General features: G+C 29.8%; 1 protein-coding gene across 1 annotated transcript; it reads left to right on the top strand.

The window, feature by feature from the left end:
- The first annotated feature begins 202 nt into the window (after positions 1–202).
- Positions 203–35,800, top strand: LOC129971721 (degenerin deg-1-like). Its single transcript, XM_056085697.1, has 12 exons — positions 203–474; positions 2,488–2,620; positions 5,134–5,273; positions 9,683–9,807; positions 10,860–11,020; positions 16,013–16,111; positions 19,686–19,782; positions 23,482–23,554; positions 24,990–25,038; positions 27,895–27,929; positions 29,145–29,217; positions 35,615–35,800. Exons 1-12 carry the CDS (start codon positions 203–205, stop codon positions 35,798–35,800), a joined length of 1,443 nt encoding a protein of 480 aa, XP_055941672.1.
- Positions 35,801–72,089: the final 36,289 nt, after the last annotated feature.

The following is a 72,089-nucleotide window of genomic DNA, read 5'->3' on the forward strand; positions in this document are numbered from 1 at the left end:
TTATTAAATTAATATTTTAAGTAATAATTTGGATCATAGTTTCCAAAAAAATTAATATTTTAAACTAACAATAATCAAAATTCTAGAAGAATGCAATTCTGTCATAGAAGAACATAATAGCAAAAGAATATAAGAAGCATATAAAAAAATACAAGAACAGATTAAAAAGAATTTTATTTTCTAAAATAAAAGATCGTGAACGATGGGTAAAAGGAAGAGGGAAGATTTCGTCAATTACATAGGATCTGTTCTTCAGAATTCTATGTTGACTGGAATACCACAAATCGCGAGTGCTGCTAATGCACCAAAGAGGATTCTCAGAGCGCTGGTTTTTATTTTCTGTCTGATTGGATTCGTTTACCAGTCGATGGTTTTTATGAACATGTATTGGGAGTATAAAACCGTCATAGATATACAAGTGGAAAATCCGAAAAGAGCTGAAATGCCAGCAGTCACCTTTTGCACCAACAATGGGTGAGTTTTTTCCTGTGTATTTGATCATATAAGATTTATTGTCTTATATGATAAAATTAAAATTTGTATATTTTCCATATTGTCTGAGAGATTTTGATTTAGAATAGGTTTGAGATTTTATTTTAGAATAATTTAATGTGATATCTCCCATGTTCTTCTATCTCTAAAGGAAGTAATCCATCTTAATGAAGATTTTACATAAGGTGTCAACGATTTTTCAGGACTTAGAATGTAAAATAAAAAAAAAAAAACCCAAGAAATATTAATTCGTTTTCTATTTTTTTTTTTTTTTTTTTTTGAGAATAAACCCTTTTGACTCCGATATACCTGTAACAAAATATTAATAATTATTTGGATGGTTTTTGTTCCATTGCACTTTTTGGAATGATTTCCAGGCATAGATCGAAGCAGTTTGTGTAGTCTAAGTATCATTAAAACTTCTTTTTATTTCATCATAAACTTAGATTAAGAAAATCACCAGGTGCTAAATCATTAGAATACAGCAGATGAATCAACATACACTTTTTTTTCCCCTTCAAAAATCTTTAGAGCATTAAACAAAATATGATTGAATGCATTATCAAGCACCAACCCGATATACTGGAAGAATGTTACGAATATTGGCCATCAAATGCTTCAAATATTTAAATAGATAACAGTAACTGTGCAGTTGGAACAAATTCTTTGTTGGTAGTACCAACATTATAGAGGAATTTTAGATGTCACTTTTTCTGTCATTAGCATGGGGTAAATGATTTTACTTCATTTTTTATATTTAACTACATTGGTTTAAGATCAAATTGAAAAATACCGCATTTCATCATCGGTATAACTTCAGTTAAAAAAAGTTTGGAGATATTTTTATGGTGTAAAATGACGTTTCTGCACTGAGTTTTACTCATTGATTTTTATTGAGTGGTTAAAATGTGTGATCAAAATATTCAAGACTTTATTTTTACTCAAATTTTCCAGTAAGATGATTTTTTAAAAGTATTTCAAGACTCTTAAATCATTCTCAGAGATGCATAGCAATTTTCAAAAGTATCTTAGATGAACCATGTTGTCCAATATATTTATGTTCTAGAATATCTTTTCGCCCCCCCCCCCTATAAATAATACTCACTGTAATCTCACATGTTACATTTCCGAAGCACTTTTGGCAAGTTTTGCGATTCATTAAATTATAGCTTCTTGTTCTATCCTAATGATTCAACAAGAAAAAGGTTACTTTTTTATATGAGCGACCTCTTTTAGTGTAAAATGTTCTAAAGCATTGTTACGATATCTTCACATCATTGAATATTTTGTGCTTATAGGGACGATGTTGAATTCAACATGCCGGACAACATCATGCAGATATCGCAAAATATTTTGTGCTAATAGAGACAGTATTTCTTAAAACTTACTTTAACAAATACATAGACAGTCGAGTTTTATTCGAACTTGTCAAGACAGTCGAGTTTTATGGTGCTTGTGCGATTATCATGATGGTGCTTCTGTGTAATCTGAGATTTTCACTCCAATCTTAATAAGTTTTTTACACATTACCTATACCAATTCTTTCAATAAGTGAAATATTAATCTTAGAAAAGGCAGAACGTAGAATCTTTTCGAATCTGAGACAGAATTTATTACATTTCTAGCTTTTTATTGTTTTTCTAAAACTCAGTATCCCATTCTTCATTTTTTTTCAATATTTTTCCAATTCACTTAATTATAAAGCTTTATACATTTGATATTTAACGATGAAATACAGTGCTCGAATTATTTGGTACTTAAATCGTTTGTAATTCCTAGTTTTTAATTATGAATGATAATAAACAAATGCTTCATTAGTGTACTAAAAGACAGAGAAATTTTCTGAAAAAAAGGAAAAAAGCAATGCAAATATGTAACTTTAAAAAACCTCCCATTACTGATTGCAAAGAATATAAGCTGATTTCATTTCTTGTGAATAATTATACGATCAATATTATGAAGATGAAATTCATTTTTTTATGTTTGTTTTTTTAGAATAATGACAAGCAAAGTATGCGCTGATTCCAAATTCAGTCATAGATGTAAGCCGGTGACAGCATATGAAGACAACGAATTTTGCAACTGTATGCCGAATTTTTGCATCGATGGAGTTCTGCAGAATTATACGGTAACTAAACGATAATTCGTATTTCCCGTTGAAAGTAATAAATAAAATTTAAAAAAACAATCTGTTTAAAATATAAGCCTTTATGCATAATGAAAATGAAAAAAAAGACTGAATGTGCAAACATATTGAAATTAACAACAACCAAACGATATTTTTACCAGCAAACAAATTTTTCAAAAATGATTGGCAGCTGCTGCTATTTTGGAAAGTAAAATAAACATATTTTAGAATAATAATTTTTATTTTTTTATATACATGCGATTTGTAACAAAATTAAATTTGTGCGCATGTTTCGCACAAAGCATATCGCAATTTTTTCCCTAAATAATAAACGGACGATAATTTCTAAAATTTTATTATGTTATGATGTTTTGAATTAGAGGTTTGAATCTTTTTTTAGATTCTGTTTCTAATTTTTACAATTTAGAATTAAAAATATTAAAAGCGCGTATAATTTTTAATTATATAAATATATTAAAATTAATTTCATGAAATAATCGGAAGAGAGAAAGTTGCCTATTTAAAATATCAACATTCATGGTTAGTGAACATTAAAGAAAAGAAAAGAAAAAAAAATGCTATGTAAAAATATAATTTCTTTTAAAGCAACAGCAATCAAACGATATTTTTTTCCAGTAAGCAATTTTTTTTAAAATGTTGACAATTGCTATTACTTTGAAAAGATCATTAATTAATAATTATAATTCGCTCAAAAATATTATTTTTTATTCGAAATATCCATAAACCAATCTTCTATAAATAATAGATTCCACACAAGCACAAGGTAATGTAGAATATTACTATTTATTTTAAACAATATTGTGAATATATTATACGATATCATGGAAAAATAATGTAATATATTCATATTGTTAGATGCTATGTTATTAATTTAATTAATTTGTAATAATAATAACACTATATTCAGATAATATTATAGGTGTATTGTATATTAATTCGATAAATTTAATATTTCAAATATTATTAAAAATATTTTACGAAATCGATGAAATATTATATGTAATCGATGAAGTATTAAATCTTTATATTTATAGGAATTAAGTAGTAATTTTATTTATTCATTCTGAGTAAACAAAAATAAGTAAGAATTATGTAATTTTTTAGGAGCAATTGTAGCAATTTATTATATTTTGTCATTAGTTTTATCACTTTTATAAGATATTGACGTTGAAGTTTGGTGATAAATATATATTTTACCCTAACAGATAACTTATGTCATTTATTCAGTGGTCCTGATATTTTTACTATTGACGTACATAGTGCCTTATTTTCATCGTTAATTTGAAGTCAAAAAAATATTGAAAAGATGAATAAATTATCCATCGTCGATTATAATCTTTCTGTGCATGTGATGAAGTTTTCGTTGTTTTAACATGGGTTTGATGGAGTAAGAAATCATGCAATCTTTCGCAGGCATATTCGCTGTCCTAACTGTATTGTGCTAAAAATCTATTTCCATTTTTGATACATTAACATATGTGTCTATTGCTTTGTGAAAGTATACTAAATTTGTTTCTCAGACAATTGTAAATTCTATCGTAAAAGATTTGCCGTTTCCTTTCTTTGAGCTAATTCGTATGAAAAGTGTAGTACGAAAAGATATTAGCATGCGAATTAAACTTTAGATTCCGATGACTTTTTAAAGACATCTTTTTTATATTTTTATTAATAACAACGATTTCTCAGCTTCAAAATTTGTTTTAACTCCATTCTTTAAAATAAAACCACGCATACTGTTAAGACATTTTTAATGCTTGCTTTGATTCCAATGAATGTAATAAAATATTCTGCTAATTAGAGTCCTCAATGTGAAACACTGTGACAACTCATGGAATATTTGCAATTGTGGATAATGATAAACATTAATAAAAATGATTAATGTTATTAATACACTTTCAATGCTTTTTTTTTACTCCAGTGAATGTGAGATAACACTCTGCTCATCAGGTGTATCTCCTGGGAAATAGTGTCGAGAAACACGAAGAATATTTAGAGAAGACACTTTTGTAATTTTAAACCTTGCTTTATTCAATCCCGGGAGGCATAATTTATGTACAAGCAGAAGCGACGAGGCACGTCAACACAGAACGCCACAAGAGCGAAAAGAGAAAAAAACGAACTGAATATTTATCCCCATGATATATACTTAAGATTCTGATAGGGAGTTTTTTTACACGTGTCGATTTATGTAAGGGAATTATAGGGATCCTTTAAGTGAATGCGTTTAGATCAACACATTTTTATCCCTTCACTCAGTCAAGTTGCAGTGGATTTCAGCAATTTTACAGAGCTTCTATTGCGCTAATTAAATAAAAAAGGTGGAAATGGATAAAAAAAAGAGAACAATTAGAAATGAAGTTAATATGGGTTAAAGTAAGATCAAAATTCGGAAATTAATTAAGATTTAATTTAGATTTAGAGATCTCATTACACACACACATATGTATGTATATGGCTGCATTTTTTAATGTTTTATTCATACACTTTCACAGGTACCGTATATGCCCGTCGTGGACGAGCTCTCTCATTCCGAGTACGAAGAGTATAAACCTTTTCTCATGCCACTGGACAAGCTGATTGCTCGGTGCTACACCGATTTCAAGGAATTTGCTGATGTTGAAAAAGACTGCGAGTAATATTTTTTTCCTATTCTTAGTGATATATAATAATTTTTTTAAATAGAAATGAATTTTGAACATAGTCATACTTTTAATGTAGTATACTTTACTACAGTTTTTAATGATCTTAAATTTACAATTGTTTGGATTACAGTCAATGGCAAATGAAGTTGATTGTGTATACAGAGTGGCAAACCAGTCAATGACGTAATACATGTTTATATGCGTCTTAAGTTATTGAACACAGAAATGCGATTGTTTGAATGACGTAATACATGTTTATATGCGTCTTAAGTTATTGAAAAAATAGAAATGCAATTGTTTGAATGACGTAATACATGTTTATATGCGTCTTAAGTTATTAAAGAAAGAGAAATGCAATTGTTTGAATGACGTAATACATGTTTATATGCGTCTTAAGTTATTAAAAAAATAGAAATGCAATTGTTTGAATGAAGTAATACTTGTTTATATGCGTCTTAAGTTATTAAAGAAATAGAAATGCAATTGTTTGAATGACGTAATACATGTTTATATGCGTTTTAAGTTATTAAAAAAATAGAAATGCAATTGTTTGAATGAAGTAATACTTGTTTATATGCGTCTTAAGTTATTAAAAAAATAGAAATGCAATTGTTTGAATGACGTAATACATGTTTATATGCGTCTTAAGTTATTAAAAAAATAGAAATGCAATTGTTTGAATGACGTAATACATGTTTATATGCGTCTTAAGTTATTAAAAAAATAGAAATGCAATTGTTTGAATGACGTAATACATGTTTATATGCGTCTTAAGTTATTGAAAAAATAGAAATGCAATTGTTTGAATGACGTAATACATGTTTATATGCGTCTTAAGTTATTAAAAAAATAGAAATGCAATTGTTTGAATGACGTAATACATGTTTATATGCGTCTTAAGTTATTAAAAAAATAGAAATGCAATTGTTTGAATGAAGTAATACTTGTTTATATGCGTCTTAAGTTATTAAAGAAATAGAAATGCAATTGTTTGAATGACGTAATACATGTTTATATGCGTTTTAAGTTATTAAAAAAATAGAAATGCAATTGTTTGAATGAAGTAATACTTGTTTATATGCGTCTTAAGTTATTAAAGAAATAGAAATGCAATTGTTTGAATGACGTAATACATGTTTATATGCGTTTTAAGTTATTAAAAAAATAGAAATGCAATTGTTTGAATGAAGTAATACTTGTTTATATGCGTCTTAAGTTATTAAAAAAATAGAAATGCAATTGTTTGAATGACGTAATACATGTTTATATGCGTCTTAAGTTATTAAAAAAATAGAAATGCAATTGTTTGAATGACGTAATACATGTTTATATGCGTCTTAAGTTATTAAAAAAATAGAAATGCAATTGTTTGAATGACGTAATACATGTTTATATGCGTCTTAAGTTATTGAAAAAATAGAAATGCAATTGTTTGAATGACGTAATACATGTTTATATGCGTCTTAAGTTATTAAAAAAATAGAAATGCAATTGTTTGAATGACGTAATACATGTTTATATGCGTCTTAAGTTATTAAAAAAATAGAAATGCAATTGTTTGAATGACGTAATACATGTTTATATGCGTCTTAAGTTATTAAAAAAATAGAAATGCAATTGTTTGAATGACGTAATACATGTTTATATGCGTCTTAAGTTATTAAAGAAATAGAAATGCAATTGTTTGAATGACGTAATACATGTTTATATGCGTCTTAAGTTATTAAAGAAATAGAAATGCAATTGTTTGAATGACGTAATACATGTTTATATGCGTCTTAAGTTATTAAAGAAATAGAAATGCAATTGTTTGAATGACGTAATACATGTTTATATGCGTCTTAAGTTATTAAAGAAATAGAAATGCAATTGTTTGAATGACGTAATACATGTTTATATGCGTCTTAAGTTATTAAAAAAATAGAAATGCAATTGTTTGAATGAAGTAATACTTGTTTATATGCGTCTTAAGTTATTAAAAAAATAGAAATGCAATTGTTTGAATGACGTAATACATGTTTATATGCGTCTTAAGTTATTAAAAAAATAGAAATGCAATTGTTTGAATGACGTAATACATGTTTATATGCGTCTTAAGTTATTGAACACAGAAATGCGATTGTTTGAATGACGTAATACATGTTTATATGCGTTTTAAGTTATTAAAAAAATAGAAATGCAATTGTTTGAATGAAGTAATACTTGTTTATATGCGTCTTAAGTTATTAAAAAAATAGAAATGCAATTGTTTGAATGACGTAATACATGTTTATATGCGTCTTAAGTTATTAAAAAAATAGAAATGCAATTGTTTGAATTTTATTCAATGTCATCGAAGTTAACTGTGCATAGAGAACTAACTATAAGAGTACAAATAATTAGGTGAACAACGATTAACCCTTTCACTACTGAATCTGCCCAACCGGCCTGGTACACTCTATCCTACCAGGCCAGTTTCTGTTTCAAACGAGGGGTATATGATGTAAAACAAATCATCACTATTCTCGCCATTCATTGGAAACAAAAGTCGGCTTTCCAGTGTAAAATGTACAGGACCGGTTGGGTAGATCGGTAGTGAAATGGTTAACACAATAAAAGTGGCATATGCTACCATTAGAACTCACACACACACACACACACACAGACACACACACACACACACACACACACACAGAGAGAGAGAGAGAGAGAGAGAGAGAGAGAGAGAGAGAGAGAGAGAGAGAGAGAGAGAGAGAGAGAGAGAGAGAGAGAGAGAGAGAGAGAGAGAGAGAGAGAGAGAGAGAGTTTATTATTACAAGGGTATTTATCAATGGTGTCTTTTGCTTAGGTAAGTTTATTATACTGATATAATTACTTTAATAATGACGGTAAAATTAAATGCACAGGATCTCCTCTATTTTCGACCGACTTCTTTCCATATGAAAGGGAAGTAATTCTGTCCGCCAATCATTCTGGTAAAAAGTCGGATTCATATTTATCAAATTAGCAGCCTTAGAGAGACAGTTGATTAACCGAAAATGGTTACTGGGTTTAATCCATTCACTGCCATTTATGAGATATCTCGTAAGAAACTACTGTAAAATTAAGCGTTTATTCATTTCGCTGGCAGTGAGAGGGTTAATTTCAATCAAATTTTACTTGCCTAACATATTATGAGATATTTATTTATATTTACAACCTTCACGCACGCACACACACACACACACACACACACACACACACACACACACACACACACACATCCAAACCGTCACAAATCGCCACCAAACATCTTGTACCACATTATGTATAAATGGAGCTTAAAAATCTTGGTTAAAAAGTCATGGTGCATTTTTTTTTTTTTTTTGTTAAATCGATGACCAAGGAGAGACGCTCTCATTACAGCAATGCAGAAATCAGTAAAAGAGACAGCAAGAAAACCTTTAGATTTTCTATATCTTTAGAAATAGAATTTACTAAAATTTAACTCAGCAATCATTTATTTCAAATGCTTTATTTTATCTCAATATTGCAGTTTCACATTAAACATTTAAAGTTATAGAAAATAGAATTTGAGAATCGCGGGAAAGCCACTCCGCCAAGCTCGAAAGTTAAGCTGAAGTTTGAATTCAAGTGATTAGAAAATAATTAATTTTCAGAATGCTGATAAATTGAAATTATTGCATATATTATATAAGTAAAGAGTGTCCCAAAATTAATGCAAAATTTGAATTTGCCACCATTTGAGCAGTAAAGGGTCAGCAACCCTATTAAAATCCATTTGACAGCTGATAGTTTAGGGTTAGTAAAACTGGAGCGTTACACGATAGAGCAACGAGTTTTAATTGTTGAACAATATTTTAAAATTAATGAAAGTCTGGCAACCACACTTCAAAATTTGAGAATTGGCCCCCTAGATCGTGTGATTTAACACCATTGTATTTCTTTTTATGGGATTATTTAAAGTCAAAGGTTTATGCCAACAAGCACACGTACATTGAAAGAGGAAATTCAACGCTGCATCAACGAATTCAGCTACATTTATGCAAAATGGTAACGGAAAATTTCGACAAAAGAGTGTGTATCTGCTAGCATAGCCATGGGGGCCATTTTCCCTATGTGTTATTCCATACATAACCTTATCCTGTGTACTTTACGATTCAATAAAAATATAACAATTTAAAGAGGAAAAAAATGTGTTTTTTATTTAATTCAAATCTTGCATTAACGCGTTGTTTTATGTGTAACACTCCATTTTTACTAACTCTAAACTATCAGATGTCAAATGGTTTTTTTAATAGGGTTGCCAATACTTTACTGCAAAAATGGTGGTAAATTCCAATTTGGCTTTAATTTTGGGATATACTTTATATATAGAGTGAGAGTGTGAACTCATAATTATTTTCCCATGCATTTCTAGACTTAATTATTACCAAAATATTCGCTGCCCCAAAGAAGACCACAAAGTCCTATACGCCTGTTACACCCTGCACACCCTCATTGGCCTCCCAGATGGAGAAGAAGAAGAAGTGTCAACGCAAACAAGTAAGTTCTATTTAAAATTATAGTTAATTATGCTAAACGATTTTTATATTTTTCCTTCACTAAAGGTTGTTAATATTCTTTCCATGTTAATGATGCTTACCTTATTAGCAAAATATATCCCTCAATATTCAGTATAATATATTCATGATATTATAAGATATTCAGAATATCGAATAGCATCTTAAGAATGTGTCATCGGAAAGTCATCTCTTAGTTCTAGATAGCTTGCAAATATATAATTCCCTCGAAAATAATTTCGCAATTAAATTCTGTTGGATTCCTGGACATGTTGGAAATGGGGGGAATGAAAAAGCTGACAAGGAAGCAAAAAAGCTCAAGCTTGATGAAAAAAAGTTTTTTGTTCCATTGCACGATGCATTACAAGCAATAAAAATAATCCAAAACAAATTTCGGCAATTTATGTAGGAAAAGCTATTTACGAACAAACTATTTCAAATAGAACCACCTGTCAAAAGTTTCAAAAGTAAAACTTTAACCAGAAAGAAAGATGTCATTATCACGAGACTTCGAATACTCCTCTCCTATTTGACCCGAAAACATATTTTGCACTCTAATCATGAACCACTTTGTAATAAATGTAATTGTGTTTTAAAGGTTAAGCATATTCTGTATGAATGCCAAGTACCCTACGACAAGATAATTTCAGCTCGAATGTTTTTAATTTAAGTGACATTTTAGGTAATAACACTCATTCAAATATTTTTGACTTTTTAACAGATATTCAAATTTTATATCAGATTTAATTGTATTTTTTAAAATATGCTTTAGCTTTTAACACGAAGACCATATCTAACAAATGTATGGTGCAAAATGACCAAATCGGGTCCTTGTGTTATAAAACCAAACTAAACAGCATTGTAAAAGATACCATATAACATCTTACACTAATAATGTATATTATCTCTATAAATAAAGGATTCTTCTATTATTTCTGTGTTATACGATGTTTATATTACTTCTTAACTAAAAGATGTGTGTTATAATTTCATATTATTTCTATACTAAAGGATATTTTCTCCTCATTTTTACAGCCGAAATCCTAGTACTGGATTCCGTTCCAACCGAATACAATTTGAAAATAAAAGAAGCAGAGTTCCAACTCTCGATTCATCACTCAAAGAACATCTTGAATCCTTATGATTATGGTCACAGTTTAAAAAAAGGACATACCAATCTGTTCCGCTTGACAAAGGTAAGAGAACGCAAAATTTCTAATAATCTCTTTTAACCCGCCGTGCGGTTAAGGTTCACCTTTTTCTATTGTTACATTACAATATTTCTTATTTCATTAAAGGGAGGAGGTTTGTATGACAGAAAATCTGCAATTTTCAATTAAATTTTTTTTTGAAATATGTTCTTTTTTAAAATTGTCGATTTAACCCTTTCTAAGGCCGTGGGAAGTATGCTTCCCACCAATTTATCAATCTTTGTATGAAATTATGTAGGTTGGCATAAGTTCTGACAAATTTTTTTACAAAGACAGAAACTTAGATGCTTCAGTTCTTTATCTCACTCAAAATGATGTGTCTTGGTTTGTCACTTAATTATTAATTAACCAAATTAATTAATTAATCAAATTGAATTTATCTAATAGGCTAAATGAATCCATTTTCTTATTCTAATTTCAAGCCTAAAAATATTTTAACATAATACGACTAGAAAAAAATGGTCCTTTAAAGGGTTAAACCAATTTGTGGCGTTATTTATCGAATGTTATAATAGACATTTCACTTCTTTTACATAGACATTTCCAGGTAACATTTTTAAATAGTGTCTTTTACATAAACCATTTACAATAGACATTTTTCTTTTATGTTCTCAAAACAAATGATGAAAAAAGATCTGTTAACCTATTTCAAAAGAAAATCATTAAAAGAAATCTTTGCGTGTTTAGAAAATGAATAAAATTTTAATATTCGCATTCAGAGATAAAGCGCAAAATGTAGTGAAAATACAGAAAATTTTAAATTAACTTGTGGCAACGTGAACGTTTTTCCACGCATAATTTTGGGAAATTGTTTAGTAGATTACAAAAAATGGTATAACTTTTTAATTTTTTTAAAAAAGTTATGAAATATCTCAGTTTTTATATTTTATTCCATTAATTTTATTAGCATTGATCTAAGGAAATTGTTTTGTAATATTTCAAAGATTATTGATATATTTTATAACAATAGGGATGTATATTAGTTAGAAATAAAATAAAAAAAAAACTGTTTTTTTGACAAGTATTTTTCTGTTTAAGTTCTTTATTGATTGTAAAAACATATATAAATGTCATTGATCTATTATTTTACCCTTTGCAAACCAGCGAGAGTGGTCTCCTTCAAACTTTCTCGCGTATTCTCAAATAAAAGTTATATTCCCACCTCCACAAAAAAAAAAAAAAAAAAAAAAAAATGTGGACCTTGTGTAAGGCATAGAACGTCTTGTAAGGCATTGGCGTAGAATTGCTACAAAGTATTAACTTTTGGTGTTAATTTAGTATTTTTATACAATTTATTCTTGTGATGCTTGGCGACCAAAACTTTCTCGCATATTCTCCAATAAAGGGTATATTCACACCCTCCGCAAAAAAATTGTGGACCTTGTGTAAAGCATAGAACGTCTTATATGGCGTTGGCGTAGAATAGCTACAAAATATTAACTTTTGATGTTAATTTAGTATTTTTATACAATTTATTGTTGTGATGCTTGGCGACCAAAACTTTCTCACATATTCTCCTATAAAGGGTATACTTTCACCCTCCGCAAATAAATTGTGGACCTTGTGTAGGGCATAGAACGTCTTATATGGCGTTGGCGTAGAAGTGCTGCAAAATTTTAACTTTTGATGTTAATTTAGCATTTTTATACAATTTATTGTTGTGATGCTTGGCGACCAAAACTTTCTCACATATTCTCCTATAAAGGGTATACTCTCACCCTCCGCAAATAAATTGTGGACCTTGTGTAGGGCATAGAACGTCTTATATGGCGTTGGCGTAGAAGTGCTACAAAATTTTTTTTGATGTTAATTTAGCATTTTTATACAATTTATTGTTGTGATGCTTGGCGACCAAAACTTTCTCACATATTCTCCTATAAAGGGTATATTCTCACCCTCCGCAAATAAATTGTGGACCTTGTGTAGGGCATAGAACGTCTTATATGGCGTTGGCGTAGAAGTGCTACAAAATTTTAACTTTTGATGTTAATTTAGCATTTTTATACAATTTATTGTTGTGATGCTTGGCGACCAAAACTTTCTCACATATTCTCCTATAAAGGGTATACTCTCACCCTCCGCAAATAAATTGTGGACCTTGTGTAGGGCATAGAACGTCTTATATGGCGTTGGCGTAGAAGTGCTACAAAATTTTAACTTTTGATGTTAATTTAGCATTTTTATACAATTTATTGTTGTGATGCTTGGCGACCAAAACTTTCTCACATATTCTCCTATAAAGGGTATATTCTCACCCTCCGCAAATAAATTGTGGACCTTGTGTAGGGCATAGAACGTCTTATATGGCGTTGGCGTAGAAGTGCTACAAAATTTTAACTTTTGATGTTAATTTAGCATTTTAATACAATTTGTTGTTGTGATGCTTGGCGACCAAAACTTTCTCACATATTCTCCTATAAAGGGTATATTCTCACCCTCCGCAAATAAATCGTGGACCTTGTGTAAGGCATAGAACGTCTTATATGGCATTGGCGTAGAAGTGCTACAAAATATTTACTTTTGGTGTTAATTTAGCATTTTTATACAATTTATTGTTGTGATGCTTGGCGACCAAAACTTTCTCACATATTCTCCTATAAAGGGTATATTCTCACCCTCCGCAAATAAATCGTGGACCTTGTGTACGGCATAGAACGTCTTATATGGCATTGGCGTAGAAGTGCTACAAAATATTTACTTTTGGTGTTAATTTAGCATTTTAATACAATTTGTTGTTGTGATGCTTGGCGACCAAAACTTTCTCACATATTCTCCTATAAAGGGTATATTCTCACCCTCCGCAAATAAATCGTGGACCTTGTGTAAGGCATAGAACGTCTTATATGGCATTGGCGTAGAAGTGCTACAAAATATTTACTTTTGGTGTTAATTTAGCATTTTTATACAATTTATTGTTGTGATGCTTGGCTACCAAAACTTTCTCACATATTCTCCTATAAAGGGTATATTCTCACCCTCCGCAAATAAATCGTGGACCTTGTGTAAGGCATAGAACGTCTTATATGGCATTGGCGTAGAAGTGCTACAAAATATTTACTTTTGGTGTTAATTTAGCATTTTTATACAATTTATTGTTGTGATGCTTGGCGACCAAAACTTTCTCACATATTCTCCTATAAAGGGTATATTCTCACCCTCCGCAAATAAATCGTGGACCTTGTGTAAGGCATAGAACGTCTTATATGGCATTGGCGTAGAAGTGCTACAAAATATTTACTTTTGGTGTTAATTTAGCATTTTAATACAATTTGTTGTTGTGATGCTTGGCGACCAAAACTTTCTCACATATTCTCCTATAAAGGGTATATTCTCACCCTCCGCAAATAAATCGTGGACCTTGTGTAAGGCATAGAACGTCTTATATGGCATTGGCGTAGAAGTGCTACAAAATATTTACTTTTGGTGTTAATTTAGCATTTTTATACAATTTATTGTTGTGATGCTTGGCGACCAAAACTTTCTCACATATTCTCCTATAAAGGGTATATTCTCACCCTCCGCAAATAAATCGTGGACCTTGTGTAAGGCATAGAACGTCTTATATGGCATTGGCGTAGAAGTGCTACAAAATATTTACTTTTGGTGTTAATTTAGCATTTTAATACAATTTGTTGTTGTGATGCTTGGCGACCAAAACTTTCTCACATATTCTCCTATAAAGGGTATATTCTCACCCTCCGCAAATAAATCGTGGACCTTGTGTAAGGCATAGAACGTCTTATATGGCATTGGCGTAGAAGTGCTACAAAATATTTACTTTTGGTGTTAATTTAGCATTTTAATACAATTTATTGTTGTGATGCTTGGCGACCAAAACTTTCTCACATATTCTCCTATAAAGGGTATATTCTCACCCTCCGCAAATAAATTGTGGACCTTGTGTAGGGCATAGAACGTCTTATATGGCGTTGGCGTAGAAGTGCTACAAAATTTTAACTTTTGATGTTAATTTAGCATTTTAATACAATTTGTTGTTGTGATGCTTGGCGACCAAAACTTTCTCACATATTCTCCTATAAAGGGTATATTCTCACCCTCCGCAAATAAATCGTGGACCTTGTGTAAGGCATAGAACGTCTTATATGGCATTGGCGTAGAAGTGCTACAAAATATTTACTTTTGGTGTTAATTTAGCATTTTTATACAATTTATTGTTGTGATGCTTGGCGATCTTTTTGGCGATTTATCCCTGGTATGCAGTTAATGGTATCCGAAAATCCAATTTGTATTTTTTACACGTTATTTCCAATCAACTGAAATCAAAATTTGACACAGGACTACAATTATATTCACAAAATCCCATACCAAATTTATATATTTGACTCATTGCGTTTTTGTGTAATTGTATTTACATGCTTTTGAAAGCACAGACCGATAGGCGAATAACCTGTTTTGAATTGGGTTTAAAGAAGATGGATGACTACATGATATATAAATCAATGTATCAAATTTTATTCATACACTGATTTGTAGTTATGTATTATTTTATGCTCCTTTCATTTTATAGTTATTGTGTTAAATTATCGAAGCCGGTCTGACAGACTTTCTCTGAACGGAATTTGATCAAAGTTTTATAAAAATCTATTAATTTGGTGTTAAATTTTCATTATATTATATGAAAATTTCATTATTTGGTATATCAAATTTCATCTGCCTATGTCAAAGTGTTTTTGAATTATTATCACAGACAGACAGACGGATATTTACCAAAAATGTTCTTTTTTCGAACTCAGAGAGGTCTAAAACATGGAGATTCTTTAAAATATAGAGTTCGAATTTTCTGACGATTACTATATTTTCTCTATACTTCCTATACGTGAATGTAAAAGCAAAGGCACTTTTTATTTATTTATGACAATAAAGTTTGTTGAAATAATCACAAGTCTTCAGCTGCAGCATATTTATCACCTGTACTTTTGATAATATGTACATGAAGTATATTTTTACGTTTTACAGACGGTGAAACAACTCCTTCCTCCGCCGTACGAAACGAACTGCAAAGATTACCTAACAGAGTGGAAGAGCAGGGGAGGAAGAGGCCCAACGAACGAAAAGGTAAGTAGTAAAGAAACATCATCGATACATGTCAGTTATTCCGACTAAAATGTCCTTTTCCTGTTAAAAGTGCTAAAACTTTACATCATGGTTACTGTAAATCTCTGAAACTTTCTCGCGCGCTCTGTAATAAAATAGTACATAATATGAAGATCTTAGGCAAGGCAGGATTGTGCTAGAATTCAGTGAATTTGTTCATGCACGTTCATTTTCTTATACGAAAATATCATTTTAACCCTTTCTAGGGCCGTGGGAAGTATGCTTCCCACCAAATTTATCAATCTTTGTATGAAATTATGTAGGTTGGCATCAGTTCTGACAAATTTTTTTAATAAGTCAGAAGCTTAGATGCTTCAGTTCTTTATCTCAGACAAAATGGTTTGTCTTGATTTGTTACTTCATTATTAATTAACCAAATTAATTAATGAATCAAATTAAATTTATCTAATAAGCTAAATGAATCCCTTTTCTTATTCTAATTTCAAGCCTAAAAATATTTTGACATAATATGACTAGAAAAAAATGGCCCTCTAAAGGGTTAACACACTCACTAGTGATTGACTCTTATTATGTCACTAGTGATTGACTCTTATTATCTCGCTAGTGATTCACACTTATTATCTAATTGATTTAAATCTATTGTCTATTTAGTTGATTCATTTTTTACTACAGCTAAGAGATGTCAAAAATTTAAAATTTGTATTATATGATCTAAATCGCATGGTTATGAGGTGTTAATAACTATAGATACTTGCATTTACATAAACTGAGTGGCTGCATAATTAGCATTCTTTGAATAATTTGTTCCAAGTTTATTAATCCTTTCAATTTCATTAAAAAATGTGTAAATGAGGTTTATTTCTTTTGTATATTGTATACTACTTCAAAGAGTATGGGATAAATAAAATTTCAAGTTTGAATGAGAATAATCAAGTGATGTGAATAATCAAATGAAATGTGAATTTTAAGTTTGAATGTGATAAATTTTAAGTTTGAATGTGAATAATCAAGTGAAATGTGAATTTCAAGTTTGAATGTGATAAATTTTAAGTTTGAATGAGATAAATTTTAAGTTTGAATGTGATAAATTTTAAGTTTGAATGTGAATAATCAAGTGAAATGTGAATTTCAAGTTTGAATGTGATAAATTTTAAGTTTGAATGTGATAAATTTTAAGTTTGAATGTGAATAATCAAGTGAAATGAGAATTTCCAAGTTTGATTGTGATAAATTTTAAGTTTGAATGTGAATAATCAAGTGAAATGTGAATTTCAAGTTTGAATGTGATAAATTTTAAGTTTGAATGTGATAAATTTTAAGTTTGAATGTGAATAATCAAGTGAAATGAAAATTTCCAAGTTTGATTGTGATAAATTTTAAGTTTGAATGTGAATAATCAAGTGAAATGTGAATTTCAAGTTTGAATGTGATAAATTTTAAGTTTGAATGTGAATAATCAAGTGAAATGTGAATTTCAAGTTTGATTGTGATAAATTTTAAGTTTGATTGTGATAAATTTTAAGTTTGAATTTGAATAATCAAGTGAAATGAGAATTTCAAGTTTGATTGTGATAAATTTTAAGTTTGAATGTGAATAATCAAGTGAAATGAGAATTTCAAGTTTGATTGTGATAAATTTTAAGTTTGAATGTGAATAATCAAGTGAAATGAGAATTTCAAGTTTGATTGTGATAAATTTTAAGTTTGAATGTGAATAATTAAGTGAAATGAGAATTTCAAGTTTGATTGTGATAAATTTTAAGTTTGAATGTGAATAATCAAGTGAAATGAGAATTTCAAGTTCGATTGTGATAAATTTTATGTTTGAATGTGAATAATCAAGTGAAATGTGAATTTCAAGTTTGAATGTGATAAATTTCAAGTTAGAATGTGATATACCCGATATATCGAACATTTCGTCTAAAAGCCCGTCAGAAACAAAATACTACAAGAAGTTAGAAAATGATCGTTTTAACGAAATTTCAGATAGGTTTTTTTCCCCCTAAATGCATGGACAAAAAATATAATTTTAAGCAGATTAAATAAAAAAACATCAGCATGAAACACAGAGGAATAAAAATATTTAAATTATAATTACACATCAGATTTGTATTTTTGATTGAATGTTTCTATAAAAAAAGGATGGCATACAAATTTCATTGTAAATCATTAAGAAAAGTGTAACAACATATTATACAATCCTTCAAATAAATATCTGATGATTTCTTATTGTTATCAATCTACAAATCCTATCTTAATTTTAAAATCAAGAAAAATTATTATTTGATTTAGTGACTAGTATTCTTTAATCGCAGGTAAATCCTTTTTATGTAAAAGAATCTTCTTATAGACATTTTCATATCATCTTCACGTTTTCCAATGCCTACCACATAGTTTCTTTTAAACGATATCTCACATCAAGAACTCCGAATATGAAATATTAAGTAATTTGAAGCAAAATAATAGGGGATATAAAAAAAAAATCTAGAGGATTTTCTCAAATTTAGAAAATAGTCTAATACTGTAATTGCATAGGTATTTCAAAAGAGCAAAAATAAGAATAAATACAAACATTAATATAAAAAAGAAAAAAATATTTTTATGAAGAATATTTAAGTATATAAGTAATATTTTTCAAGTATTGCAAAAACTAAATTAATGAAACGAAAATACCCAAAATGAGAAATTTTTATAAAGATTATAAAAGTACGGCAATTGGAAGTCAATTAATAAGAATAGAATATTTTTCATCAACTATTAAATAAATAGAAACAGTCCAGAGCTCTGCAGTGATATCCAAATATGCAAGATCCTTAATAGTTTATAATCTTGTAAGAAATTCTTAATAGTTTTTAAAAATTATTTTTAGAATTGTTCACTTTATTTTATGATCTAAAAATCTGAGAAAAAACAGATCTTGGCTACTTTGAAGATACGTAATATTTGTAAATATTAATTAATATTTATTATTATTAATATTTTTGCAAACCTGTAGTTTTAGCTTCCCATCACGAATAGTGTTATCGTAAGAAAGACCGTTGCAAGATCTGTCCTGTGCGTGCTGAGCGGGTGCCGCGTCAATGACCTCAGAACTTGGCGACGAATTTGGCGAGTTTGGCGACTAAATGGATAATACTTTCCAGTATTATCCATTTAGTCGCCAAACTCGCCAAATGGATCGAAAAAATTTCACGATCCATCCACTAAGATCCGAGATACACCCAGGTACTCCCAGATTGGTCTGGAAGATTCTAGCCCCGCCTTCCGGAACTATAAAAGACAGGCACTCTGAAGCTGCAGGGAAGTCGTGTGTGAGAGTAGTCGGAGTAGCCGACAAGTAACAGAACTGGAGGATTAGACAGCAAGCAAGCTGCTGAATTAGCTGTTAAGTGCGCTGCGTTATTAAAATTGAGTGGCGGTATTTGTAGAAAGAAATTTTGTAACAATATGTAAAATTTTAATGGAATAAATAATATTTTCGTGTTATGTAATATTTTTTATTTAATATGTAATATTTTTTTATAAATGCTTATAATATAAACATTCTAGTAACCTAGATATGTGTTGATTTTAGGAATGCATTGAAGAATGCCAAAGGAATAGCAGCATGGAAATATTAGGTTGTATAGTTCATATGCTGAAAGGACCCACAAACGAAAAGATATGCAAATGTAAGATATTTCAAGCGCTTTTTTTATTTTAAAAACTAAATCGCAGTTTCACGTTCAATTTTTATTTTGCATATTTTATTATCTCTGGTGAATTCAATTTAATCCTGAAAAGTCAGTTAATTTTCCTCCAAATCGTTTTTCTTTATATTTGTTTTAATGCAGATCTCTAAGCAAACGTAGGAGCAGAGTCTGGAGAATGACGTAGAAAATATGGAATGATAATATTTATAATCTATCTATACTTATAATAAAGCTCAATGTGTGTGTGTGTGTGTGTGTGTGTGTGTTGGCGCTCTACAGGCCAGACCGTTTGACATACAGCTACCAAATTTGGTACATGTATACCTTGGAGGTTGGGAATGTGCACCTGGGGTTTCTTTTTTCGAATTTTTAATTAGAATTTTAATTATTAATTAAAAACTAACTTTCCCGCCAAAAAAATCTTCCATTTTCCCCACCGCCAACCTTTCCGCCAAAAAAATTCTTCCATTTCCCCCACCGCCAAATGAGTAAGGCTTCCGTTTCTTTTTTCTCCCAACAGTAATGAGGCTAGGGTTAATATTTTTCGGCGGATTGTTTTAAACGATTCTGTTTATTTTCTTAATGTTTTATGCATTTAAAATTAAACATTGTTAATTAATCCATTTTTCAGATTCATTCTGAAGTACTTTTGAATTAAAATAACACAGAATAAAGGAAATTAAAAATGTATAATCTGCCTATCGTTACCCCAACTGGCGTAGAAAAATTCACGCATTTGAGTTACCTAACTGGTGAAGAAAATTCACGCATGCGCATTGTTCTGATTGTTGTCATGACAACCACTTTCAACGGATGATTTAAATTATTTTTAGGTTAGTTGCATGCTTTTGTAAGTAAATTGTATTTATGTTAGTTATATATTTTTTGTATATGCTTATAGTTTTAAGTACATCGTTTTTTAAGTAGTTTTTTTAACCTGTTTTCAATGATTTAAATTATTTTTAGGTTAATTGTGTACTTTTGTAATTAAATTGTATTTATGTTAGTTATATATTTTTTTGTATATGCTTATAGTTTTAAGTACATCGTTTTTTAAGTAGTTTTTTTAAACCTGTTTTAGACCGATTATTTTAAATGATTCATTTTATTTTCTTAGTGTTTAATGCATTTAAAATGAAACATTGTTCATTAATCGATCTGTTCATGATGAATCTGAGAAAATTTTGTTGACAAATTCTTGAGATATTACATAAATTAAGAAAGATATTCTTTAGTGCCCATAAAGTTTAAACGCTCAGTGACTCTATTATCAGTAATCATATTATTAAAAAAAATGCTTTGTTTCAGTAAAAAATATTATTATATTAATTGCAGATTAATCATTTACACTTTAATTTAAAGCATAAATTCTACGAGGGGTAACAGAAAATTAGAGATATACATATCACGTTATGACTGAAGGCCTTTATAATATTATGAGTGAATTATATGACTATCAAAATTTGAAGTTTTAAAATATTTTGCTGAAGAATCTATTAAAGTTGGAATTGCATAAAATATTTAATTATTAAAATTTTAACGAACATTAAGATTGGCGAACCGGCTGGTCGCCAAAGGCGGCTAGTAAATAATAAAACAATACAAATACAAAGGCATATAAGTGAAAAAAAATATATAAAGAGTTGTATATTAAAAATAAGAGATATGAAATACAATAATATAAAAAGAGAAATTTTTTTTCTAGATATGTTTCTCCAAAGCTTATTGCATCAGCAGACGATATTGCATTAAAGATTCAATGAACCAAAACTTCAAAATAAGAAAAATAAAGGCATAAAAATAAATGTAGCAAAAGAAAATTGCAATTTTAAAACTTAAAATGTATCAAACTGTTTTTATTACTTAACAGTTTTAATAATAATACATAGCTAATAAATAAACAATAAGTAATTTTAATAAATAACTGAATTATAATTTACAAGAATATAATAATTTGAAAAATAATTATTTTTATGAACAAATATTTTTAACATTTTGAATGAAACGATTTTATAATAAAACTAAAAGATGAAGAATTTTTTATTGTTTTCTTTATGTGAATCGATTATGCAGCAGAAAATTTCTCTAGTGAATTAAAGGCCTTTAATAATTCCGCTTACAATCATTGCAGACAGAATGTACGAAAGTATCTAAATTAAAAAATAGATACATAAAAATACGAACATTTCATTGCAGTTTTTAGTGCGAGTTTATTTTTTCATATGAACATTTTTTTTTTAAATATGAAAATGTTCATAAGCTAACATATTATCTATAAATTGCGTGATTTGAAAAGGCAGATTCAAAAATCAGATGCAAAGTCCCTACAGGGCAAAATATTAAACTTAGAAAAATGAAAATTGACATGTCTTTGACAAGAATGCCCGAAAAGAGAATTTTTAAAAAATCTACTGAATAAAAATTTAATAAAATTTGTAAGTTTTCCTTTAATAGCCTTAAAGCATATTGCCATGTAAATAGCGTTCTTGTAACGCTTTAAAAATTAGACTTATATTTATATTGATTTTCTTCCCAGATAAAATTTTTCTTTAGTTTTAATACATTTTTGAAAATATTTTGCAATGATAGTTCTATTTTCCTTAATTACTGTGTTTATGCACATGCGGGGTGGGACAAAAAGAAATAAATTCTTCGCATGCTTGTTTCAATATTAAAACGTACACAATAAACAAATCTATTCAGGTTTCAAAATATAACGGACTTCAGGAAACGCAGGTCACTCTTTATTTAATCGAAGTAGTTCTAGTTAGGAGTTCATATTAAATCAAAAATCTTAAATAAGCCCTAATAACTACGGAGAATTGTATTTGCGAAGAAAAAAAAAAGAAAAAAAAAAATCAGTGAATGGAAAATAACAGCACTTACTTAGTAGCCAAACATTACTTCGTTCACTCTAATCAATCTTTTAAAAAATTTTACAAACCAGATTGATATCGATTGCAACAATACATAAAATCGATATCAATATGCATATTGTAATAATTCTGCAATATTGTTTTCCTGTTTAGTTAGCATCATAGTTAAGAAGAGAAATTTACAAATATATTTAATTAACTGACAACCTTTTAACGATCTGACGACGAACTTTGTAACTTTTGCAACAAAAATGATGGTTCTGGAATATACAAGAATTATGATTTTATCTTTATTAGAAACCGAGATCCAGAGATTTTTTGAAAGATTTTATCCTTGTTGAAAAACCTTATACACGTAAGAGGCTGGAACGAGGTTTGAAGTAAATTCTATTTTTGAATGTTAATCGTATTGCAAGATGATGCTTCGATCCCTCTTGTGTTATTGCGAGCTTCCTTCTTGGGTTCAGAGATATGCTGTCTATTTGTGTGCTGTTAATTCCTACTAGTGTTACCTGTTTGTGTGCGCTACGGCTACGAATTTGTTCCATGTGCTTCGTATTTTTCCAAGGAATATTGAAAAGTAAATTTTAGATGAAAGGCAAATGAATCAAGAATGAAGGCGTTTCAAATCACAATATTTCTGACTAAATATTTGGATCGTTTTAAATTTTTAACCGGTAAGCCTGAAATTCGAATTTAAACGTGTACTTTCAAATGTACAGTTATTTTGATATAATTGGATGTTGGATACGGTTGAGTTTAGTGCTTAAGTGTTTATAAATGTTTTTTTTATGTATTTCAGTATATCCAAGCGATGAGCGGGTTCTGCAAGCTGCACACGAATGTGCGGTTAAGAACTGTAAGCCTGCGTGTTAGTGAGTATTGATTTCCTTTTCTTTCTTTCGAACGTTAAGCTTTCATTAGGGGTTTACGAGATGTTTGAAAATATATAATTTTGTAATCGATTTTTCACTTACATACTCTTGCTCTTGATTTGAGTAAATTTGTACAGTTTAGCTCCTCGAAGGCAATGCATCACAATCCTCTTTCGGAACTTAATTATAAGTAAACTGAAATATTTTATGTAAATTTTGATTCCATACAAATGTAGCCATCTGGTAGAGAAAGTGTGAAAAAATTCAATTTAAAATTTATTGTATTTATAATATGACTTATTAATTAATTTTATAACATATATATAATAATAATATTATTATATATATTAATTTATAATAGTTCTTGAATAACATTTTTGAACTGGCTATCCATCCTTTGAAGTAAAAAGTTAAATACAAAGTAGAAATGAGAAAATGTATTTAGAAGCCATCATTTTCTAAATTCTGATTCCTATTTTCTTTCTACAAGTTAATTCCTTACTAGCCGCATTCGGCGACAAGTTGTTAGGCCAGCATCTACTATATACTTCAAATAATGGGCAGAACTAAAGAACCAATCGTCTGCCTTAATCTCTGCGCTAATTTCAGCAAATTTTGTTTCATTTGAATGTTAATGACGCTTAAATATTTTAAGAATAGCCGTCTGTTCTCACACTCATACAGGGTGAAAACTCCTTTCTCTTTCTCCCTGTCTCATTCGATAACATAACCTGTGTAAACCAAAGGCCATTTTTGGAAAGCCAATTCAATAATTTAAACCAATACAATTACTGTTATATATTTTTTCAGGAAAAAGTGCAGCTTGCTTGGATTACACGTTATCTAGGGTCCTTTCCCCTCTCCATTTTAAAGAGATGTTTCAAAATGAAAGACCGAAATTACAAACTCTATAACTGGGCTGAGTTCGTTAATTTGTGTCGGGAATTAATGTCGTCACTTTGTAAATATAACTGACTCATCAGAAAGCTCTATTATTACTACACATTCACTATTTAAAACAATATTTTTTGCTTTGTTTTAATAAGACATATTTAATCAAAATCTATCGATATAGAAATGTTGACATCTTTCAATGGCTAGCATTATTAAGATTAACTTAATAAAAACAACCATCTTTGAAAAACTACAATTTATTACGAAAGGGAATTACATTTGTAAAATGATGATAGAACTTTCTGATTTATAGCTATACATCGAATTGGCGAAATATGAAATAACGATTAGCGAAATCGGACCAATGTTTGGGTTGGCGATTGGTTCATTGGTTTTTCCACTTATTTTAAATATGTAAATTCGATATGAATTATAAATTTCACAAGTTATTTCAATTTTTCAACTTTTGTGTTTTTACATTATCCATTTCTATTACTGTTGAATTTTTTAAAAAATATATACTTTATTTTTTTTTGTAAAGTGAAGTGTCTTATGAAGCTACAAAGGATGTTGTGAACTTCGACATCATTGTAAGTATAAATAAAATAAAATAAATTAAAAAAAACACGTCAAGTCAATTTTTACGTAGCTTAATATTATAATTAAAATTTGTAGATTGATTTTTTTTTCTTGCTATTTCTTTTCTAGTCAAAAATGACTACAATACTTGTTAATGTGTTTAGCCGCCGTGCACGACTAGTGAGTTCAATGGGAACATTGAATTCACTGTGTTTAATTTCAGTTAATTCTTTCGTGCATAACTTGGTGTCATCGAATTATTAGGGGCATCGGACAGATAATTAGAATTTATTATTACAAGAGAATATGCAGTTGCAAAACATTAATTTATTTTTAAGCATAAGCAAATTATTCCTTTTTTTTAAGTAGAGGTTGTTCATTCTTAATAATTGTGTTGTGTTGTGACTTATGGCACTTTACAAGCCCGCTCACAGTTAACTGCTAACGATTTAAGCCGAGTGAGCGTTTCTTGTTTTTTCAGTAGCGTCAACTTGGGCCAAGAGTACGAATTCGCTACGTCATGCGTCATATTCGCTTGCACAGCCCCGTTTTACATTGGGGCACATTCACACATCTCACAGGTAGAACACAGAAGAACAACCATGCCCGAAAAGGGACGCCCAGATCACGAGGAAGACGCGCTACCCCTATGCCAGGTCGTCGGAATTCTTAATGATTAAAAGCTCTTAGGAGAAAAAAACTATCCAGTTGTGGTTTTGGTATTTAAAATCTCTATAACTTGTTTAAATAATAATATTTTCAAATGAAAAATACACAAAATGCGTTTTACTTTCGTTCTTTTTGAACATAATAACCTCTCAGAGCAGCGGTTTTCAAACTTTTAAATATTTAGACTTGAATCTAAAGCTACTCATTTCATCCTTGGCACATTGTGTTTGAGATGAACAGCACACGTTCGTACTGAAGGAGATTTCCTTGATGAAAAAGAAACATTTTTTTCTTGAAAATTATTTTTTCATTATTATATATAATAAATTGTTACACAAAAAAATAATGAATAATGTGCACCTAACTTGATTGAACATTCATAGAGAAAGGAAATCTCTCATTAGATGAGAAGAGTTTCAGCCCGAGTCGCTTTTTTGCGTATTGCGCTTTTACTGTCAAGTTGCTACAATGAAGTATTTTGGTTGTTATTTATACTTCATGATTGCTATCATCAAACCTACTATGATCTGATGAATAATTTAAGCACATGCAACGATTTTTCGAATTGCGGAAAAATGCATGCACTTTTAATATTTTGCCAAGACTCAAAATCAATCAAGACCCGGGATCAAAGAACCCCTGCATAACTGGATTTCTCTCAGATTTCTAGTTTTTAAATGTGAAGAGAAATGGATAGGAAATTAATTCTACGAGTATAAATGTATTAAAATAAAAGTTTGTATATGAAACAGATTGAATCTATCAATATAAGAAATAATGGATAAAAATTTTATTTCAGTGCTCTACAATTATGACCAAATTACAAATGTTTTTAAAAATATGAATGATTTACGAATTGGGTGAGATTTATAATATATGTTGCACACAACGCAAAACAATGAATTAAAATTTAAAAAAATGATATTAAATTTAAAAGAGAAAAAAGAAACTGAAATATTTGCTTCACAGTTTATGCTAGTTTGAGTCCAACCAAGTAGTACAGATGCAAGAAAGCGAACAATTTTTAAACTGTTAACAAATTATTAGAATTGTAAACAAAAACAAAAAAGTCTGCTGACTACTAGTCAATAAATGAAAGCGATAATAAATAGCATTCAGTTTCAATGGATGTTGCTTATGAAATGAAGTAAATAATAAGCAGTAAATTATTAATAATTTTGAAGAGAGTGACACAGATAAACTCTGAAAAATCAAAGCATTAAACACATTTTTAAACGTTACTCACTTAATATAGTGTTTATTTGAAAGTAGATGTTTATCTGAATAGTGTAATGTCTTGATCTAGACTGATCAAATAACGAAGCAGAATTTCCAGACAATTCTTTATTTTACAGCCCTATATATATAAAGAACAACTGGTTCTAATCTTGGTTAAATAAATAGTTATTTACACCTGTAGTAGGAAATACAACAGTCAAAGTCGAAGGTTTTTCTTGAAACTCAGTTGGTTCTCGGACTCCGAACTCGTGGGCGTAGTCCAACAGTCCCCTGCAATTGGTTTCTTCTCTTCTCCTAAAAAAAAATCTCCGCACTTTATTTCGACGACAATCTACGCCTCTTAACTTACATTGGTCATTTGAGCTCTCTTTCGGCCAATCGGGGTTCAGCAGTATGCTCTCTCAGCGGCGCCAGTGGGTCGTGGGAAGGTCCTTTCACAAAGAGAAACATCTAGCATCCAGATGTTTGGACACCTCTTTCTCTTAGAAGGTACTATCAATACCTCTTGGACGAGGAATTCTACATGGGATCTTTCACTGTAGCCGCTAACGAACAGATGCGAGACCACCCAGGTGAAAAGATCCACCATCTGGCTATCTCGAGGAGTTTAGTAAGTAACAGCGACGACACAGCTGGCTGTAAATGTCTTATCAGTACTCAGAAACGGGGAATGTTGCAATAGAAATAGAAATAACTATTCGGCAAGGATTGGAATGGACATTCTTTATGCAGAGAATAAGACTTAATTCGGATAGCAATGAATGATTGAAGAACTATTGCAATGAAGCACAGTATTTAATTATTCTAATTTTATTTTAGATTATTAATTTATTGAGAAATTAATGAATTCATTTCATTTATTTTGTAATTTTGGTATTGTATTTTGAATATACTGTAAAAGCTACACATTTTTAGAAAAGTATAATGTATTTGCGGAATTAATTTTCTTGCTTTTGCAGGGAAATTGTTACGACATATTTGGAGACACCTTCAGGTAAGTAACTTGATAAAATAAGCTGTAGTTTTATAAATACTTTAGCTGAACTTTGCATAGTAATTGTATCAATCAATGAAAATGAAGGGCACAGAATCTATGCTATTGCATGAAATGTAGTTATCAAGACATAGAATCTATGCTATAGCATTAAATGTAGTTATCAAGACATAGAATCTATGCTATAGCATTAAATATAGTTATCAAGGCATAGAATCTATGTCATTGCCATTAAATGTAATTATCAAGGCATAGAATCTTTGCTATTGCATTAAATATATTTATAAAGGCATAGAATCTATGCTATTGCATGAAATGTAGTTATCAAGACATAGAATCTATGCTATAGCATTAACTGTAGTTTTTAAGGCATAGAATCTATGCCATTACCATTAAATATAATTATCAAGGCATAGAATCTTTGATATTTCATTAAATATAGTTATAAAGGCAAAGAATCTTTGATATTCCATTAAAAATAGTTATAAAGGCATAGAATCTATGCCATTGCTATTAAATATAATTATCAAGGCATAGCATCTTTGCTATTGCATTATAGTTACAAAGGCATAGAATCTATGCTATTGCATGAAATGTAGTTATCAAGACATAGAATCTATGCTACAGCATTAAATGTAGTTATCAAGGCATATACTCTATGCCATTGCCATTAAATAAAATTATCAAGGCATAGAATCTTTGCTATTCCATTAAATATAGTTATAAATCATAGAATCTATGCTATTGCATTAAATATAATAATCTTTCTTTGAAACTCTAGTTTCACTTAAAAAATTGTGTTATTCAATTCCTTCTGTTAGTTCACACTCTTTCTATATATATTTATATATTTTGATCTAATTCTCAATCGTTAATAAAATACTTTTTATTCATCCACTCAAGTTCAAATACATTGTTTTAAACTTGTAGTGGATGGCACTTGATGTTAATACAGTTTTTTCAAATATTAATTCATTGATTATGAAATTTAATTAATTTTTAATACTTTAAATAGAGTTTTAGCAGTTTGTAATGAAAATTGAAATCAACAGGCAGTAGCTCAATTGGTAAAATGCAAGGATTTCAGTATTTTTTACTTGAAGGTGAAGAATGTGAGTTTACTTGAAGGTGAAGAATGTGAATTGTGAAAGTAGGAGTTGACTTAATTTTTTTTTATATATTGCTTGTTTTAGTTATTTATTCATTTTTTTGCAGCTCAGTGGCAAGGGTGGTAATAAAACTGGATGGATTACAAACCACTACTTTCACTTACAGTCCTAAATATCAAGTAAGTTCTAAAATTTATTTACTGTACAAAGAGTTGATTAATTTAAATTCCTCATTCGATCAACTTTTTATCCAGTAGTGTTCTTGCGACGATTTAAAATGATTTTTTTCTGTGAATTTTTACTTTTCTGTGTGAATCCATGGGGGGGGGGCATCTCGTAGTTGAAGATGAGAAGCTTGGTGGTTGGTTCTTACCACTTTTTTGTGTACACGAAAAGATGGGGGCTAGCTCCTTTCATCGATGATGGGACGTACTTCTTTAGGGAAGGGTTGTACCGTGACCGGTGAAGGCCCTTAGGATTTATCCACAGTTCCCGCCAGTGTTGCTGTAGCGGCGGTCCGGTTGTTCAAGTTTTTCTGTGTGCCTTAGGACGGGTCGGAGTAGTGAGTCTATGACTAACTTTCTCGTGTGTAATCTATATGTAAAAAAAGTTTTGTAATTATACAAAAATTCGAACTCAAGATTTCGATAAAACTTCTTATTTTAGATTCTTTGAGTTGGAGAAGAACATTGTTGTCTGAGTTATGTCTGTCTGCCTGTTTATGAACCGAATAACTAAAAATGAGTTTAAGCTAAATGGCTAACAGTTTGATAAGGGGTTTTAACATCAAATTTTCAGCAAATTTCACTCGCAAGAAGTTTGTATGTTTGTTAGATTGAAAATGAACACAATAATTGCAAAACATATAGACAGATAAAACTCTGTATATTAATTCTTCTAAATTCCTAATCTAAATTTTGAGTCAAATGCCTCATCAAGTTGCCTGTTTGTACTTCTGCTAACAAGTGAACTCTGAAACTCAAAGAAAAAAGAAGTTAAATCGTTTGAAAGCCAGAGGGGAAGTGGTCTACCCGAAACTTCCTCGCATAATCACTAGTAAATTTACTTGCATATTATTTACCCAATGTCATTGCTTAATAATAGTTACAAAAGAGCCTATAACTGTGAATTACTTGGAGATTTTTTGTTGGCGATATGTCACTATAATACAGTTAATGCTTAAAAGATAGAAAAAGCAAATATATATACTTATGTCCAAAATTAAGGTCACAAAAAGGTTTTTCAAAGTAATTCTAAATGACGAGCAGCAAAATTTAAACAAATTATAATTTCTATATTGTGAAGGATTAGCAACACGATATTAACCTTTGTTGTTGGAAATTTTTTTATTTAGCATTAGTTTTTGAGGAACTACTGAAAGTAGACCGTTTAGAAATCTGGGACTTTTGTCTGAAATTTTGTGAATATTGAATTAAAACAAAAAAATGTTTGTTTGTTTGTTTCCAGTGAGAATGAGTTCTCATAATCGTTTAGACGATTCATTGAGATGGAGAACCGTCGGCAGGCTTGAAGTTGGGCAATCTCAAGCGGAGGTGGCTCGGTAATTTCAAGTGGTACCGAAAGTGGTATACAGGTTATAGAATCAATTCCAAACAAGTGGTACTGTAACCAGGAAGGCTGGCCAAGGCCGTCACAGAACAAAGACGCCTGCACAGGATCGCTATTTGGCATTAAGCGCACGACGGCATAGGCTGACAACGGTTCCTCAACTTGCTCTTGACCTTGCTGCTGCGTCTGGAATAAGAATTTCCAGACAAACAGTATACAGACGTCTAGCAGAGAGGGCACTTTATGCCAGGTGACCAGTTGAATGCATCCCTTTGACTGCATCTAACAGAAAAACCCGGTTCTTTTGGGGCCTAACACAGCAGTCTTGGGCACAGCACGAATGGGGGCGTGTTCTTTTCAGTGATGAGTCGAGATTTACCACACAGAGTGACACTCGACGAATCTTCATCTGGAGAGAGCGAGAAGCTCTCTATCATCCCTCCTACGTAAAAGAAATCGACAGATTTGATGGCAGAGAAATTCTTGTCTGTGATGACATAATGTTGGGCAGTGTACACCATTGCATGTCTTCGATGCGGGTACTGTCAATGCACATCTCTATAGAGATGAGATCCTTGAAGCCTATGTGAGGTTGTTCCGGGGTGCATTTGGCCCAGACTTCATATTTATGGATGATGATGCGCGTCCACACAGAGCCCAGATTGTTGATGTTTTTCCTGAGGAAGAGGATATTCGACGTATGGACTGGTCCGCGAGGTCTCCGGATCACAATCCTATTGAACATGTTTGGGATGGTCACGGAAGAGCCATTGCACAGCGTAACCCCCCTCCTAATACCCTCCAAGAGTTAAAAGCCGCGCTTTTGGAAGAATGGGCTTTGTTGCCCCAAGTATTTATTGACACCCTCATAAACAGTATGAAAATTCGTTGTGAAGCTTGTATAGCAGTGCACGGTGGTCACACTCCATATTAGACAGGCTTTTCCCCAGATAAATGCTTTATCTCTGATTCATAATGTAACACTTTGTGATATACCCTGTTTCTCAATTCCCAATTAAAATCGTTTCCATGTTGTTATGTGTCTATGTTCTTTCTTCCATTGCAGTGTACCTCTGTGCCAAATTTCGTGGCAACACAGTGAATAGTTTTCCATTTTTCTCAGATTTTATGTTTGTGACCTTAATTTTGGACATGAGTGTATTTTGAGCATCTTTTATCTGACCGAGTAAAAACAAAATTTTACACGGAATTAGAATTGCAGTTGAAAAATCACATACTAAAATCCATATATTTAAATAGTTACGCTTTTAAGTTATATGGCTTACATGTTTGTGAAAGTACAGAACAACAGACGACCAACCCCTTGATGGATATGATGCAAATCTTGATAAATATACAGGGTGTTTATAAAGTCCCGGACCCATTTTGATGTTTAATAACTCATAAAATAATAAAGATATAAACAAACTTATGGCATTTATTGATGGAATAACTCGTATATTTTCCTTTTCAGGTTTGAATATTTTTACTTTTGTAAATATCGTCTGCGCGTGTGGTTAATTTCAGATAATTTCATTTTCCAATCTAAATATCTGTACTTTTCTAAATATCGTCTGCTTATTAATTGCATTTTTCTCTCTTGTTTTTGTCAACTATTTCAGTGTTATGTTTACTTTTGATGTGTTTGTTCTATGTAGTACTTTTGTATATGATGTTTTATTCGAGCGGATATTAAGGAGAATACATACACCACAAGAGAAAGCACAGATTTTATGGTGGTTCATAGAAACGAAATCGATAGTGCAAGCACAGAGAAATTTCAGAAGAATTTACCAAAAAGATCCTCCATCCAAAAACAGCACCTTGCGGTGGAAAAAGAATTTTCTAGAAATTGGAAGTATCGAAGATAAGAAACGTTCCAGACGTCCTTGCACAAGTGATTTTGATATGTAAACCGATAACCGAACGATAGACCTAGGAGGATGGCCTTTGCAACAGATATGCTAAGGAGGATAGAAGATGCTGCTGATTTTCTGAAGAGCATAATGTTCTCCGATGAAGCATCCTTTCATGTTTCTGGCATTGTTAATCGCCATAATGTGCGCAAATGGCTCTGTGGATGCCGACATGCTTGTCGCTACCTGGCGTGAAATTGACTATCGACTTGATATTCTCCGTGCGACGAAGGGGGCACACGTGGAAGTTCATTGACAAGGGTCAAGAAACTTTTTGAGTCTATTTAACCATTTATGTTATTAATTTAAATCTATCTTTATTATTTTATGAGTTACTAGCCGCCTTTGGCGACCAGCCGGTTCGCCAATCTTAATGTTCGTTTAAATTTTAATAATTAAATAGGTTGAACCGGAGTTTAACCCCCTTCTTCGCCAAGTTGCGATAAAGCACCAAAGCTGGCAATCTTTATTATGCACTATAATTGAACATCTGCTTCTTTGCTTTTGAACATTTCGCAAGGCCGTTGTTTGCGATTTTTAAAAATTTCGCCAAGCAGGGAATAAAACTCCGGTCGTACCATTAAATATTTTACGCAATTCCAACTTTAATAGATTCTTCAGCAAAATATTTTAAAACTTCAAATTTTGATAGTCATATAATTCACTCATAATATTATAAAGGCCTTCAGTTATAGCGTGATATGTATCTCTCTCATTTTCTGTTACCCCTCGTAGAAATTATGCTTTAAATTAAAATGTAAATGATTAATCTGCAATTAATATAATAATATTTTTTACTGAAACAAAGCATTTTTTTTAATAATATGATTACTTATAATAGAGTCACTGAGCGTTTAAACTTTATGGTCACTAAAGAATATCTTTCTTAATTTATGTAATATCTCAAGAATTTGTCAACAAAAATTTCTCAGATTCATCATGAACAGATCGATTCATTAACAATGTTTAATTTTAAATGCATCAAACACTAAGAAAATAAAATGAATCGTTTAAAATAATCGGTCGAAAACAGGTTTTTAAAAAAACTACTTAAAAAACGATGTACTTAAAACTATAAGCATATACAAAAAATAACTAACATAAATACATTTTACTTACAAAAGCATGCAACTAACCTAAAAATAATTTAAATCGTCCGTTGGTTGCCATGCCAACAATCAGAACAATGCGCATGCGTGGATTTTCTTCGCCAGTTACGTTAACGCAAATGCGTAAATTTTTCTACGCCAGTTGGGGTAACGCTATGCAGATTATACATTTTAAATTTCCTTTATTCTGTGTTATTTTAATTCAAAAGTACTTCAGAATGAATCTGAAACATGGATTAATTAACAATGTTTAATTTTAAATGCATAAAACATTAAGAAAATTAACAGAATCGTTTGAAATAATCCGCCGAAAAATCTTAACCCTAGCCTCATTACTGTTGGGAGAAAAAAAGAACTAAAGCCTAAATCATTTGGCGTTGGGGAAAATGGAAGATTATTTTGGCGGAAAAGTTGGCGGTGGGGGAAATGGAAGATTTTTTTGGCGGGAAAGTTAGTTTTTAATTATTAATTAAAATTCTAATTAAAATTTCAAAAAAACGGACCCCAGGTGCACATTCCCGACCTCTAAGGTATACATGTACCAAATTTGATAGCTGTATGTCAAATGACCTGGCCTGTAGAGCGCCAACACACACACACACACACACACACACACATTGAGCTTTATTATAAGTATAGATTAAACATCAAAATGGGTCCGGGACTTTATAAACACCCTGTATATATTTTAGATTCAAAATATGCACACCAAATTTTATCTATCTAGATTTTTAAGTTTTGTAATTATTGTGTTCACTTGTACTCGAATAGATAGAAGTCGAGAAAATAGATTTCTCATGAATGGAGTTTCTTCAAAATTTGATAGAATCAACAGGCTTGAAGTAGTGGCCACGTATCAAATTTTACTTGACTAGCGCAAAGGGATTTTGAATTTTTGTATTCATAGCGACAGACAGGCAGACAGACATAATTCCAGGAATGTGTTCTTCAAGCTCAGGGAGGTTTGAAAATTGGAGATTTACCAAAATTTCGAGTTCGAATTCTTTTGAAGATTAAAATATTTTGTATGGGCTTCGTCTTCGAGAAAGTAAAAAGGGATTAAAAATGCTTACTCTGTTTCTTTATTAACCTATGAAGCACAAAGCGTTCATATGCGGGAGTAAGGAAAAATGTGAAGTAATGCTCATGGCTTTATTCAAGATGCATGATTTTTATTCGGTGGGGGTGGGATGGGATGAGTAACATAATTTTTTAGGGAGTACGGTGTAAGTGTTGGAGAGACCACCTGTTGATTTCCAATACTTAATAAATAAATTACTTATTAAATAGATTTTAACGCTTATTTGCTTACGCAATTACCACTATTTAAATGCCGCAGAAACTTCTTGGGTACCCTGCATGATTTAGATTGGTTTTCTTAGATAGATTCCTGTAGGAAGACTACCTATTACAATGGTTCTCATGACCAGACTCCTGGAAAATTTCTTCAATTCTTTACCGATCATGGTCCCTAAAACCCAAAACCACATTTCGTTCGAAAGTTTATATATATATTGCCCATGTTATCTTGTGAACCGTATAACTAGAGTAATTTTGTTTGAATTTTAACTGGCCTCAATATAGTAGAAATATAAAAATCTCAAACGAGCTCGTAAACGGCCACTCTAGCTCAAATGGGTGGAAATGGTGGAGAGCTGAAACTATCATTTCGCTATAACTTTCTTAATATTGATGATAGAAAAATAAATCCAATTAACCAAATGAGCACCTCATGTAAACGAGCAATTTTTGCATTTAAAGTGTTTCGATAACTGCAATATCTTTGAAGTTAGAGACTGAAAAGTAATTTTCAAGTCTTAATTTGACTGTTTTTAACATCAACAATATATGTTTCCAGATAGCAGCTTAGAAGTAGAGGAATCTACCTTTGTTTTCCAGCTGGTTGAGAGGATTTTTTTTGTTTGTTCTTTTTACTTACTAACGTTACAAATATGTTGTTTGCGTTCTTTTCTTTTTTTCAGAACATTGAAACTTTTAGTTACGTCGGAGGTTACGTTGGAATGTGGCTTGGAATATCTCTCGTCGCTGTGTTCGACTTCTTAGAAACCCTGGTGGTCATTCTAAGGTACCCATTTCGACAAATCATGGCACACAGAGCGAAGAAGCAAAGGGTGGAGCAAATTCGCAAGTTGCAGAGAAGTGTGTGAGGCGATGACCACTGGAACGTTTTTAAATAATCTCAACTCTTAGAACATCACGTTAGTTATGTAGTTGCAGAGAGAGTATTAATGCATCCTAAGCGTACGTATGTATTTCAGCACACTGCAGTAATATGAATGTATAAGAGGGAAATGTAGAATAAATTTAACTTATGATTCAAGTGAATGCTTTTTGAATTTAGAAAGTCATTATTTAGAAAAGATACAAGTTTCAGAATATAGCAAATTAGCCGCCTTTGGCGACCAGCTTGCTCGCCAAGATTATTGACTATTTAGGCTAATAAACGATTCATATGAAACGCATTTTTTAAAAATGTCAGTTTCATTTTATACGATTTAAAATATGACTTTAACTGAATGCTTCTGCAACAAATTTATTGTGAGCACACATTAAAAATGTATATACTATATATTGTTACAAAAATTTTTCTCCTTCAATAACTACCGCCAATAAATCGTAATGACACAGCACATTTAATTGCTATAGTTCATTAGTTCAGCAGCTTGCTGTCTAATGCTCTCCAAAATCTCTACGTGTCGGCAACTTCGACTCCTCTCACGCACACTTCCGACGATCCACACAACTTCTTCCGATACACACGACACGACTTCCGACGTAGCTTTTGAGTGCCCATCTTTTATAGTTCAGGGAGGCGGGGCTAGAGTCTTCAGCTCAATCAGGGCGTACCTGGCTGTATCTCGGGTCTTAGTGGATGGATCGTGAAAGTTCTCGAACTTTCCAGTAGTATCCATTTAGTCGCCAAATTCGTCGCCAAATGGTCGCCAAGCTCACAGGTCATTGACGCACAGGACAGATCTTACAAAGGGTCTTTCTTACGGTGATACTAGCCGTGATGGGAAGCAAATTACAAGTTTGTAACAATATATATATATATATATATATATATATATATATATATATATATATATATATATATATATATATATATATATATATATAGAGAGAGAGAGAGAGAGCAATTTCTGTGACATGTACATTAGCGTTTCATATATATATATAGGTGGTTAGGACCAGCAACTTTTTAAAAATAAAAAAGTATTTAAAGTAACGTTAACTATTGAAAATAAGAGAGCATGTTTGCGACTGCAATTCTGTTATCATTGTTCATTAAACTATATCTATACTTATATATAAAGCTCAATGTTTGTGTGTGTGTGTTGGCGCTCTGCAGAAAAGACCATTTGACCTACAGCTACCAAATTTGGTACTTGTATACCTTAGAGGTCGGGAATGTGCACCTGGGGTCCCTTTTTTCAATTTTTAATTAGAATTTTAATTATTAATTAAAAACTAACTTTCCCGCCAAAAAATCTTTTCATTTTCCCCAAGGCCAAATGAGTAAGATTTCAGTTTTTTCCCCAACAGTAATGAGGCTAGGGTTAACATTTTTCGGCCGATTATTTCAAACGATTCTGTTCATTTTTTTAATGTTTTTTAATGTTCATTTTAAATTAAACATTGTTAATGAATCGATCTTTCAGATTCATTCTGAAGTACTTTTGAATTAAAATAACACCGAATAAAGGAAATTAAAAAATTCTAACCTGCAAAGCGTTACCCCAACTGGCGTAGAAAAATTCATGCATTTGCGTTACCGTACTGGCGTTGAAAATTCACGCATGCGCATTGTGTTCTGATTGTTGACAATATTATCAACGGATAATTCTTGATTTAAATTATTTTTAGGTTAGTTGCATGCTTTTGTAATTAAATTGTGTTTGTTAGTTGTATATTTTTTGTATATGCTTATAGTTTTAAGTACATCGTTTTTTAAATAGTTTTTTAAAACCTGTTTTGGACCGATTATTTTAAAAGATTCATTTTATTTTCTTAGTGTTTGATGCATTTAAACATAACATTGTTAATTAATCGATTAATTAATAACACTGTTAATTAATCGATGTGTTCATGATGAATCTGAGAAAATTTTCTTGACAAATTCTTGAGATATTACATAAATTAAGAAAGATATTCTTTAGTGCCCATATAGTTTAATCCTCAGTGATTCTGTTATCAATAATCATATTATAAAAAAAATGCTTTGTTTCAGTAAAAAATATTATTATATTAATTGCAGATTAATTCTTTCCACTTTAATTTAAAGCATAAATTCTAAGAGAGCTAACAGAAAATGAGAGAGATGCATATTACGTTATGACTGAAGGCCTTTATAATATTATGAGTGAATTATATGACTATCAAAATGTGAAGTTTTAAAATATTTTGATGAAGAATCTATTAAAGTAGGAATTGCGTAAAATATTTAATTATTAAAATTTAAACGAACATTAAGATTGACGAACCGACTGGTCGCCAAAGGCGGCTAGTTTAGAATAAAGAAGAATTGGTGTGTGTGCCTTGGCCTATACGTTCGTGACAAGGAGAAATTTTGTTGCCAACAGCTTAAGGTGATTCTTTCTTCAAAACAGCCTGCTGACTATGGTTTTATGAATGCAACAAAAATGATCAAAGCACTTTAAAGATTACAATAAATAGCTTTAATTTCCCCTTGATTCCATTTTTTTAGTAGAAAAGAAATTATAAAGGGATATCAAGTCGTACCTCTTTCGGAGCAACTGGTGACTAGGATTTGGTTTAGTTTTATTATCGTACACTTTTTAAAGCAATACTAGGGATATTTTGGGACGAATGTCATCATTTTGAATCACGGTCAGATGACGAGGACAACACCTGAGCTGCCCCTCCCTCTTCAAACCAGCGGGAGGACGTTTGACTCCGACAGATTTCAAGTGCATCGGAAACGCTTAGATTTACATAACAGAGTTTAATTTAATATGAAGTGGGTTACTATTTGTTAAATGAATGGACTAAATTAAGAATGGTTTAAAAAAACATATTTACAAAATATTTCTTTCGAAATTCAGTGATAATATCCAGGAAATTTAGAATGTACATAATTTTTTTATTCAAAAGAAAAGATCTAATAATGTAATAATGAAATAATGCTTTTCTTGGTGTTTTGAGTATAGCGAAAGATTAAAGATAATAATTTTTAAAGGAAATGAAGATCTTCTCATAACAAATTTTACATAATTTAATACAAATGTCTAATTTTTGAATCTGGACCATCTACCAAACATCATCATCTTATTCAGGGCAATCTTGTAAAATAGTGTTCACATACACATGGGTAACTAAACAGAGGAACACATGGAAAAAAAAACAAAAAAAAAAACCCTCCCCCGCTCCAAGATCGGGAAGATTTGAAACTGCGAATTTCATCAAATTTTATTCCAATATTTCTACTATGACTACATCTTATGGGCGAGTACGAGAATTAACGAAATATATTGATAAAATCACTTTGCATCAAGCTTAAATTTAATATTAGCGATTTAAATTGTTTTTCTTACCAATAGATTAATGTCACTTTAGTCTGAAAGATGGCAGCACGATTGCAAATGACAAATTTGATGTCTGTTAAAATAGACTACTAAATTGAAAAGCACTATTTGCACAAAAAATAAAAATATGCTAAACATTTTATTATAATTATAAATTGATACGGTATGATTTATTTTAATGCAGTATTTATATATCTTCAAGTGATATTGATAAATTTCTTAATTGAAAATCCCAAAATAGATATTTTATTAAGTTCTAACTATTTTCGAACTTTTAAATTACTTTATTAATTTAAAATGGAGTCTTAAAAATAATTTTATTTAGATGTTAGAAGCAGTTAATTATCTATAAAAACAATGTTGAATGATTTCAATGTTTTGGATTGATTTTTAGAGTATTTTTCTTAATAATATGTTGTCAATGTTTCTAAATAAAATAATGATCAAGTGAATTAGTTTTTATATTTTATTTAATGCATTTTAATTTTAAAAAAAACGTTTAGAGAAACATATTAGAAGGAAATTAATGAAAACAATGATGCTTAAAAAATATTTTTAAATATAATAATCTCATGTTTTTGACAATTAATATTTTGTCTTTTTATCCTCCTTTTTAAAAATAAGAAGAAAAATAAATGTCTTTTTTTTTGTGAGAACATGATGTGTCTTGGTTAGGAGGTTTTGAAGCTTGAAATCGCATAGGCAATGAATATTGAAGCTCGAAATCTCGTAGGCAGTTAATAAAGCATAAATGGCAATTTTCATCATCATCTTTTAATCGCAAATACTTTTTTTACCTGCTTTTACCAATATTGTATTATTATTACGTATGCTTCTTTGGCAGCAGATGCGATTTTAAAAGTTTGGCGTAGAACTATGACATCATAGCTGTTATATTATCTCAAAATCGGTCGATAGAGAAGTCACGTGATTGTTTCAAACCGGTTTAAACTGGTTAATGACAAATTAATTAAGACAAATAATGACTTAAAAATAATAATATTCTCGCATGATAACTTGAAATTGGCGATGGCAGATTTCATTTTTTAATTTTTACATTTTGAATTATTAGGTTTATCTTCAAAGAAAATTATTCGGTTTAGGTTATGCATTATGAAAGCTTTTACAAGAGAGGATTTTATAAGAAATAAAGAAGAAATAAAAATAATTATAATTAATTTTCTATCATGAAAGGCGGCATGACATTAAAGTCATTGTTCATCGTGATAAATGTCTAAATTGTCAGGACAATTATCGTACAGAGAAGCAAAGAATCGTACATACATCAGAAAGTAAATTTTTGTTAGTTTTTTTTATGTGCTTCGTTTTTATTTTAAAATGGGATTTATTGAAAAACCAACTATTGTAGAAATAGAAGGAAAGATTGGCTTCCGAAAGAAAAGAAGAAAATTTATATGATGAGTTAAAACGAAGAATTTTATATCACTTTTTAAAATTTAATTTTAATTTTACTGATTGTTAAAATATGTTCTACGCTCACCAATGAATTCAATGATTCTTGTTGGAATATTTCTCTTCTGTAAGAAATATTGTTTGACAACGGATTCTAAAACTCTCCGAACTTTTGCGCATGCTTTAGGATGGGTTTAATTCGTCAAAATAGGGGGTGAGAGGAAAGATGAAAGGAGGGGATGTTTATATTTAACAATACAATAAACTGGGATTACTTGTAGATTGAATTAAAATAATACGGTCAGAAACGACACCACATTCACATACACGTGAAAGAAAAAATTGAACAAAAAAGTATCTAATAGGGTGAAAATCAAGGTCAAAGAATGACGAAGAATTCCGGAAATGCGCTCATCCATCCGCGTCTCTCCCCTTAATGAGATAGAATCGACGAAAAGTGGTCGTCTCAGAATATTGAAACGAAAAGTAAAATAAATACAAATCAATTAAGTTGCAGAACAAACGACAGTTAATAAAAGCCCGCGATTTACTACTAGCGCCACTTTTTATCGTTCATTTATTTATCTCAGAAGTTTAAAACATGCAGTCACAGAAATTATATATATATATATATATATATATATATATTAAATTAAATGATAATTGTGTTTTAGAACAACACAAATATTTCATTGTTTTGTCTCAGTTTATTAATATTATTTGGAAAATCATTTATTTGAATCTGAACAGACGATTTTATTTGCAAAACTGGGATAAAAAAGATTAAATACTTTGATTTTAATTTGTTCATCGGAAGTATCTTTTATTGTCTTAGTTTAATGTACAGCAATTTTAAACAGAATCTCTGATAATTAGCAACTGATTAAATAAAACGTTCAACAAATAATAAAATTTTCAACAAAACTTCGTTAAAATTATGAGGGAAAAATGTTATGAGAAATAAAATGAAAAACTTGCTTATAAATGAAATGAAACAACTCTTATAAATAAAATAGTAAAGCACAACATAGAACTGATGAAGAATTTGAAATGAACTGAAACTTTTTTTACTCTGACTGATTTGAAGAAGGTACTTATTACAAATGTCGGAAGCCAAAACAAGAACTTTGACTTCTATTTTTCCCGAGTTGATCACGTGATTTTTTTTGGCAGCTGAAATGTTTTGTTTTGTTTCCAAACTTTAACGGCGATAGATGACAGCTGTTTGTAGAAACATATAATTTACACAACTAATTTAATTCACAGTATATATCTTTTAAATGTGATGCCTCTTTTTTAATTGCTACTTTGGTACTTTATTCGAGAACGCTATATCTCTACTTAGACAACAATAAATCAAAGTTTTGTGGTCATAGAAATTGGATTTGCCGATTTGAGGAATGCGTTTGCTTGAAGTTCTTAATATTTGGACCTCCGGAGTGTTAAAGTAATTTGCCAAACAGATGCAGTTTCATAAGATCCAGAATTGAAGGTGAGAATCTAATAAATTTATTTAATATTTAAGAATATTATATTAACTAAAAGGCTTGCCCGTATAGCCCAGATACTATCGTGTTAACAATATATTATTTCTAATTATTACAGATTAATTTGTGATCGAAAAATCTCATGCACATGAATAGTGTGATTTAGAAAATATATAAAGATATATATATATATGTAATATATGTAAAGTATATAAAAAGTATATAAAGTGAACTTTAAAATAACGAAACTTTGTAATTATCATTCCAATCTAAACGCTAAAATTTTCAAAAATCTAATTTTCTCACAATTTAACAGGATTGAAAGGGTTTGTAATAACAAAAATTCCTATATTGAAGCATCAAATAACCCCATTAAAAATTTAACTAATAATGAATTTCCCAGAAACTACTGCAATATCAATTTTTTGATGAAACAAGGAATGGTTTGGGATTAATCCTTTACCTAAAATAAAAATAGACCTTACGTTGCATATTAGATAGCTCAATAGATGGCGCTGAGACCCTCCTATTATTTTTTTACCTTGAAAGCGTTAGCTTGGAGGTGTTGAGAGCGGGAAATACGACGGAAAGCTTAAAATGTTTTTGCCTGCTGCTGGTATGTGCTTTCCTTTTTGTTTACATTACTGGTTTGAGTGTTATTATATGTTTATTTTATGTTATTTTTGTTTTTGTATTTTTGCTTATTAATGGACGTATTCTTCTAATTTATTGTTTTGTATTTTCCTTTCTGTTAAAAGAGTATATCTCTTAGGCCTAATTTCAGGGGATTTTCGGGTCACGAGGAATCGATATTAGACTGTTTAGTCTGCATTCCTTCACAGAAAAAAATCCCTTTTTTTGAATCCCTGCCTGAGGGTGACCCGAGAAAGTCTTGAGGTCGGATTTTTTTTTTTTAATTTGGTTTAATTTTGATTTTTTCCTATTAACTTGGTTTCTATTACTATTGTCTCAATTCATCTGTGTTTTAGAAGTAGCTGCATTTGCACTCTCTAAATACTATGGTGTTTTTTCTGTTCCTTTTTTAGTTTTAATTTGAATAAGAAATAATTTTTAGTTGCGATTCCGAAACTATTTAGTTTCGTTTTCAAAATATTTTTAATTTTAGATTGGTCACTAAAGTGTATATATATATATATATATATATATATATATATATATATATATACAGAATTAGAAATTTCGTTTTCTTGTAATGTGATCTTCTCTATCCATATCGTTCACAATGATTTTAATCAAAACTAACCATTAAAATCAGATTGAAACAAACGGTAGTCGACTAAATGAAAAAAAAAAATATTAAAATAAAATGTCAGCAATAACTCTAACTCTTCTGCTTTGGGAGAATATAATGAATCAGCATAAATCTAAAATAATAAGAATTGTAGATCTCAACTTATTGATCTTTGTTACAATCTAGTATAAAATCATGTAAATAAAATGAGAAGCCGATCTCCATAAGTTCTTCTGTAGTGTTGGCTATGTTCTTCATTAACTCATCGATGTGGTTTCCATCCACCTCTACTCCCCCCCCCATAATCTTGGTTAGAGATACGATATCGTAGATTAACACCTTCCGGAATATCGCCTTCTGCTATGGTATCCTACTGAAATTTTTGTCATGCAGAAATAGCGGTTGTCTTCAAACAGGTGCTTAACATAAACTGATACCTGAGATATAAGCCAATTACATTCGATACCATGATTTCTCCTCTTCACTCGTTCTGCAAAACATCGCTCGTTAGAGTCGTTTTCCTTAATGTTTTGTTTTAAGTTAAGCGAATCACTCACACTTAATGAGAGAGGCTCAATAAGTGTGAGTTGAATGTAATCTGATAATATATCCAGAAAAGGAAAATTAATCAATATCTTTTTTTAGAAGCTTGTGAAATAGATAATGTTTTCCGACTGACCATTTGTTTTCCCCGTGAGGTTATTATTTTCAAGAACTGATCTAGTCACCATTTACAAGTGAATACAGTAGGATAAGTGAGTAAAACAATCTACTGTGTGATTAGTGGCTTCGCAAATTTGCTGCAGAATAAATAAATCTAACGGTTTCGTTGTACAACAATACAATAGGAGAGTAAAACAATTTACTGTGTGATTAGCGACTTCACAAATTCGCTGAAGAATATACAAGCCTAATTGTTTCGTTGTACAACAATACATTAGATGAGTAAAACAATCTACTGTGTGATTAGTGGCTTTGCAAATTCGCTGAAGAATATATAAATCTAATTGTTTCGTTGTACAACAATTGTGCTAAGTAATATAAGTATACTTTGTGAAAAGTCTTTTGTAGAATTACTATTCTCTAACCATCATTTTAGCTTTCCCTCACGCATTAATGAAATAGGATGTGCGAAAAACTATTTACCGAGTAATTGGAAATATTGTAGATTAGCTAAGAAAGGTAATTTAACTCTGATGATTTTGCAGTGTACTGATTGTATCGGAAAATACGTCAAATATATTATAACTGAAAAATTTCATTATTTTTTCACATTGTGAAGTTTAATTTTCAATACAAACGTGGTTTTCAGCCGAAATGCTATTAATTAAAAAATTTCTAATTAATTGCTAAATTAAAAAAATTATGTGCTTTTACTTACTAAACATTTCTTGGACGAAAAATTATTCATATAAAAAATATGAATTTAATGGAACCATTCAAAATAAATTATTAAAAATAAATTCCTACGAGTGCAAATTAAATAGTGTATATGTTCATCCATAGTGTACAATAATCCATTATTTCATAGAATTACTAGGTGCTTCATGAAAGAATTGATGACGAGTTATCAGTTATTTCTTGAAATAATTGAAAATCTTTATTAGTTATTGTATAAAATAACGAATTTCATGCTTTAACTACAACATATATATAATGAAATAAAAGCAGAGGCATAAACAAAAGAAAGTAATTTTTAAAAAATCTTTATTAGAAGCACGCGATTGAACAATTTCATGAAAAGATTAAAATATTTTGAATTTCTTAATTACAATAAAAACTTTGTTATAGATTACATATCAGATTAAATTAGAAAAATTATTAAAAAAATACAGAAATAGAATTGTACGAAAATGAAATTGTTATCATTAAAAATGTATTTCTTATGATCATTTAATTTATATAATTTAAATTATAAGAGGAATAAAATTCATTTTAGCTAGATGAAACTTTCAAAATGTGTAGGTGAAAAGCATCACAAATTTTCTTCATTTTTAAGTTACTTTTGAGCTTTGAAAATTCGATTGTGATCTTCCTTTTGTTGTGAAAAACATAAGTCCGAAATTTGACCTTCAATGACCTTGAAGAACTTATCTCAAATTCTGGGAGGATCAGGTAAAAATGGTAGATTTTCATTAACGTACTAATAACATTCATCTTTCTAAACATTGAAACATATTAATGATAACTAATTAATGATAACATAATGATAATAATAACATATTAATGATAATTTAATATTCATATTATTTATTATAATTTTAAAACCGAAAAATAACTGTTCTAAATGTTCAAAATATTTAATTGGAATCATTTTCTCATCATCCTTATAATCTTCGAATGCGGTCCACTCTTGATCTTCTCGCTCTATTCTGTAATATTTGTCGGCACGGATATTTCATTATGGCTACCAGAGTCTCTAAAAAGTCGAAGACTGCAATGAGGGATACTCCAAGCCACATTCCGACGTACCCACCGATATAGCTAAAAGTTTCAATGTTCTGAAAAAAAAAACACAACAAAACAACATGTTTTTAGCATTATTTAGAAACCTAAAAGATAGTATGTGCTAAAAGATAGTATGCAATTTAAATAGCTGTATATTTTTTTTATATAAATAAAAGTCACTGTGGCTATATATATATATATATATATATATATATATATATATATATATATATATATATATATATATATATATATATATATATATATATATATATATATATATATATATATATATATATATATATATATATATATATATATATATATATATGGATGTTCCACATTTTTTAAACTGAATTGAATTCAACTACAGTTTTCATTAATTTTATTTAAAACTAGCCGCCTTTGGTGACCAGCCGGTTCGCCAATCTTAATGTTCGTTAAAATTTTAATAATTAAATATTTTATGCCATTCCTACTTTAATAGCTTCTTCATTAAAATATTTTAAAGCTTCAAATTTTGATAGTCATATAATTCACTCATAATATTATAAAGGCCTTCAGTCATAACGTAATATGTATCTCTCTCATTTTCTGTTAGCTCCCGTAGAATTTATGCTTTAAATTAAAGTGGAAATGATTAATCTGAAATTAATAAAATAATATTTTTTACTGAAAACTGAAGCATTTTTTTTTTGTAATATGCTTTCTGAAAACAGAGTCACTGAGTATTTAAACCTTATGGGCACTAAAGAATATCTTTCTTAATTTATGTAATATCTCAAGAATTTGTCAACAAATTTTTTACAGATTCATCATGAGCCGATCTATTAATTAACAGTGTTTAATTTTAAATGCATCAAACAGTAAGAAAATAAACAGAATCGTTTAAAATAATCGGTCGAAAACAGGTAAAAAAATTATTTAAAAAACGACGAACTTAAACTAATATAAATACAATTTAATTACAAAAGCATACAACTAACCTAAAAATAATTTAAATCAAGTCCGCTTCCGTTGAAAATTGATGTAAACAATCAGAACACAATGCGCATGCGTGAATTTTCAACGCCAGTTAGGATAACGCAAATGCGTGAATTTTTCTACGCCAGTTGGGGTAACGCTATGCAGATTAGAAATTTTTAATTTCCTTTATTCTGTTTTATTTTAATTCAAAAGTACTTCAGAATGAATCTGAAAGATCGATTTATTAACAATGTTTAATTTTAAATGCAACAAACATTAAGAAAATAAACAGAATCGTTTGAAATAATCAGCCGAAAAATGTTATACCTAAGCCTCATTAGCGTGGGGAAAAAATGCTGAAGCCTTACTCATTTGGCGGTGCGGAAATGAAGATTTTTTGGCGGGAAAGTTAGTTTTTAATTAATAATTAAAATTCTAATGAAATTTCAAAAAAAAGGGGACCCGAGGTGCACATTCCCGATCTCCAAGGTATACACGTACCAAATTTGGTAGCTGTAGGTCAAATGGTCTTTTCTGTAGAGCGCCAACACACACACACACACACACACACACTGAACTTTATATAAGTATAGATAAGATAAAGTATACTCTCAATTTTTCAAATTGTGATAATTAATCAGAAATTTAAAGACTTTTTTTTTCTTTTTCAGTAATATTTTCAGAGCAAATTATTACAAAAGAAACATTTTTATACTATCTTAAAATTTTAAATTAAATTTTTAAACGATGCCAATTCATTACTTCCTTTTTCCTTTAATTTTTATTTATTTTTGAAAAGTTTAGCGAATAATTTATTGATTCGAATGATTATTATTTTGATATCTGTGCTTTGTTTTTTAGATATCTTTTAGCACTTTTTTATTGGTTTAAAAAGAATTTTGAAGTTTATTTATTTAAAAAAATTGCAGACGATAACAAAAAGTTTAAGGGTTATTAATATTTTATGTAAAATAGGCTTGTGCAACCAAAATAAATTATTTAAGATAAATTTTTTATTATATTTCAATTTTTCTCTTTTTTTTTTTTAAATTTGACTCATAATTAAAACTTTGCTCACAAATATGATTTTACAGAAGCTTATGAATGAAGTATAAAAATGGTTTAATGAAGTTTTTGTTGATAATTAATTAAGCTATAACTTTTATTAGTACGAAACATAAGAATTTAATTCCGAGCTAAGCTATATATTTCAGCTTATTGTAAATATACCTGACAGAAAGTTTAGAACTATTTAAAAAAATTCTCAGAAAAGCGACCACATTAAAAAGAGACAGAAAAAATAATGCTAAACCAAAGACATATGCCAAGCATCAGTGCTTATTAGAAAATATTGAAACTTACTTGAAATTTTACTGTATATGTATAAATTGTGGTTTGCATTCCATCCAATTTTACTTCGGCTTTTACAAATGTACTGCAAATAAAAAAATAATAGGAAACAGTTTAATAATTTAGTACAAAAGTAAAGATAACTTTGATTATGTTTAAATTGCATTTAAATTTAAAAATATGATTTTAACTCCTGCGAATTATTCTTTATGTGTACTTCTTTTGTATCCAATCTTTATTATCAAAAATATTTTAAATTATAACATTTAATTTTTATTTGAAATACTTTATGACTATATTTTTTGGCATTTAATACGAAACGAAGAGTAAACTCAAGAATGAGTAATAATAGGAATGTACATAACTAGATGATGTAGATTTTTTGATTAATTGCATATAAAAGATCCTCTGTTAATTTGGCAACTAAAAAATTCCTGTCAGGAGGTAACAAAACAGGTAAACAGATAATGCAGTTTTCTGATTAACTAGATATAAATTTCAAAATATGTTTTTAATTCCTGCGAATTATTCCCTATATGGACTTTTTTGTATCCAATCTTTATCATCAAAAATATTTTAAATTATAATATTTTATTTTTATTTGAAATACTTTATGACTATATTTCTTGGCATTTATTACGAAACGAAGAGTGAACTCAAGAATGAGTAATAATAGGAATGTACATAACTAGATGATGTAGATTTTTTGATTAATTGCATATAAAAGATCCTCTGTTAATTTGGCAACTAAAAAATTCCTGTCAGGAGGTAACAAGACAGGTAAACAGATAATGCAGTTTTCTGATTAACTAGATATAAAAATGAATATTTATTAAATATGGCACATAAAAAAATCCGGTCAGAAGGAGCATACTCAGCTAGATAATCCAAAATTTTACTTAGTTATATAAATATAATTAAAAAATTCCGGCCAGTGGATAAAAAGAGCATACATAACTACATAATGTAGATTTATGGTTAGATAGATTTAAAAAAAGAACATTCATAAATTTAGTACCTAAAAAAATCTGATCTAAAGATAGATTTGTATATCCAGATAATGCAGATTTTTGATTAGATGGTTAAAAAAATGCATCTATTAGCTCTGGCAATGAAAAAAAAAATCTTTGGCGCTTAATCGCTGGATGCGATTGTTTCATAAAGCCAAGCAAACTGAATATTTCTTTTAGATTTCTTTTTTTTTTTTGATTGTTTGAAACTAAAATTTGACATAGATATTGTAATTGTAGCCACAAGGTAACATACCAAATTTCATTTATTTAAGTCACTGCGTTTTTGAGTTATTATGTTAACCCTTTCTAAGGCCGTGGGAAGTATGCTTCCCGTCAAATTTATCAATCTTTGTATGAAATTATGTAGTTTGGCATACGTTCTGACACATTTTTTTAGTAAGTCAGAAACTTAGATGCTTCAGTTCTTTATCTCACACAAAATGATGTGTCTTGATATGTTACTTAATTATTAATTAACCAAATAAATTAATGAATCAAATTAAATTTATCTAATAAGCTAAATGAATCCCTTTTCTTATTTTATTTTCAAGCCTAAAAATGTTTTAACATAATATGACTTGAAAAAAAAATGGCCCTTTAAAGGGTTAACATAGATGCTTGAGAAAGTGTACACAGACAGACTATCACATCTTAAGAATTACTTCAAAGTTTAATAAAAATCTACACTTTAGATGCTAAAACTACGCAGCAAATTTCATTTTACTAAGTTGTTATGTTTTTGAATTAATGACATTTACCCTCAGGATAAAGTACAGACCGAGGGACAGTCAGCCCCTTGATGGATTTGATTGCATACTGATACAATATGGATATTTTAAAATTTATTACTAATTTTCATTTATAAAATTCTTTTCGTTATGTATATATCGTGTGCATTTGTTCTCAGACAGCCGGAATGATAACTTCCTCTGAAATAATTTAGCTCAAAATTTAATAGAAAACTACGAATTTGATTTTAATCTATGTATCAAATTGCATCCACCTAGCTCAAAGCTTTTTGAATGATCGTATTCATATACATTGGGATAAGTCAAATTAAATTCAGTATTTTAAGAAATAAGGAGGATATGTATAAGGGTTCCGAGTGCTAAATATCTAAATCTATAAGTTTTATATAAGGGCTGTTTTTTGTTGAATATAATGTGATTTATTTTACCAAATTACTTACCTGAATTGTTCCCAATATGTATCGAAACATCTACTCTGTAAAAGTAGGAAAATGTATTAGAGGAACATAACATAACTTTATATAATTTCAAGTTTTATTTTTGCATATGTGTGCATAATCTTCTAAATTGTATACAGCATGCAAAAAGAACGTACATTAATAAAGTAATGAAGATAAATATATCAAGTTAAAACTTTAATTTATAAACTGAATAATAATCTTAAATTAAAATTTTGTGGAGTAATTGTACCATAATTAAGACTTTCTTAATTAGTTATTGAGATCTAATTTAAGATCTGCAAATATTGTGCGAGGATCATTGGGTTCATTAAACAGTTAAATTAATCTAACGATTATTTATTAGGATTATATTACTCAAGTATATGTTTGCAACATTTATTAAAAAATTCAAATACAAATGGAAAAACAAATGTTCCCAGTCAACATATTGGTTGTTAGTTTGATTGTTATTAAAAATTCAACAATCCAGTGAGCTCACCTTTAGCTTTCTGAGAAAATCAGTTACAGTTAATGTCATTATAGCGATAAATAATTCCCTTTCGAATTCTAATATGTGACTTTTTGAACTAAATACAGTACATTGCCAAATATCCGGTTCGTGACTATCCAGCCTAGTGTCCCTTTATCGTAATTAAATGAGGACGGCAAGTTATTGCAACGGGCGTCTGCTACGATCCTCCTAAGTGTCGTGTGAAAAATACAAGTTGTGGCAGGAAAAGAGCAGCGTTCTGCTCGTTGTTCATTGTTCCTCAGTATGTAACAGACCTCAGTTGTTGCCGCTGTTCCTGATTATAACTGCACAATACGTGCAGGATTCGTAAATTGTTCTTGAGGTATGCTTAATGTTTTTTTAAAGTATACCACAGAGAGAAGTGTACAGAATTCATGTTAACATGTGACACAGTTTATATCCTTTAACTTGCTTTTTCGCCAATAAATTCTTGCAGTATACAGTATATAAACATATATATACTACCAGTACAGAGTATTCTATTTTTACAAGTCACCGGCAACTGATTGTATGTCTCACCGGGTCGAGTTCACATTCTACGTGGCTTGTGATAAATGGTGGGCTTAATAAGAATCGAGAAAATACGTATTATAGCAGTGAGTTTCGGTAAGAAAACTTTGCCTTCTAATATTGGTGGGTAAAAAAATGAGTTCATAGATTCCGGCTTATCCGGCTTTTTTGTTATTTGGCCTGTCTTTCCACCACATTAGGCCGGATACTCGGAAGTGTACTTATGAGTTTAGTTGTTGAACAATTAACACACTGAAAAGTTTTAAACTTTGCAGCTTAGTTAATTCTACAATTATTGATGATTTAAAAATATTGCCTCGATCTGAATTGCTTCATTAATTTTTTTAAAAAATAAATCCATTATAAAGATTAGAAAAGTTACTGATTTATTATAATAATAAATAACTTGCTATTTAATTAATTTTTGGTTACATCTGATGAAAGGCAATTGTTTTGTCAAGTGTAAAATGACAAATATAATTCATATTTAGACTTGAGACAATAGTAAAAACTTGTACGTTCTTCCGATCGCAATATCCTTTTATCTTTACTAGCCGCTTTTGACGACCAGTTTGTTCGCTCAGATGGTTGACTTTTCAGGCTTCAAAATGGATAATATGAATGTATTAGAAACACTTGACGTTGTCATTTGATACAAGGGACAAATAAGAATTTTATTGAATAAGCTTGCTGCAAATTAAAATGTGTAAATATTACGAAATAAGAACGAAACTGAAAATACTACTGCGGAATGAATGACTGATACAAACACACGCTATTGAATGTTCTGATGTATGAGTGTGAATTCCATCAGACCATTTAAAAACATTGTATCAAATTGAATTAAAAATATTATTAAAATAAGAACGAAGCTGAAAATACTACTGCGGAATTAATGACTGATACAAACACACGCTATTGAATGTTCTGATGGATGAGTGTGAATTCCATCAGACCATTTAAAAACATTGTATCAAATTGAATTAAAATATTATTAAAATTAAGAAGGATATTTTACGGAAATGAAACTGATATAATTAAAAAACAATTTTTCTCTCTTACAAACACTATTTTTTGGAAAATAACTGTTTCGGAAGATATGAACATTTGTTTTTGTAGGAAAGTATAACGATTATTTATCTGACGACGGTTAAGCCTATTTTTGTGCTAGAAACTTTCTGTTTGAAGCCTATTTCTTGATTTCATTTATATTCTCTTTCCTCTGACTAAATGTGCTCTTTGGCGACATGGAGAACCATTTCCAGAATATTTCTATTTTTAAGCTACATTAATTAGCTAAACTAAGCGTTGGATTAAAAACGCTCAATAGCGCTGATGATTCGTTTGATGTTTTATTTTCATTTGATTGTTAGCACATGGCAATAATAATAAGTACAATTTCTGTGCCACGTTCGTTAGCGTTTTATATAGATAGATTTTTCTCTCAATAATAATTGAACTCTTTCTCAGGGATTTTCAAGACCATGAAATGTAACATCAAATAAAAAGTAAAAAAGAAAAATCGGTCAAAATTTTATACATTGATTTTTTTTTCATAAACATCAACAATTTTAATCTAATGAAAGAAACGTATTACAAAATAAATCATTCAAGTTTTAAAAATAATTTTTTTATCTCTTATAATATAGATCTAATATTAGACCATCTCTTAGCTCCTTTACTAAGTTAATAAAGCTATACTCGATAAGAAAAGATTAACAAAATTCAATAAAAGAATCGATATTTTTATATTGTTTTGTAAAAAAAAAAATTAATTATTCTTTAGATATACGTACTATTGAATCGTAAATCGTAACATCCTTTACTGCTTCATAGCTTACTTCGCTAAATAAAAAAGGAAAATTTATTTTTAAAAAATCTATAATTTTTAAACAATAATAGAAATAAATATTATATAAAAACTCTAAAATACAACAATTTGAGGATTTTTGTTGCACAGTTCTTCCTTCGATTTGCATGATATTCTAATTATCAATAAGTGTGGAGTCCAGATGGGCTTTGTTAACCCCAAAATTTGACTCCTACCCCAGAATGAGGAAGTACGTATGAAATGCTAAATTTTTAAATTGTTTCTAAAACTCACTGAGTAAGAGGTTATTTAGTGTTAAGGAAGAAGGGATAAAAACTGTTAAAAAAAAATCAGCTTCCGAAGAATTCTGCTTCTCAACCTTTACTAAATCAAGACATTATAATATATACAATGATGGTAATTAAAATGCAAAGGCATAATATGATAATATACATAATGGTAATAATACTCTCAAGCAACAATGAATTTAAATAAAAACTATTAATCGAGTAGTGTGTTATTTATTCTTTTTTATCAAAGTATATTTCTGAAAAATGAAATAATATTATTGTCCAAAACTGTTTTTCTTTCTGGTCGAAAAGAATAAGATCCGTTTATAAATAATTTTCAAAATAAACACTAATGGATTGGTGGAATGAATCAACACTCACTAACACGCAGGCCTACAATTCTTAATGGAGCATTCATGAGACCTTTTCAAAACACGTTCATCAATTTCTTCCTCTGAAAGGCAAGAACAAAAATATTTCAAAAATTACTTCTTGTGGAAGGAAAAGTTTATATTAATTAAGTATGCTATTGGGCCTTCTTCACTTTGATAATTTTGCCTTTTTAGAGCTAAACAACTTATTTGTCTTGGACTTTGTAACTGTGGCCTGTAGTCAGTTGATAGGGATGGGGCTTACAATCATATCCGCCTTTCTAAGCATATATATATATATATATATATATATATATATATATATTTCCAAAGCTTTATCTTAATTTAGCCCATAGTAATTTCATTCTTTTAATTCCTGATCTCATTTCACTCTAATAATTCAACTGAAGCTGTGTAAAAATTACTGCGCAATCAGTTCTACGCATCAAGTGAAAATAATATCTCCGTTGCCCTTGTCAAAGGTTAACGCATGTATTCAATCGCCACGTGGCCGGAAATCCGATGTTATATAAGACTAGTGATCATTTGTTTCACTTTCTCTTCCTTACTTATGCTTTTGTTTCGCGTTACTGTGGACGTGCCTTGTCCGCGTCTGCTTGTAAATAAATTGCTTTCCCGGAATGAATATTAAAGAGAATTAAAAAAATCCAAAGTGTCTTCTATATCTTCGAACCTGCATTCTGCTTCAAACAAAACACACACACACACACACACACACACACACACACACACACACACACACACACACACACACACACACACACACACACACACACACACACACACACACACACACACACACAAATATATATACTCTGCTTCATGAAAACCAATTTGACCACCAGGAACTTTGTTATTATTATTATTAAAAAAATCTAGAATTTTCCAACTAAACACAAGATTTCAGCTTATTAATCAGTATATCAGTGTCATACTTATTGATCAGTACTGATGAATAAGTATTCAGCTTATTGATCAGTATATATCCATTTAAAATCACTTCTCCCTAATTGCATTACATTTGTATAAATATTTGGATTTGGATACACCTGTGGTGATCCTGCTTTTGTCAAGATGACGTCACGATTTAAGCCGCGTGTTCGTGCCAACGAATTAATCATGCAATGCGCGAGCCAACTGTATTTTCTTTTCCGTGTTCATGATATTTATGATGTGGAATTGTATATGTGGATAATCATCCATATTGGTGACCCGGACGTGATAAACGAAATAGTAAGAAAAATAATGCGTTTTAATCTGTGTTTGTACATTATAAAATTGTATCAACTGCTTCTCGTATTTTCTCACAAATAACAATGGCGAGAGCAAGAAACAGTAAAAATTTTAATTCAAGAGATTATATCGAATTTTGAACAGTTATTTGATGCATTCAACATTTTGGTCTCTCTTGCCTACATGCTATTCCACAAAGGAATGGGAATATTGACTTTACTGGGTTTCGCATCTAATGTGCATTTACAAATACTGCAAAAAATTATGTTGAAAATATTTTTAGTTTCGTATGAGACTCAAATTATCGGAAATTAGACATTTTAATAAATATAAAAATAACAGTCCAAGGCTCGTTTAAAAATATGGCTAGATTACTCTAATATTGTATTTTAAAAATAAACTAAAAATATATTAGACACGATGGAATTTAAATGATGTATTTATTGAATGTTTATAAAAATGGAGATAATAAGACAGAGAAAAATAATTGTTTGAAATAATCGCTATATTTATTGCCAATTCTCAAATATGGAAACACTCCACTATTTTGCGCATGCGTCAAGAGAGGTTTATTTCGCCAAAATAAGAGGGAAATAAAAGAAAACGCGTCTAATGGGAAGGAAGGCAATGTCAAGTTTTAACAAAGAATGCCGGAAATGACAGAAGTTACTGCTTATCACCTTTTTGTGGAATTAAATGGCCCAAAAAATACTAATCTCGGCATTCTAAAATGAACAGTAAAGAAAAACTGCAAATCATTACGAATGTTATAGGTTAAGTTTGGGATCGAGTGAGAAGGTTTATCAGTGGCTGTCAGGCACTCAGCGCGCTCTGCTATGATTGGTTGTTAAGAAGATCATGTGACTCGACAGGCAAGTTCCAAATGCTAGTTTGAAATATTTTGGAGTGATTACTTCATTTGTTACTAATTTAATGATAATTCTCTTTTATATTTTGTTGTTATAAATTTGTGCTGAATAACAATAATTGCATTAAATATAATTAAAATTACAGGCACTAAAAATTAAAATTCTAAAGAATTAAAATTTTTTTAAAAATTCATAAGAAACGATTTGGAGACTTTAAATGTTTAATTTAATTTTAAAGATTTGTGATTATAGAATAACAATAATAAACCAGCGTGAGGGGTCTTCCCAAAATTTTCTCGCAAATTCTCTGATTAAGGTGTTATCCCAGAGATCACCATGTATGGCATTGGCGCACAATAGCTAAGAAATTTTAAATTTTAGCTGAATCTATAGTGCGATCCTTGGCGAGTTATTTGGCGATGAATCCTTGGCATGCGGTTAATAATATGCGAAAATCAAATTTGTGTTTTTGGCGCGTTTTTCCCAACGTATGAAACCAAAAATCTGACACAAAACTACAATTATAGTCACAAATATCACGTACAAAATTTGATATGCTTCAATCTTTGCATCTTTGAGTTATCTCGTTTACGTGTTTCTGAAACTATAGCCCGATAGATGCTCAATTCGTTGTTGGATTTGGCTCACAATTTGACAGGTGTCTAAACTAGATATGTTAAATCTATGTGCCAAATTTTTTATATATTTAACTTTCTTCATTTTGTAGTTACCGTGTTAATATTGTTACGAAATTTTCCGGGGTTCGTTTGGATAGTGGGAGTTATATGGTGCGGAGAACACTCAATCAGCAGGCGGCAGTAGAAAATGAAACAACGACGTTTATTTACACGAAGACACACAGGACAACACAAAGACGACAACTCTATACAGCACACAATTATCTTCAGCCGAGACGTGCAGACAACAGCACACAACGAACTCTAATGCAGACCGTAGCGCACAACTTAATTCAGCACTCACTTGACTCCGTCGCTGCTCCGCTAATCTCTGGAGGGCCAGTCCTTTCTGTCGATTCCGACTACTCTTCGACTCCACTGGTCCACGACTCAATTCACCGTCTGTTCACAACTACGACGACTCCACTGGTCCACGGCCACTCTTCTCTGTCTCTTCCGACTACTCAATTCACCACTCGACTCACCACTGCCCGGCAGCTGCGGGTGCTTTCTTTTATAGGTCTCAGGAGGCGGGGCCAGAAGCCTCTCAACCAATCAGGAACGTTCGAGGCGTAACTCCGTTCCTACTGGACGGATCAGGAAAATTTTCGATGTTTCGGGTATAATCTACTTTGGCGCCAAAGTCACCAAATTCTTCGCCAAGTCGCCAAATGGTCGCCAAGTTTGTCGTCAAGCTCTGGGATCTCCTATGGAACCCACTATGCTGGGAAGCCGCATCAAGGATTGGTAACAATATATATTCGGACAGCCGGACTGACAGATATTGCTCAAAATTTGATAGAAATCTCCATGTTTGGTGTGAAAACCGCATATCAAGTTTCATCTTTCTAGGTGAAAGCGTTTTGCAGTTTTGTCACAGACAGACAGATGGACATTTTCCAAAAATGTGCTTTTTGGACTTAGGGATACCTAAAACGTGGAGATTTATCAAAATCTCGAGTTCGTATCTTTTGACGACTACTATACTTTATGTATGACGAAGTCAAAAAGCACCAATGGTATTTATAGAATCTACTTGACTAATTATGATAGATTGTGGTGGAATTCCTTATAATTTCCATCATATGGACAAATGCAAGTATTAGATTTCTACCCCAGAGAGATCTTTTTAAAAATCATAGGAAAAACATTAATATCATAAGATATTAAAATGAGTGATTTTTCTTCTTTTTTACATTTCTACTATTAGCTCACACTCTCTCTATATATATCTTGTCAAATTTTCAATCTTTAATAAAATACTTTTTATTCATCCACTCAAGTTCAAATACATTTTTTTTAAACTTATAGTGGATAAACACTTGCTGTTAATACAGTTTTTTTCAAATATTAATTAATTAATTAAATTTGTCCAGTAATTACTATTTAGTGGCCAAATCATTTACTATTGCGCCAAATGGTCGCCAAGCTCTATTTTGCCACTTAATACTGTAATTCTGTCATATGTATGTACATATTTATATTAATTGTAATTGTTTAATAAAAAGTAACTAAAATAAAAAAATTTTTGTTGACCTAAGTAGGAATTGACTTAAAAACTTTTTTTATATATATTACTTGTTACAATTAATAACATTTCTTCACAAAAATTATACATAAAAAAATTCTTGTATAAAAAAATAAAATATGGTTTTTTTCAATCAACAGTCCTTACTAAGAGACCATCCTAAATCGTCTGCTGTATCCTCTTCGCTGGTATAGGAGTCATAATCTTCGTCGTCTTTCATTCTTTCGTCTGAAAAAAAATTGAATTAAAATGAACATATGACAATAAAATATTCAGTATATCTTTAAATAAAAATAATACTAGACACCCTTATTTTTCACGAATTGTTTTTGAAGTTAAAAAGTTTCGAATGAAGGTTTGAAATTTTATCACTTTCAAAGCAGATTGCGGAATGTAAACCCCATGAAAGTAGTGAAACTCAGAAGAATTATTTTGTTCTGAAGGATTATTTTTTTCCTAATCCATTTCTATTTTTTTAAATCTAATATTTAGTTATCTGGAAACGTAAGATTTACGTTCTACCAAATACATGTAATATACAGGGTGTCTCAAAAACCTTGAGTAGCGGGTTTTATTCCTTAAATATTGATCACAGACTTATATTGTAAATTACAAAGTTGCGTAAAAAAATGTAAATAATGTTATGGAATCGATTAAAATTTTCAGGAGATAAACTTTAAAAAATACAAAATTTAAATTTTTATACGGATCCCGTACAAAAAATTCCCAGTGAGTAAAATGTGCCCTATCCTCTAATAAGGTCATGTACAAAATTACAGCAATTTATAACAAAAAGTCTCAAAGATATGTTAAAACAAAGTTGGAGAAGGGTCAATAACAAATTAAAATGCAAATGTTTACAGCTTCAGAGCTGATGACGCATCATAAGGAAATAAAATATGCTTTATATCTTTAGTTTTAAATACAAATTTTAAAATCTATGCTCCCTGAAAAACACTTTAAAATTTTATGTCATGAATTACAGAATATAACTTTAAAAAATAGCACAGTCAATGAACTTGTAAAAAAACTTATGTAATCTTTCCTTTAAGTTATTATTTCTACAAATTTTTAACCAATAAATAGCAAAATTATTATTTATTTATTCAATCATTGCTTCCTTTGTTAATTTGTATACAACCCCTAAAACACGAACATCCGACATGATTTTTTTCTCTTTGCGAACTCGTATCCAGGCATCGAAAAGTGATTTAAGTCAGCATTTATGTAGTTTCACATCTCTGAGACTTTTTGTGATAAATTGCTGAAATTTTGTACATGACCTAATGAGAGGATGGGGCACATTTTACTCACAGGGAATTTTTTGTACGGGGTCCGTCTAAAAATTTAAATTTCGCATTTTTTAAAGTTTTATCCCCTGAAAACTTTAATCGATTTCATAACATTTACACCTTTTTTTACGCAACTTTGTAAATTTACAGTATATATCTATGATCAATATTTAAGGAATAAAAGCCGCGGTCAAGTTTTTTGAAACACCCTGTATATGAGTTCTTAAAAGCTGCTGTTGCAGTTCGGATTTACATGGTGGCAAATTTCTCTAAAGTGGTTTGTATTTATTTGGTACTGAGTCTAAGTTCATGATTTTTTTTTGAATGCTACTACGATAGTAGATTCTTTTGTTTTGCTTACGGTTTCATCGAGACGGCAGCTCCCGCCGTATTTGGACAAATAATATAAATGCATTAAAGCTTTTGGAATAGCTTACCAATTTTATTCTTTTTGATCTTAACATTCCTATTTATGGCTAATATTTATAAGAACGACAAAATATACATTAACAAAAGTATTAGGCTAAAAAACAAAACGGAGGATTCAATAAAATTTTTATTACATTAATTTTTATGTCAAAGTTACAAATTCCAAAGTCTCAAAATTGAGTATACATCTAGCAAAATTTGTCAACAAAAAGAGAAAAAGATAAATTAATATTTTATTGCATATCCTTTTGCATTTAGAACAACTTGTAAACGGGGTGGCATTGAGTTGACAAGAGTTTGAGTTGTTTCGCCGGATATTTTTGACCATTCTTCTTGTAATACTCTTTTTAAGTGTTCCTTACCCCTAATATCGTGTTTTTGAACTGATTTTCCTAATTGTGCCCACAAATTTTCTATCACATTGAGATCTGGAGATTGAGGAGGGATGTGTAATTGCATTTTACAATTATACAACGACCATAACTTAACTATTTCAGCTGTATGTTTCGGGTCATTATTTTGTTGAAACAGAAAACTTGACCCTAAACCAAAATTCTAGGTACTTTGTTTTAAATTGCTCTTCAGTATATCCAAATATTTAATTTTATCCATGATTCCATCAATGAAAATTAAATTTCCCACTCCTTTTGCAGACATACAGCCCCATACAAGAAGTGAACCACCTCCATGCTTCACAGAAGGATTGGTGTTATTAGGAAGAAGTTCAGAATTGGGCTTTCTCCAAACATAACATTGACTGTCACTACCAAAAACATTGAACTTACTTTCATCACTGAATATTACTTGTTTCCAGAAGTCAGGAGGCTTTGAAATATGACTTTTAGCAAATGAAATTCTTTTCTCTCGATTTACTTTGGAAATGAATGGTTTCGTTCTAGCTACGCGACCATTATAATTTGCTTTTCGGATTACTCTTCGAATTGTTTCTGCAGAAACACACTTTCCAATTGTTCTTGAAGTAGATATAGCAATTTCTGTAGCACTTACCTTAGGATTGTTTGCTGCTTCTTGAATAACTCTTCTCTTGGTCATGTCACTGAAGATTTCTTTTCTTCCTCTTCCAGATTTATTAGCAATTTTTCCATGCATTTTATACTTCTGGATAATTTTTTGAACGCATCTGTGACTACGTTGAATTTTCATTGCAATTTCTCGTAGAGTTTTACCATCTTCAGACAATCTAATAACAAGTTCCCGAATTTCAACATTTGTTTCATTTCTGGAGTTCATTATGATAACCAAAACGTTTGTTTTCGCTTGGAAATCAATGATTGCCAATTAAAGTAACAAAACTATTTTACTTTTTCATTTGGAAATAAATAATGGTAGTAAAGTCGTATATTTTATAAGGTGTATTACTCAATTTTGTGACTTTGGAATTTGCAACTTCGACATAAAAATTACTGTAATAAAAATATTATTGATTCTTCCGTTTTATTTTTTAGCCTAATACTTTTGTTAATGTACATTTTGTCTTTCTTATAAATATTAGCCATAAATAGGAATGTAAAGATCAAATAGAATATAATTAAAGAAGAAAGAGTATAGTGTATATTCAACTTTGGGAGCCACTGTATATATCTGTTCTGAAGTTGATAATCACCTGCTTTTAAACTTTTCTTTTAAAGTTCTTCCAAAATTCGTTAATGTGTTTTGGCAACATTAGCTTACTTTATATTTTTGTTCGTGCTGTTTTAATGTTCATGTACTTATGTACACTTATGTTTATGTCAATTAGATGCATAAATAAGTAATTGTGTTTTTGAACGAGCGAACCTTATTATCGAACTTTACGACATTAAATTTGAAAATTACACCTTCATTTCTCATTTCATATGGTAAAGCTTTTTTTTATTCTATTGTTTATTTGGTGAAGTTAACAAGCAATGTTTTCTACACAATTCGTCATTGTAATTGGAAATCATATGAACCATTAAACTTGGTTCATTCCGCTTTCAAGTTTGTTGCAAAATTTAGTTAGTAAAGCTAATTTTTATGCAGATAGATTAGTAGATGTGAAACAAGTCACCAAAGCTGTACGTATATAATATATGCATATTTATGCACATTGAGAGCAAAAATCAGGTAATGGGATAGTGTTTTTGCTTTATGTTCTTTTAGCACTTTATGGTCTTGATTTTATGAATATAATTCATAAAGAGAAATATTTCATATTCTGTTTTCTATGTTTGATAATATCATTAAGTTAAGTGACTACGTTAAAAAGTCAATTTTTTTTTAGAAATTATGAAATTGTTTTGTACAATATACTTAATGTTTGAACATATTTCTTTATAAAACTATTAGAATTTCGCTTCTTTTTTTGGAGAGTTACGCTAAATTTATTTTTCCCTTACATACTTTTAATGCTATTTTACGTCTTTAGAAGCTATTTTCGCAAATATAGAATATAACAGAATTTTCTTATGAAAAACTTCACAAGTTAAAATCTAATGGATATTTTTTGTTAAAAGTTTGTATAATAATTCTTCAGTATATTCTAAAGTTTCTAAATTAGGGAGAAAATAATCTATTCATTTAGAAATATTTTATAGTTGTTTCAGTGATTCAAAAAGTGAAAAAAAAATGAAAATTCCCTGTTATTTATCAGTTGAACTCCAGTATTTAAATAATGACAGAAATATAACTTATCTTTTAGTTCAGGAACTAGATAATGTATTTCTTAAGCTATGAGAAAAACTTTAAGCAAATCATTTGATAAAACTCTAAATTAGAAGAGTTTTGCTTTATTCCTATTTTTAACTAAAAAAAATCCACTTTTCCAATTTTTTTTAAACAGCAACTGAACTAGAATGTTCTTGTTTAATAGATGAATTTTCACATTTTGTTAATGCAAATAATCAAAGATATAACTACTTTCGAACTTTTTTAAAAGCTTCATCCTCTCACATACTTTAACCCTTTAAAGGGCCCTTTTTTTCTAGTCATATTATGTTAAAATATTTTTAGGCTTGAAATTAAAATAAGAAAAGGGATTCATTTAGCTTAATAGATAAATTTAATTTATTTAATTAATTAATTTGGTTCATTAATAATTAAGTAACAAATCAAGACACGTCATTTTGTGTGAGATTAAGAACTGAAGCATCTAAGTTTCTGTCTTTCTAAAAAAATGTGTCAGAACTTATGCCAACCTACATAATTCCATACAAAGATTGACAAATTTGGTGGGAAGCATACTTCCCACGGCCCAAGAAAGGGTTAAAAAATAAGTTTGGAAAACAATTATTTAATTTAAATTGCAAAGTGCATATTAAAAAAAATGCAGAAAAACTTTCCATAGATTAATAAACTGCATTTTTTTCAGATAAAACTTTGGAATAGAATCCAAGAGAAATAGTTGAATATATAGGGAAAAGTAATATTTGTTTGATATGAGGATTTGCATCTTAATTTTTTTGCCTTGAAAAAACTATTGCTGACATAATAAAGTTTACCTTTGCATAACCTTTCATTTGTGGGCCCTTTCATCATGTGCACAACACATCCAAGTATTTCCAGACTGCTGTTTCTCTCACATTCTTCAATGCATTCCTGGAATTGGTACATGTTTAATTTTATTAGAGATAATCTTGGTACCTGTCGGTTGTAACGGCGAGCAAAAAGCGCCAAGAAAAATTTTCGCACTATTTGGCGATTTGAATCATTAAACTATATAGAATGTGAACTATAAAGTAAACTATTGTATATATACATTTATACACTAGAGTATATTTTTATAATTGGTGCGAAATTTTTTCTTGGACTTTTCGGTTGCCGTTAAAACGAAATTGTACCATAATCTTTGTATTGTAAGAATTTGTAGATAATCTGTAAAACTAGATATTTTCAATCTAGATATAGACAATCATTTTCAACGTTACTGAAGCATAAATTCAGCAAAAGCTTCAAAAATAATAAGAAATTCTGTTAGGAACAGAGAAACTACACCATTTATATTTATTCTTAATTTTTTCTTTGCATTTATAATCCGACGAGGTGTTTCTATTCCCTAGCTAGCAACTATTGAGTTCCCGAAGCAACTCACGTGTAGATTAGAAAAATTTGGAACTCAATTTTAGTAAAATATTTTTTATTCTAGTTTCAATTTATTATTTTATTCAAATAATATAGACTGACTTTTCCTGAGATCACAGTTACCAATTTTGATTGCTAATCACAATTTTTATTAACAATTCCATCATGATTATTAATAAAAAATTGAAATTATATGTCTTTTAAGCTTTAAGTATACATACAACCCAATGTCACCATAGCGGCGCCATTCGAGTGCTGTAAGTTAAAGATTTAAAGTGTTCTTATTTTAACCGTTTGTACTCGTAAAAGTAATTAGATACATAATTATTCACCTAATACAAGAAATTGCTTATTGCTTTGAGAAATAAATATATATAATTGTTTTGAGATGGATTTCCCAAAAATATTAATCCACCGTTCTTACCACCCTGATATGTTTAACAACCAATATTAAAAAGATAAATAAATAAGACATAAAAATGATGCACCGTCTTGAATGGTATCTGAGAGGAGAAATGGTGTCTGAGACAAAGCTATACTGGATAAATATTTAAATAGTCCCTATGTGAAATGAGAAAAAGGCATCATAAATTACATTATTTTAAATTTTAGATCAGTGGTTAAATATTTGTTGATATAAACAATTTTTATGCATTTGGAATTTCGCTATTTCGTGGCAACATATAAAATTTTAAAGCATATTTGATGAATAAATCTTGTGAGAAAATAGTATGAAAATAACAAAGTTCTTAATCCTTAACTTCAAACATTAGAAAACTAAGAAAAAAAAATGTTTATTAAAGTAATTATTTACTACATCTATCAGACGATATTTAGTACGACTATCAAAATATATTCTTTATTAAATACATTTTATAAGTTTGCAGTTAATTTAAAAAAAAATAATGTTAGATTAATTACTAGATATTGATTGGAATAAATGTTTTTATTCTTATTTAATTTCACTATTTATCATGTGATCATAATAATGTATAAAATTTCCAAAACATAATTGATATATGAAATGTGTGAGTAAATAGTACCGAAATAACAGAAGTGCTTAATCTTTAACCTCAAACATTAGAAAACTATATATATATATATATATATATATATATATATATATTAAGTAATTATTTATTGCATTTATAGGATAATATTTAATATATGTATCAAAAGATATACTTTATTAAATAAATTCAATCAATTTGCATTTAATTTCATAGTAATTACAATAATATCCCTGCATTTTTTTTTAAATTTAAGAAGAACGAACGAAAAAAACAAACAATAATTTTACTACAGTTATCTTTTTTGTGCACATCACTTTTGCACAGTTATCTAACTTTTCCTTTGCATAAATAGATACATTAAATGATTTTGCACAAGATTAAATGATCTTATTAATTTTGAATAAAAAAATCTTGTGGTATTAATTTCTGAGTTATATATCATCTTTGAGATTACAAAGAATTTAAAGGACATTTTTTGTTATCTTGATAATAGCTAAATCAAATGCAATGCTTACGTAAGAAAAAAATTGAAAATATAAGTTAGCATATATCACCACGACACGCGCAAGATACAAATGTGGAAATATCACGTCATGTTCACACGTATGATGATGGAGAATTTTTTATATTGGACGATTTTATAGCTCAATTTCGTAGTATTTGTTTTAGGAAAATGACGGACATGTTGCCTTTATTACCTGCTGCTGAGCTAAGGGAAATGTACCTTTAATATTTACTCATACCTTACCTTTTCAGTAGTTGGACCTTTTCCTCCTCTGTTTCTCCATTCTGTTTGATAATCCTTGCAATTGGTTTCATAAGGTGGAGGAAGTAGATGTTTCACTGTCTGCAAAATGCATATATTTTATAAGGATTTGTAATATTGCTTTCCTATCGTGTTAGTATCATTGCTAAAACGAGGAATTTATAAATATTCGTAATAAATGCCTTACAAATGAGCCCGATCTTGACATAAAAAATTCAAGTTCTAGGAAATACTAGAATTATGGCAATATATCTCTATTGGAAGCCGTGATTTTGTGCCGTGAAAAAAAATTCTATACCCTATTGGAAGATTATAAAAGGGCTCACACTAGGAGTTAATTCTCTCTTTGTTGTGTTGATCACGGAGCGAGCTCTCTAGCTGTACTCTAATAGAAATTGCTGTGTTGCGTCTGCTTGCCTTGTAAGTTTTTTGAGCTACACATTTTTTGAGTTTACATACTTGTGAAAGTACTGATTAACAGATGGTCAACCTTTTGAATGATATGATTAAAAATCTGGCAAAGTTAGTTGGTAAATCTGAAGATATAGTGTTAAATCTATACCAAATTCCATCCTTCTAGCTCAAACCATTTTCGAGCCATCATGTTCACAAACAAACAAACTGAGAGTCATAAATTCTAAAAAAAAACAAAAACAAAAAAAACTGTTTTTTGGACTTAAGAAGTTATAAAAATGGGAAGTCAGCCATCTGACTCTCTGACCCATCACGAAGGCACACGGATTTAAACCATAAAACTGAATGACCGGACCGCCTCAACAGCAACACTAGTGGGAACTGTGGTTGAGTCCTAAGGGCCATCACCGGCCACGGTACAACCCTCCCCGAAGGGAGTATGTCCCGTCATCGATGGGCGGAGTCAGATCCCCCACCTATTTGTGTACCCTCCAGGGTGGCGAGATCCAACCACCATGCCGGAAGCATCTCATCCTCATTACGAGGTGTCCCAACCCGGGGGTTTATAAAAATGGGAAAAATCATCAAACCTCGAGGTTGAATTCTTTGATGATTACAATATTTCTCTTTGCTTTTGTATACTTCATATACAAGAAAATAAAAATCTCTACAATGAAGACATTTAATTGCAAATTTGACATTTGAATTTTATTCGTAATCTGATTAGCAGGTAGTAAAGAGATTATGCATAAATTCTAGAAGAAGAGATAAAAGAAATAATTAAAGTTTCTAATATGAGGTATTGGACGTGGACTCACCTTGGTTAAACGAAACATAGTGACATGTCCTTTCTTCAGATTGTGGCCGTACATATAAGGATTCAAGATATTTTTCGAGTTATGAATTGAAATTTGTACCTCTGGATTATGTGCTTTCATATTTAATTGTGTTGTTACGGAGTCGAAAGTTAGAACTTCGGCTGGAAGAAATAAGCATGCACCCTTGTTAAGTGAAAAAAAAAAAGATCCAATTTTAAACTGTTTCATACAGATTAACATAATATTACACAACTCAGAAAGGCTCAGAACAGAATGAGTGGGGGTTATTCCCCCAAAATATCACACAAACTCTTTGATGAAGGTATTATAATCCTTTTCTCGCATAAAACTGTGGACCTTGTGCAAGGCCATGAATACCACGATTGTTTCAGATTTTTATTTTCAGAGTCCAGCATTCATTGTTTTCTTTATAGTAAAATAAAGACAACTTATATTTGCACATTATTTGCATGGTACAAAAAGTTACGAAATATCAATCTTTGGTGCATCTTCCTCGGCATGCAATTAATACACAAGTATCCGAAAATCGAAAATGTATTTTGGACTCTTTCTTCTCGCCTGATTGAAACCAAAACCAGATATAGAATTACAATTGTGGTCACAAGATCACATTTATTTCAATCGTTGTGTCTACAGGCATACGTGAAGACAGACATACAGACAGTTAAACTTTCGTCTGATTTGGTTCCAAACTTAATACCTATCTACATTTTAGGTGCTAAACCTGTATAACAAATTTTATACAGGTTTAGGTCTTTACGCTTTGTAGTTATTTTGTTTATTTTTACTCGGGAAGACGGACAGACAGAGATACTCCTGCAAATTTGTTTCTTATAAAATTTGATAGAAATCCGCAAGTTAGGTGTTAAGTCGGTCTCGCTCAAAGCATTAGAACTATCGTGTTCACTAACAAATAGACATAATTCTCAAAATGTATTTTTCGAACTTATAGATGTTTGACAAGCAGTGATTCGTCAAAATTTTGAATCCGATTTTTTTTTGACAATTACAAATGTAATTGTACTTTTTGTCAAAATAATGTACAAAGATAATGTTTTTGTCAAAAATAATATACTTTTTGTCAAAATAATGTACAAAAATAATGTCCTTTTTGTCAAAATAATGTACAAAAATAATGTCCTTTTTGTCAAAATAATGTACAAAAATAATGTCCTTTTTGTCAAAATAATGTACAAAAATAATGTCCTTTTTGTCAAAATAATGTACAAAAATAATGTCCTTTTTGTCAAAATAATGTACAAAAATAATGTCCTTTTTGTCAAAATAATGTACAAAAATAATGTCCTTTTTGTCAAAATAATGTACAAAAATAATGTCCTTTTTGTCAAAATAATGTACAAAAATAATGTCCTTTTTGTCAAAATAATGTACAAAAATAATGTCCTTTTTGTCAAAATAATGTACAAAAATAATGTCCTTTTTGTCAAAATAATGTACAAAAATAATGTACTTTTTGTCAAATTCAGAAAAATATCTAGCCCATAATGTTGTAAGCCTTAGTTTAATCTTAATTCCAGCAAATGTAAAGTACACAAAAGCATATAAAATATAATTAATATCATCGCAACGGGCATAATTTCTGTAACTGAACAAATGTAAAGTATTGATGTAAAGCATAATTAAAAACATTTAAAAATATATATATTTTAAATTCGAATCAAAAACTTAAACGGAAATAAAATTGACATCTCTAAAAAGTTAAAGTTATGAATTATAAAGTAGTGCAAAAATAATTTTAGTGTAATAATTCTCTACGAAGCAATTGGGGATATACATTAAAATTATTATTAATTATTTATCAATAAAAATATATACAAAATTAAAAAAAAAAATTTTAATGAGCAGCTATTACCAAGAAATCAGCGTCTACTTCCTGCCATATTTGATATGGTCTGTTTTTTAAATAATATTTGCTCTATTCAATTTATTGATAATATACAGCCTATAAACATTATCATATTAAAAATACGATTTTTAGTACACGATAAAATAAAAGATTGAAACTGAAATTACGTTAAAAAATAATAGTGCATGATTTGTATGAAGATTATTACAAAGGATGAAAACTAAATTATTCAGTTGCATTTGGTGAGCTATCTAAATCTTACAGGTACTTTTCGAAGCATTAAAATAGACTCTTGAAAGGGTAGGCAAGCTACTGCTTCGCAACCGCAACTACAAGTACACGTTTAACATAAATAACGCAATTAAATAAAAAAATTATAATAAAAATAATTTAAGTAAAAGAAAAATTCTAGCAATATTTTATAAAAAATGTTTAGACACTTTACTATTTTTTGTTGCAGCTCTAAATCCTCTATTTTGTTGAAACAGTCAAATTATTCGAAAAATCGACTAATAGGGAGACTAATTATTCGACTTAATGGGGAGATAATAACATCGTTCACTATCGTTCTGCCGGCGTCCTGGCATAGGGGTATCGCATCTTCCCCGTGATCTGGGCGTCCCGGGTTCGTGTCCCGGTTTGGGCATGGTTGTTCTTCCTGTTTTACCTGTGAGTTGTGTGAATGTGCCCTCCTGTAAAAAGGGGTTGTGCAAGCAAATGAGTGATGCTTGTGTAGACAAGTCGTACTCTTGGCCCAAGATGGTTTTACGATAAAAACAAGAGGCCGTAACAGCGGGCTTGTCCGTGGAAAGTGCCATAAGAAACAACAAGAATTATCATTCTAAGTTAGATGACTGCCTTGAGTTAATGCGATGCAAATTCTGCATTGAAAAAAAATTAAATTCTCTTTAACAACTTATAAGATGATCGATACCTTTATGATTTTCCTTCAAGATTTAAATTATTAAGACTTTTTTAATATGTTGTACTTGTGTATGTATAGTAATTACTTTTGAGTTAAAAACATGAATTGTAAACATTCGAATCTGCTATTGAATAGTTTTAGTTTTCAAATATTATCTGCTAATAGCTAGTAAACTTTGCTCTAGTGTGTTCATATTTCAACTAACAATGCTTTGGAGAAGGATACACACAACTCAGTAGTGCGTTTTCATTGTTTATTGTTTAAATCTAATATTTTAAAAAATGTACGAATTTCGAACAGTTTGAGAGCTTTTCAATTTTTGAAAGACTGATGAATGAATTTGTGTTTGTTTTACTTCGTTAAAAATGAATCAAAAATGAAAGTGCATTGGGAAAAAGAAGGATAACATTTCAAGAAATTTACCTTTTGCATGTTTATATTTCACATGAAAAAAAACATTTGTTCTGAACAGAATGCATCGTTTTAAAAATTGATTGTTGTGAATGAAAATTTCAATCACCGGATCACCAGTGGCTTTGAGAAATATTGACCTATTGATATCTCAGTTTTTAAAGAAATGAAATGACTTTCGTGCCGTAAAAATATTCTTTAACAAATATTCAAGGCCTTAGCAAATCCAAAAATGTTTAAAAGATGCTTTAAAAGATCACTTTAGAATGTCGACACATTTTAAAGTCCTGATCAAATTGGGATTTCTGTTTTGAGAATTAAGATTTTTTTTCTAATACAATTGTACATATTACAGCTCATTCGGCATGTTTAATTTTCAATAGAGATGAAAATGTAAACTAGAAATTACAAAAAAATTGGATTAGCATTGGAAATTATTAGAATTGGAAATGAATATATAATAGAAGACTCATTTCTTTGTGGTCGACATCTTGGAGTTTTAACTGACAAATTCTCAACGAGAAGTCAGAAATCCGAAAACTAAAAGGGAAACAAAAATTGTAGTAGATTGACTTCTGATATTTTTTGGTGGTATCTGAGGATTATCTTCATAAATGTGAAAGCATGGTAAGTGATTTTTCAATAAAAATATTTCTATTTCAAAATTGCTTTTTATGTTAAAATATAATTTATCTTAATTTATTTTATCGTAATGAATTTGTTTTCATCCATATTTTAAGAAAATCTTGTACAATTAAAGCAACATGAAGTATGTCTTGTTTACAGTGCTTGATAATCAATCCTATTTATAGTTTTTATGAAATATTTTTATCATTTTTATATCATATTTATATTCATATGATCATATTATATCATTTTTATATTCATATATATATTATCATTTTTAATATCATAGAAAATTAGATTAGAGATATTTATCATATTGCATGACTTTCAAGTTGAATGAAAGGGAATTGAATTTTTATAACATTTATTTTTACATGAAATACTATTAAATTAATTTAAAGCTTTGTGCAGTAATTTAAAAAATTATATTTTAAGAGACGTGATCTCATTATTAAATACATGAGAGGAAAAAAAGCTTGTATTAATCAGAATCAGAGGAGAGAAATATCAAAAGGAAAATTATTTCTCGCTTTTCAATGGCTGTCGTGTATTAAACCATTTTTACTTTCTTGCATATAAAGCATAAAAATAGAAAGTACTTCATTTATCAAAAACTTTTACCTCCAGATTTCGGCAAATCTCAAAATTCCACACAAAACCGGATTTTGGTTTCAATAGTCATTTTGTCAAAATAATGTACAAAAATAATGTCCTTTTTGTCAAAATGTACAAAAATAATGTCCTTTTTGTCAAAATAATGTACAAAAATAATGTCCTTTTTGTCAAAATAATGTACAAAAATAATGTACTTTTTGTCAAATTAAGAAAAATATCTAGCCCATAATGTTGTAAGCCTTAGTTTAATCTTAATTCCAGCAAATGTAAAGTACACAAAAGCATATAAAATATAATTAATATCATCGCAACGGGCATAATTTCTGTAACTGAACAAATGTAAAGTATTGATGTAAAGCATAATTAAAAACATTTAAAAATATATATATATTAAATTCGAATCAAAAACTTAAACGGAAATAAAATTGACATCTCTAAAAAGTTAAAGTTATGAATTATAAAGTAGTGCAAAAATAATTTTAGTGTAATAATTCTCTACGAAGCAATTGGGGATATACATTAAAATTATTATTAATTATTTATCAATAAAAATATATACAAAATTAAAAAAAAAATTTTAATGAGCAGCTATTACCAAGAAATCAGCGTCTACTTCCTGCCATATTTGATATGGTCTGTTTTTTAAATAATATTTGCTCTATTCAATTTATTGA

This window comes from Argiope bruennichi, chromosome 6 (assembly GCF_947563725.1).
Source record: "Argiope bruennichi chromosome 6, qqArgBrue1.1, whole genome shotgun sequence".
Classification (NCBI taxonomy): Eukaryota; Metazoa; Arthropoda; class Arachnida; order Araneae; family Araneidae; genus Argiope; species Argiope bruennichi.

Coding starts and splice junctions, on each gene's coding strand:
- LOC129971721 (XM_056085697.1), top strand. CDS start 203: ATGGGTAAAAGGAAGAGGGAAGATTTCGTCAATTACATAGGATCTGTT. Junction 11,021..16,012: donor ATCTGTTCCGCTTGACAAAG/GTAAGAGAACGC, acceptor TACGTTTTACAG/ACGGTGAAACAACTCCTTCC. Junction 27,930..29,144: donor ATATTTGGAGACACCTTCAG/GTAAGTAACTTG, acceptor ATTTTTTTGCAG/CTCAGTGGCAAGGGTGGTAA.